At 38.3% G+C, this 72,089-nt stretch overlaps 2 protein-coding genes across 2 annotated transcripts in view; both read right to left on the bottom strand.

Annotated features, from left to right (window-relative positions):
* The window catches only part of LOC110461955 (apoptosis regulator BAX-like), a 9,016-nt gene extending 7,913 nt beyond the window's left edge, over positions 1-1,103 (bottom strand). The window contains exon 1 of the mRNA XM_021515702.1: positions 976-1,103. Within this exon, the coding sequence (XP_021371377.1) occupies positions 976-1,000 (25 nt within the window). The 5' untranslated portion in view covers positions 1,001-1,103. The remainder of the gene's footprint in view (positions 1-975) is intronic.
* Positions 1,104-18,407: 17,304 nt separating this feature from the next.
* Positions 18,408-55,401, bottom strand: LOC110461933 (glycine receptor subunit alpha-2-like). The gene is made up of 8 exons (XM_021515673.1): positions 54,958-55,401; positions 54,097-54,161; positions 29,990-30,057; positions 22,826-23,052; positions 22,130-22,212; positions 21,152-21,292; positions 20,369-20,688; positions 18,408-18,723 (listed from the first exon to the last, which is right to left on the bottom strand). The coding sequence occupies exons 1-8, from the start codon at positions 55,050-55,052 to the stop codon at positions 18,577-18,579; spliced, it is 1,146 nt and encodes a 381-aa protein (XP_021371348.1). The 5' UTR covers positions 55,053-55,401; the 3' UTR covers positions 18,408-18,576.
* Positions 55,402-72,089: the final 16,688 nt, after the last annotated feature.

Below are 72,089 nucleotides of genomic sequence, written 5' to 3'. Positions count from 1 at the left end.
GGAACCTGTTGCGATTGACTCTTAAACTTAGTTTGCCATTTTCTTCAATCGCCCTGCATACCGGGTGGTACCCAGGTAAGGGATAAACAGGTGGTACCCAGGTAAGCGATGAACAGGTGGTACCCAGGTAAGGGATAAACAGAACAAACCAAACCTAAACTGAAGTAACAGCGTTGGCTCTACACCTTGAACCACTTCCATACAGTAAGGTTTGAACCACTCAGAGCCAGTACATAGCCGAAGTAACAAACTACATGTTAGCAAACAGAATTTTTGATAATATATTGTGTACTTTGTTTACAAATAGATAAATGATACACCACACAACATAATCTAATTTGCAGCGACTGTAAAAATAATGAACGTATATGAATTATCGATTTTTAGAATGTACTTCATTGCATTTTTCTGAACCAATGAGTCAGTATATTGTAAATTGCAAGACCAACAGATCATGAGATGGTAATATGGTTTATCAGCTGGTAATCAAACGACATTTTGATTTGTTTTTCAAATTCCAAAAGAAGCATACAACCACAGGGGTTTGTTACAAATGTCTCAAATACACATGTTATACTGATATGGGTCAAAGCACACCGGATGCTTAGGTGTGCTGTGACCCATATCAATATATAGAATATGTGTTTTTAGATATATATATAACGAACGTCTGATACAATCTAACAGTAGGATCTTAGATATCCTAGGCAGTGAATACGAATGCGCTATTTTCTATTGATATTTAAAAAAAGAGAAATAAGTTATGACTGATTATATATCCACCGCTGTAGCCTGTGTATAAATGTGTCCTTGATGAGGGGATTTTCGTCCTACTTGAGAGGATACATAGGAGTTTCAGCACATCTTCTCAAGTGAGAGGACGCAAAGTAGAATGTACACCGGTCTGATTTTGGTGTATCTGAAGGGAAATGTATCGACTAGTTTGCTTTGTTTTGCATATCGGCTGATACTTACTGGTGGAAAGAGGATGTGCTGCCATTTTGATGAGCAGTGAACAGTACTGGACGCCCAAGGGATGAAAATAAAGATAACGGGTTATGGTCGACCTTCAACTAGCAACCATGTTTTTCTCCACTTCCGGATATCACTCAGGGGCGGTTACTCGCAGTTTAGTATAGGGAGCGCGTTACAGTTCCTCACTATATTCACTATTTAAGTACATTTCACAACACAGATTGATTCACGAAATTCAAAGAAATCAACACTTCCATCTTTTCAAAATACAAGACCGTTTTTGTTATATGTCAACAAAGTTACAATTTATTCGACATTATAATGCTAGCATTAACGTTAACGCCGGTACTGGTGTCGAAATTTCATGAATGTATATAACTAAGTGAATACGCTTTTAAATATTATTATTATTATTATTATTATTATTATTATCATTATTATTATTAATTTGGATATAACCGCTTAAGCAGTCAAGTACTTGTCTGATGAAGGTAACAATGTACATATATGGTATTAGTCACTAAAACGACACGCGTAAACGTTTCACTGGTTGTGCTACATGAACCTTTATACAATACATATTTACCATCATGAAGAAAATGTTTGGAAACATATCTCTCTGATTAAAAGTCTGATAGCTGGACAAATTGAAAAAAATATAACAACTTAAATTTCTGTGATTCAAATTTCTATCAAAAGTCTAATAGATGGAACATGGTCTAAAGTCAAATAGCTGAAACAACGATAAAGAATTACATCTCTATGATCAAAAGTTTAATAGCTGTAACAATTAAACAACTAAAATTTCTCTGATCAAAAGTTCAAAAGGTTTGATCAAGAACATTGTGTAGTATTCAAACGTTAGCGACTCGACCTACATTCAGGTAACCATGAGAGCTTTTTCATTTTCACTTCGATATTTATATTGGAATTTATTTAGTCCAATATTTTTTTTGTTCACGATCAGTTCGTGATTGATCGATATCGGTACTCCAAAACGCCATCAAAAGCGACTGTGGTGTCATTTGTTCGTTGATCCAAAGCCAAATATTCTTTGCCGTTACTCGGGTATGAAGTGTTATTTATTTGTTAATTTAATTTGAGATACATGTAGTTGGTGTTTTCGCCACCCTGGCTTATTTTCGTATGTTGATAGCTTAGCTAACATTGCTTGTAACGCGGCCTCGTTTTGAATATCAGTTCCATGTGCTTGCTGGTGGTGCCCAGCGGATTGCCTGCTTACAAAAAATTATAATCGGACAAAACTCAGCGGAGTTTGTCCAGAGTAATGGCATCGAGACCTTGACGTGGGAATGCTGGTTCACGAATGACAGACATCATCCAAGCTATTACGGAAGAGGCTGGAACAGATTCCATTCAGGAACAGGCCGATGACCCTTAGGCCATCGTGGTTGATGGCGAGGTTTACGAAACAAATAAACCCGCATATGCCCCGTCTGATGATGAGATACACCAACTGACCATAAAATTGGAACAGATCAAGACGGCGAGACGGAAAGCAGAAATCCGTGCTCAAATCGAGGAGGAAAGAGAAAAACTACGGGAAGTTACTAACGGCAAGATGGCCGCCATGTCTTCCATCGTGACCGGAGCGGACCGACCCCGTCGACCTCGTTAGCAACGGATGGAATCCATGGGACAACAGATGAGAACAATACGTCGAGGCCCATTGGTATTGATGTTCTCAAGATCAGTGATATAAAAGCCCTCAAAATAGCTGACTATGTCTGGTGGGATCCCGTTCCGGCGCTGAGACTGTAACTTTGGGTGGTAATGTGGAATTCAGGATCGGGAAACAAAAAGCATTAGACAAGGGCTACATTCGCGTATCCCGGTTGAAACGGTTCATGTGGCGCATACATAGACCGTTCTATAAGCAGAGCTAAAAATGCACAGTTTTGGAGAATAATAAACGATGTATCAAGAATAATTTGCCCTTCTTTCATCCGTCCGCTAAATTACATAACGTATCTTAAAAACTACATGTGACTTGACATTGTTAAAGAAAGAAATAACGCAAATTGGCAATAGTCAGCATTTTAGTTTCGGTCAGGTCTGGACCCCTCAATCTACACGTGCCGAATTGTTCTGAATTCAGCCTCGGTTCAGATCTGCGACTGTCGTTTTCTTTACAGGTTCAACCTATTCAACCGTTTCAACCGGATACGCTAATGTACCCAAGTTGACTATCGAGCAATGGAGCTATGCAAACATAAGAATAATGAACACGTTGCTTAGGGACGGAACCCTCTCGGATTCCGTCAACTATTTGAATTACTCAGCTATGATTTTTCAACTAGCGTCTAAGTATGTGTGGCTTAGGGTATTACTTTATGACCGGGAGTACCGAGAGCGACAGAGGGTTTCCAGTGAGGAATACATCATCAGGATTTAATGGACTTAAATATTCTCCTCAAAGCTGACAATCCAACGAATAAAGCTATCCTGGAGGTTTAGTCATACACATCGGGATCATTTTACCCAAGGAGTACGTTCAACAAACCAACACAAGATCGGCGTCGTGGCCCATTCCTACTACTGGTCAGAAAACATGTCGCAATTTTAATGCGGACAAATGCTTCAAATCGAACTGTAAAACGGCACACGTTTGTGCTGTGTGTATGGCTGCTGACCACACATCCACTGGTCATCCTAAATTCCGACAGCAGTGTGTTTCAAAAAACAGGGTCCCCGATCGCGAGTAAATGTACAGATTACAACCCCTTCCAACCTTTTACCTATAGACTACCCTGATAGGGAATGGATACTGGATGGAGTAAATAATGGCTTTCGTCTCGCAACAGTGTATCGGCCTTATAAGCAGGTGGAATGTGAACATTAACAATACTACATCCAAATTTAGGGTTTAAGTAGAAAAACGGATAAAGACTGAAATTGAACTTGGAAATTATGTGGTTACCAAAGAAAAACCAACTATTGTTTACCAAATGGTGATATTCGGCTTATTCATGATGCCAGCATGCCTGGGAACGGAAATCTTAACTCTTACACATCGGACAACAGTTGCTTATATATAGATTTGCGTTGTGTCTTTGAACTCATTAAGCCTAATTCATACTTGGCCGAAGTAGACTTAAAGAGCGCCTACCGATCACAGTGCCGAATATGCTCTCATTGGACTTAAATGGACATCACGTGAAGAGCCTTTTTTTAATGAATGTATTTGTTGGATGAACTTCCACTTATGTAAGTATGTTACCTTGCTATCCCCATATTCATAGTCCGTTCCAAATGTCCAGTTTGACCACTTGAATTGTCCGGGAATGCCCTGTTAAAAATAGTGCCAATAGCGTCATGGTTTACGGCAGTAAACACAGGTGGTCTGACTGAGATGAAAAGTTTCCGAAGGGGCTTCCAGTGAGGGGCCTTCACGCAACTTCAACTTCTTACCTCACTAGGAAACCAAGTAACGTGATTTCGAAGTCCGTGTTGAAACTTGTTGAATCCCCTTAGCAGTAATTAGTCATCATCAGAAGTTAATTGCACACGTGCCATTATTCAAAATGTAAATGTAGGGATATTTGTTGGCCTCTCGGCATTATTTTTAGACACCAGGGAATATCTATTACCGGAATGTGACCGATACAAATTGAACACCTTCCTTAAACCATTGGACAAACCTTTATGTAAAAAGGAATATTTACGAGACGAATATCCTATTTCAAATGTTTTCATAAAGTGTATATATGCATTGATAAGTATAAAAAAAGAGAAATGTTTGTGATTTTTTTTATTACGACTCGCTGTCTTTGGCCACTTTATTTTTATTCTATGCATTCATATATACATACGTTTACATTAAGTAAGTCATATAAGTCATCACACACAATAAACATTTCTGGCAAAACCACTACATGTACATGTAGAATATGTGTCACATATGGAAAGTGTTGAGATACTTGATGATTATATGTTTTCAATACTTTACAGAGGTTAAAGCATAGTTGTTAATGGACCCTTTTTAATGTTAAGATACATTTTCTTTAATCAGTTGCCTTTGTCCGAAACAGAAGCCGTAGTTATCGGTAGCACGCCCCATTTTTATAACGTAAACAAATTACATTTTCCCCGTTTTCATTGCGTATTCCGATTCTATCTGAAGTCGAAAATTAATTATTAATAGACAAAAATTGTTGTATGATCATCATTCTAAGTCAACATCATGTAAAACATGATGTGTTGGAACATTACGATAACAAAATAATTTTTTGTTATACGATCCTATTTACATGTACTATAAGTAGGTTCTCGTTTCTCAGTTATTCATCTTGAACCGTCATTTTGATATATTTAAATCTTCCATGTGAAGCATGGAAATATTGTAAATTATGTAGGACACCACAGCACGTACAGTTACCCCTTGGAGGGCCCCATAGCAAAATCAAACTTTCTATATCAAAATACGTTACCACAGTCATTAAAATGCATATTTCAACCCTACTTGGCTCTTAACATACGTAAAATACCCCCCCCCCCCTGGAGAAACCATGGAAAACCCCACCAATCAGACGGTAGTATTCACGCACATGATCAGCCACGAAGCCATGCCTCCTACTTCATAAGTCCTTCAGCCTTACGTGTTTACGGGCGTGTTATTGCTCTCACTACGGTCTTTGGGTTCCAACTGCTACAGGCGTTGTTTGCTCCGATATAATTATAGTATCCTTTATATACTATTATTTTGATTTTTGTTTAAATTTAAGCGTTTTACTTTATTTTAAGCCGCTTTGGACCAGTCTCCGGCCACGTGTTCGCTTTGTTTACATTGAGAGGGAGCCCCCTCCTTCTCAAAAGGCTCTCTGGAGCAGCCCTGTGAAATTTACCGTCCATTGCAGCCGACTCCTGCCTGTGGTTCTCCCCGCCCGCGAGGGCGTGCAGGTAAGTCGGGTAGGAAGGGTAGGGATGGGGCGAGGGCTAAGGCTAGGCCTAAGCCCTCGGAGAACAACAGCGTGAACTCTGCCTCTGTTGGCGAGTCTTCGCTGGGGTTCGGTTCTGCGGGTTCGGCCCGTCCCGGGGCCGTTGTTAACCAGTTAGTTTCGTTGTACCCGGCCCTCTCTCTTACCCCTTCCCTTATGTCGGTCGACGTGGGTGAGGGTATGGGCTCTGGTGACTAAGGGACAGGGGGCGGCCTTCTCTCCCCATTTGTGGTTGGAGGGCAGGTTACCCAACATTCCTTTGATAATGTTGAACAGGCCAGCCATGTTTTGTCCTCGGACGCTTCTCTGGGTAGCCTTCTGCCGGTCCCTCCCACTCCTGATGGTGTTGTTGTCAGAGACCGGCCCCGGCAGTTTTGTTTGCACCCGGGGCTCACTGCATCCCTGATGTAGCCCCAGGCGTGGTGATAGCGTCTAGCACGCCGTCAACCACTGTGCAGTATTTGCTGCCCGTACCGGTGGTTAGTGATGTCTCGGCCTCGCTAGCCTCGGCTGGATTTTACGGTGGTGTTTTACTGGGATAGATTGGCCCCTTCCGGACTTGGCGGTCGGCTGTCCCATTTCGTGCCTCAGTGGAAGCAAATCACATCAGACAGTTGGGCCCTAGGGGTTGGGTCCAAGGGTCTCTGCATCCCGCTTCTTCGGGATCAACCTCTGGCACCAGAGCCTATCTTTTTCCCTTCTCCTTCCGATCCGGGAAAGGTGGAGGCTCTCAGGTCGGAGGTTCAGGCCATGATTGCGAAGGGTGCGATCGAGGAATTTCCAGATGGAAACGCAACGACGCATCATTGCGCCGGTGCGTCCAGAGATGTGGGCTACGTCCATCGATCTGAAGGATGCTTACTTTCACATCCCTATCAGGAGGTCGGCCAGGAAGTTCCTCAGGTTCACTTTCGTGCAGAAGGTTTACCAGTTTCGCACTATGCCCTTCGGCCTCACTACGGCCCCTTGGTTTTCACCAAGTTGTTGCAGATAAAAGTGGGGCACCTCCACAGTCCCGGGAAGATGCACACATCTACTTCGACGACTCCCTGTGTAACGTCGTGGAGTGTGTTTCCAGTGTTAGTGTATACTTTTTNATTTTCCTCTGGGTGTATAAGTCTTGTTGGTGGAACCCTTCATCGCTCCACGGAGACACCACTGCGGTAAGTCGAATTCGCATTATTATGCCTGGTAACGTGTTTTGATATAGAATTGTGGTTTCTCTTGTGAAACCAATTTCTATTATAAATACTTACCACAGTCATTAGGTGAGTCCTCCCTCCCCAATCCTCCCCTTTGTATCCTTGGCTCTTAGTTTTTAGCTCACCTGGTCCGAAGGACCAATGTGAGCTTTTGCCATACCGTGGCGTCCGTCGTCCGTCCGTCGTCCGTCGTCTGTACGTCAACAATTGCGTTAAACGACTTCTTCTTCTTAACCACTGATTGGAATTTAAATAAATTTGACTGGAAGCATCCCTAGGTAGTGGGGATTCAAAATTGTACAAATAGTTGGGCTGACCATCCAGGGGGCTGAGGGGCGGGGCCAAAAGGGGGTAATTAGGCTATATTGCTTTATAGAGACTTCTTCTCTGGAAATAAGTGATGGATATCAACCATATTTGACTGGCAGCATTCCTAGAGGGTGGGGATTCAAAATTGTACAAATTATGGGGCTGACCCCCCAGGGGACTGAGGGACGGGGCCAAAAGTGGGCAATTTGGCTTTATTGATTTTAGCGACTTCTTCTCTGAAACTAAGAGATGGATATCAACCATATTTGACTGGCAGCATCCCGAGGTGGTGGGGATTCAAAATTGTACAAATCGTGGGGCTGACCCCTCAGGGGGCAATTTGGCTATACTGCTTTAAACGACTTCTTCTCTGGAACTGAATGATGGATACCAACCATATTGGACTGGAAGTATCCCTAGGTGGTGGGGATTCAAAATTGTACAAATAGTGGGGCTGACCCCCCGGGCTAAGGAGTGGGGCCAAAAAAAGTTTATTACTTGATTGATATCCCCACTGTATAACCATATATACAATTGCTGAGTATAAAGAGAAGAATGCACATTTGCTTCCAGGATGGCCCTAGGGTCTAGCCCAACCATTAGAGACTTAATCCCTGGGTCATAATTTTGAAATGGTTTAGATCCCCAACCCAAAACTATATATACAAATGTTGGGCATAAAGAGACGAATGCAGTCATGATATTAGAATTGACCCCAGGGTCTGCCCCACCCTTGCAGACTTAACCCCTGGGTCATAACTTAGAAAAGATTGAGATCCACACCCCAAAACTATAAATACAAATGATGGGCAAAAAGAGACGAATGAAGTCATGCTATTAGAATTGATCCTGGGGTCTGGTCACAACCCTAGGGACCTAGGTTCTGAGTCACAGCTTAGAAACAGTTGATATCCCCACCCCATAACCATGCATAAAATTGCTGGGCATGACAAATATAATACAGAGATTCTCATTTGGAGAATATTTTGCCATAATTGCTTAGATATCCAGGTGAGCGATACATGCCCTCTGGGCCTCTTGTTTGGGCTTTTGGTATTATGAAGTGGGAAGCATGGCTTCGTGGCTAATCACGTGCAGGAATACTGCCGTCTGATTGGTAGGGTTTCCAGGGGTTCTCCAAGGGGGAGGGGATTCTTTATTTTTACGTATGTAAAGAGCCAAGTAGGGTTGAAATATGCATTATAATGACTGTGGTAAGTATGTATTTATAATAGAAATTGGTTTCACAAGAGAAACCTCAAAACCAGTCTATTTTCTCTTCCATTCGCATAAATAACTGTTCATAGAAACGCAAAGTAAACTCTCTCCGATACTTGCCCATTAACACAACAAAATAAGTTCATCTGAGTTCTAACCTAAACAAAAATACTAGCGAGGTTAACACTTTTAGATATTTATTCATAACATAAACAGCATTTCTTTCGATTCCATTTCAGCTTTATAGCGGCTAACCAGAAAAATACATGCACCGTTCTAACTGTAGGGCAGTTATTTTCTCCTTTGAATACATGTAAAAATGCTTCCGTAACGTAATCCGTGCGCTATCTTTTGACCATTTGGCAACTTTTCGCTTCGTAGCTGACACGGTCACGATTTTCATTTTGTTAACAATGAAATAGTGTGCTATGCGCATGCGCTTGTACAGGGAAATCCTTGAACAAAACGTTGGTCAGACAGGTAGAAATCCCAATGATTATCTTAAAATTATTCATTTTTATGAATATATATCAGCCAAATCCGACTGTATTTTTCATAAGGAGACTCACTTGATATGTTAATGCAGTATTTGGAAAAGAAAATGAAAAAAAATGCTTCGCCGTGATGTCCCTTGAAGTGGACCTTCAGTGGGGATAACATCCTAACATATATGTATATGACACTAAGCCGCCCTTTAGCCACTCTCAAAAAAACTTTGTCAGTCTGTGCTATAATGCGTAAAAAAATCAACGTCACAGTTATGGCCTATCTGGACGACTTCTTGATAACTGAAAATAACTTCGAGAAGTGTAGTCGCGCGCTTCGTCTCCTCCAATATCAGTTGGACAAAAGTTGAGGATCCGACTCGGCGATTAGTGTTTTTATGAATTGAGATCGATACACGTGAGCTCTCTCTGAGTATGCCTCAAACAAAAATGAAGGAATTTCGTCCATTATTGCTAACACTTGTTGATAGCAAAAGATGTAGTGTTAAACAACTGTGTGGAAAACTAAACTGGGCTAGCACTGTGGTCCGAAAACTAAATGGGCTAGCACTGTGGTCCGAAAACTAAACTGGGCTAGCACTGTGGTCCGAAAACTAAACTGGGCTAGCACTGTGGTCCGAAAACTAAACTGGGCTAACACTGTGGCCCGAAAACTAAACTGGGCTAGCACTGTGGTCCGAGGTGGGCGTACCTTCCTCAGACGTACGTTGTCAGTCATCCTTCCCTGTGCTAAGGGAGCTCATACAGTGATTATTTCTTTTGATGTTGTTGAAGACCTCGCATGGTGGATACCATTTATGTCTGTTGTTTTATAATGGAAAAGTGAATCGCTTGCGTAAAAAACCTATCACAGGTCTACAAGCGAATGCCTGTGACGTTGGTGATTCTGGATACTTCTCGCGTGACTATTGTTACACCAATTGTTTGTTAGACTTTCCTCTCGTGGCAAGGTCACTTATCAACGTGAAGTAAACTGCTGCAATGGTATTATCAGCTGCACGTCGTTGGGGTCACCTATGGTCAGGCAAGCGTATGGTCGTGGTATACAGACAATACCACCACTATGTACGCCATTAACAAGGGGTCCTCCAGACATAGTGTAATTATGTTTTTCATACGGGTCCTGTTTTGGTTTTCTGCTTCTTATAACTTTCATACTATTGCGAAACATTTACCGGGACGATATAATTGTCAAGACTTCATAATATCTAAAGAAGATATGAATTACAAGCTGGAGCTAGCCCTGGGGGCGTCTCAAAAGTATACCAAGATACCGGAGACTCTGTAAAAAATGTGTTGTGTTAAAAAATGAGGTACACTTCTTTTTTCACTGTTCCCTTAATGAATCTGCCAGAAAAGAATATTTCCAAAAATGAATTTCTAATCACAATGATGTTACCTTAGATACCAATTATTTGGACTCTTGCTTATTCATTAAACATTCTCAAGACCTGAGGAGAGAGGGCTTGCTGACAGTATAAGGTATGGACTTTGCAGCTAAAAATGTTTAAATCAAATTTTCTGTTTGAAGCTATGTTTATTTGTTCATGCTAATGTAAATTAGAACTTTAAGCTATCACCTTGCGACTTTTCTATATGCACATGTCTATGTTTGTATTTCACTGTGTTTTACTGTTATGCCTTCAAACTACTTTGTAGTTGTAAAGGTGGTAATAAAATTTTGAATTTGAATATTATGACTTCACGGTAAGCGAACTTTTACGGTATATGTCACCGTCTTTCCTATTCTTCAGGTGGTGTTCCCCCGGACATGTACGTGCATACAGGGAGACTACAAGAGACCATAGTTCGCCTTCAAAAACAGGGGTAGGCTAAATCTACCTCAGGAACTTATAATACCCACTATAAGGCCTATATGAATGTTTGTGATGTCTATAAGGTAGTTCGTGTACCCGCTAGTCCTGTAACTATCAAACTGTATATTGCCTATTTAGTGAATATCAAGAACATGAAATACAGTAGCATTAAATGCTAATTAAACATTGTATCTGTTTTGCATACATCTGTGGATTTATCTGATCCTATTGTATCATTTTGGGCTATTCAACATTAGCTTAAAGGTGTTAAACGGGAACTGGGTATTGCGCAGTCATGTAAGTCTTCTATCTCACCAGACATTCTACTTAAGATTTATCATGTCGTAGATTTTTCTTTTCACAACAACTGTGTGTTCTTGGCAGCCTGCTTAGTTCAAGTTCTTTATTAACTTTAAGTCTTGCGACTTAACAGTGTAAACATATATTAAACAGGATATTTACATATGTACAAAAAGCCACATTGGTCACAGGAGAATGAACAATACACACATACAAACTGTCATATATCTGATCGGCGCTTATTTGCCGCTATCAGATACTTTCCAAGATTACATAATTCTTTAATATTCTGTGTATTAAGTAATTGAACAAGCTTATATACACTAGGGTTATTTCTATAGTAACATTTTAAATACTTCCGTCTTAAATCTGTATATCTTGTGCAAACTAAAACAAAATGAAACTCGTCTTCTATGTCATTAAGATTACACTTTGTACATAATCTATTAGTTCTAACAGTGCCAACATAACGTCCAGATTCAATGTTTAATTTGTGAGCTGACAGCCTAAGTCGAGCAATTTCTTTCATATAACCGATATTAACTGATTTTGTTAGATACGATTGTAGTAAAATTGTACTGTTTAATTCTCTGTAAAGCATACCTTTAGACATACCTGTAATTAAACTATATCCCTCTTGATTAAAAATGTCAAACAATCTTGCCTTAATAATTAAAAAAGTGAAATTGTTTCCATTCTGTGCGTCCCAGACATATCCTAAGCCTAAACGATACATTTCATCTTTTATTTCACAGACCCATGGATCCTTGATTAGCAGCATATTTTCATAACAGGTTTTAAAAATACAGTTTTCGGTATTGAGCAATTTAAACCAATATTTAGATATTTTTAGTTTCCTTGTTACATGCAATGGATAACGGTCTAATTCGAAATATACCATCATATTCGGAGTGGATTTGCGCACACCTAGCAACCTTTTACAAAAATCTACATGTAGTTTTTCGATGTCGGGACCTTTTTGGAATCCCCATACTTCTGATCCGTAGTTGACTATACTACTGACATAAGTATCAAACACTGCTAATTGAGTCTCAATATTAAAATACTGTTTTTTACATACACCCAATAATGCAAACAATACTTTTCTTCCTTGTTCAGATATTTTTTTCTGTGTTTGTTTAAATTTCCCATTATAATTCAATACGATTCCAAGATAGTTGAATTCATTCACTATCTCTAACACACACCCATCGTATTCCCATTTTTCATTATCTTTCAATCTTCCCCCATTTCTAAAAACAACAATCTTGGTCTTTGAAGTATTTACAGTAAGGTCCCACTTGAAAGTGTAATTTAACAAAGGGTCTAATATCTTTTGCAAACCTTGAGGTGTTTCGGCAAAGATAACTGTATCATCAGCGTACATAAGTAAAAATATGTTAATTAGTTGTAAGTCAATCGAAGGACAGCTGTCCTCTAAAAATTGCATTTCGAAATCGTTCACATTCAATGAAAATAACAGAGGTGACAAAATTTTCGGGTTTTTACGATCAAACATTTTTTTGGCTAAGGGACTTTTAACCCTTCTATTCATGTCCAATATATGGATTTGTTACAATGCGATTGGGGTTTACTGGTGTCGCTTCAAATTGTTAAAACGCACCAGTTTCGTGCTTCTCCCATTCAAATTGTTTTACCAAAGCTCAATAACCACCCCTGTGCCCTTGTACCGCCATTAATAATGCCCTCATCCCTTTCCAAGATCCCATTGGTCTGCTTATTGTTTTGTCATCGGTTACATGCCTGACGTATGCTATTTTTCTTAAAGCCTTGGGTGTTTTACGCCTCATTGGCGCCGACTCTATATTTTTGGGGGGTCATTCCTGCCGTCGTGGAGCTGCTGCTTGGGCTCAATACTGTGGTCTGAGCGATTCACAAAAAAATAATTCATGGGGCTGTGGGCTAGCGACTGTTTCAAACGTTATGTTAACAATACCTGTAATGACCGCTGCACTGCACTTCAAGTTTTTTTCGAACATTTTGTACCTTCTGTCGCGCACGACTAGCTTAAGCTTGGAATTGTCGCCATTTTTTGTTGTAATCAATATCATTGATACTCGTTGTACACCAACACTTTTCTAAACAACCTTTACCTTGGGTTTGGGCTGTCATTTGTACTACATTGTATAACATTGTATAATTGTTTATTTTATTTTATGAGTATGTGAATATTGCCTGTAAGTTTGTGAATTATGTATTGTATGTACATTTTTTTAATATGAACTCGTGGGGCGTAAGGCCTACAGTCAATACATTGAATTGAATTGAATTGGACCGGCTTGATTCAGTGTAAAGCTGATGATTTTTTCGGTCGTATTTATGCAGTGAATTTCACACATTCTATAAAGTTATAGGACGGGATTGAGGAATTAGAAGGAATATCATATTATACTATAACCGAGTTTTTTTTTATTAATTACAAATTAATTCTGAATTGTCAATGTATATTCCGACTAAGGTATGTGGGAGGGATGTACGTTGTCATTAATATCACTTGTTGATAGAGAGATCTGACTGTTAATAGTTAGAGGGAAAGATATCAACCTTGCTTGTGGCGGGAAACAATGACGAGTAAATGTAGTCACTAGTAAAATTGTACAAGATATTATTGGTTCCACGCGTTCGGATGGAGTGTCTACTATAATGATCGATAATTGAAACATCTGTGACAATTAGCTAGATGTCTTTTTGTTCTCACTATGGCTGTTGTTTATTAGATTGTCGTACTGTGGTCCGGGGAGTTCGATTGTTGGTCTGGGGTCCGGGAGTTAGTTAGGCGGACTTTGGTCCGGGAGGTTCGATTGTCGGTCTGGGATCCGGGGAGTTAGTTTGGCGGACTGTGGTCCGGGGAGTTTGATTTTCGGTCTGGGGTGCGGGAGTTAGTTTGGCGGACTGTGGTCCGGAGAGTTCGATTGTCGGTCTGGGGTCCGGGAGTTATTTTGGCGGACTGTGGTCCGGGAAGTTCGATTGTCGGTCTGTGTTCCGGGCAGTCCTGTATAGTCAGTCGGAGTGGATGGTTGGGCCGAGCGAGTGTCAGCGGGTGTGTCTCCCGCTGAGCTACATAGCCATAGGATGGAGATCGGCTTTATAACTATGTACAAATCTGTGTAAATAAATACTAAACGATCACAGAGATGGGTTTATGTTGTATAAACTGTTTTTTTACTCGAGCATCATGTTTGATTGCAGCTGCCACTTGTGTTGTTTGAGACTTTCACCTGTCTAGAACGTCTGCTTTCCTAGATAAGCGCCATGTCAGACTGTAGGTTGACACTTATGGGGTTGAAAACATTTACCAGCCCAGAACGTCTGGGCCGCCATTTTAAGACCTCATGTTGTCGTCCCTTTTAGTTCTTTGTCTCTTCGGTTCTTGTTTTCTCCGACTATCAACATCGAATTCCGATGTTGTTCTTTTTTCAGTCCGATTTGCGTGACAGATTCTATAATGTACGGTCTATACAAAGTATATTTGATAAATTTTCTGTGCAATTACTTTATGATTATTTACACTCAATCGATATTCGCATTAAGGTATTACAACCCATTCGTTTGGCAATGAAGTATCTTTACAATTAAACTCCTGTTTACACATTTATTTTTAGTTTGATGTATATATTTTTGTGAATGTCTATTTTTACAGTGTCGTTTATCCCTTAATGTAAACTGATAATAAAACAACTACACGAAACCTCATTCTCAAACTAAGAATTCGAGCTAAAACTTGGTTTCATATTTCGATAAAAAAAGTAATAGAAATTCACATTTTGTGAATGACGTGGAAGAATTTTTTATACAAAGCATATTAGCTTAAAAATTATATTATTCCGTTAAATCATTTGTTGAATTGTTCACACATATATTTGTGTGCTTAATGTGAAATAAATACAAGGACACAATGTACTTATATCAATTGTTTATATCTCATCTACATGTGGTCTCCATCTAATAATGATAAGAATGCATACATCCTCACAGCAATGTGAAATGGAAGAAGGGGCACGGACTTAGTTCTATATGACGGGGCATGGTATAAGTTCATTATATAATCAAATGTCTTATATTATTCACAACTCACTAATTAATTGTAACAAGATGTATATATACATGTTCACCAAAGTGTAACAAGAAATGTACAATTCAAACATTAGTGTCGTGGGTAATACATGTACAGGTTACGAAACTCTGTCTTAGACCAGACTTGTGTCAGGGGTACAGTCTGACAACCTTCTACAATCATACAAACATCAATAAAACATTGTTATTACAGTACATACGATACACTGCAGGACAATAAGTATGTAAACATACAGACAAATTCAAACTCAACTTCATCTTTTTACTTTGGGTCTTGCATCCCGTGACTTTAAATAAATATTACACTCTGTACGTATATCAAAGAGGAAGACTAGATTGTGTACCAGAGTTCAGTGTATGTGTGTTCTAATCAACACTGAAACAGCCACTGCTATTTGATTATTGTTTATAGGATAAGTTGATATCATATTGGAACAAAACTGACAGAATTGGTTTGAACTCTATTTTGTATATTAAAAATTTGTAAACAAAATTCACGTCACATTCCCAGACATGAGATATACTTCACATACATACTCTATCAAAATCGATATTAATTTGCAATGAAAAAATTTAACACAATAATATTCTCTATTTTTGGCAATCGTTGTAGTGATGTTAATGATTGAACTGTTGCTGGGCAAGCAATACATTTTGTATAATTATGGCACCGACGAGCGATAATAGATTTAATAAGGTTTTAATTTTAAATCAGAACACTGCATGTAAGTAATAGAGTCGTTACATAGTGTAAAACGACACTGCCAGTTAGTTATAGAATATTACTGAGAAGTGAAGTCGGTTCTCGTACATGAGGGTAAGTAATCAGGTAATTAGTAATATGCTACTTGGCAATGATAAAAATATTGTACATTACGGGTAGATAATACCATGCTATTTGGTAGTGATATAAATGCTGTACATCACGGGTAGATAATATAATGTTATTTTGTAGTGATATATAAATGCTGTACATTACGGGTAGATAATATAATGTTACTTGATAGTGATATAAATGCTGTACATTACGGGGAGATAATATAATGTTTTTTGGTAGTGATATAAATGCTGTACATTACGGGGAGATAATATAATGTTATTTGGTAGTGATATAAATGCTGTACATTACGGGGAGATAATATAATGTTATTTGGTAGTGATATAAATGCTGTACATTACGGGAAGATAATATAATGTTATTTGGTAGTGATATAAATGCTGTACATTACGGGAAGATAATATAATGTTATTTGGTAGTGATATAAATGCTGTACAATACGGGTAGATAATATAATGTTATTTGGTAGTGCTATAAATGCTGTACATTACGGGTAGATAATATAATGTTACTTGGTAGTGATATAAATGCTGTGCATTACGGGTAGATAATATAACGTTACTTTGTTGTGGTATAAATGCTGTACATTACGGGTAGATAATATAACGTTACTTTGTAGTGGTATAAATGCTGTACATTACGGGTAGATAATATAACGTTACTTTGTAGTGATATAACTGCTGTACATTACGGGTAAATAATAGAATGTTACTTGGTAGTGATTGGTTTGGTTTAATTTTGTTTAACGTCCTTTTAACAGCTAATGTCATTTATGCACGTGCCTTCATGTGTGTAATGTATGCGTGCTTGCGTGTGTGTATGCATGAGACAGGGTATGTTGATGTGCTTGCCTCCTTGTGATAGCGCGGATCTGATGCCGACTTTATAGTGCTATCTCACTGAAATGCCATGCCGAAGGCACCAAGCACAGCATTCCCCCCGGTCACATTATATTGACAACGGTTGTTACCATTTCCCTTAATGCTGAACGTTAAGCAGGGAACAACAAGTACCAATTTTAAGGACTTTGGTATGTCCCGGCCTTGGGACAGAATCCATTGCTTTCCTCACTTTGGCAAACGCTCAACATTCAAGCCAACGGTGAGGTGTTGCCAAGCAAGGCGCTAGGAAATAAAAGGTAGTTAGAAGTAGACAGAAAGATAAAGATCCCAAATATTGCAATGGGCGCAGCAGATTTATTTTGGTCGCTTTTGTGTCCCCCATTGAGGACACAAAAGCAAATCCCCAATTCTGCAGGGGTTTCCCACAATAGTCGCCTCCTGCGATACATGCAGTGGGTAACGGCAGGTGTATTTTTCCCCGATCCCCCACCTGCAGGGGTGACTTGGTAGTGATACAAATGCTGTACATTACGGGTAGATAATGTAATGTTACTTGGCAACGATAAAAATATTGTACATTACAGGTAGATAGCAGAATGTTACTTGGCAATGGTAACACATATTGTACATTACAGGTAAAAACAGAATGTTACTTGGCAATGGTAACACATATTGTACATTACAGGTGATAATATAATGTTACTTGTTAGTGATAAAAATATTGTACATTACAGGTGATAATATAATGTTACTTGTACTTAAAAGTGAAAAACAGTAAATCATAGGTATTAGAGTTCCTACTCAATGTAAACAAGTCAGTACATTGCAGGTAAGTAATAGAATGGTACTTGATAGTGAAACAATCTTGTGCATTACAAGTAAGATACAGAGTCACCTAAAAGTGTAAAAAAATAAGTGGATTACATGTAATAGAATGTTACTTGGCATTTGGGAAAAACAATATCTTGTACATTACAGGTAGGTAATGCTGTCTCTACACCGTGTAAACAACCCAGTACATTACGGGTAGGGAATATTGTCTCTACACCGTGTAAACGACCCAGCACATTACGGGTAGGTAATGCTGTCTCTACACCGTGTAATACTGTCTCTACACCGTGTAAAAAACCCAGCACATTACGGGTAGGTAATGCTGTCTCTACACCGTGTAAACAACCAAGTACATTACGGGTAGGTAATACTGTCTCTTCACCGTTTAAACAACCCAGTACATTACGGGTAGGGAATATTGTCTCTACACCGTGTAAACGACCCAGCACATTACGGGTAGGTAATGCTGTCTCTACACCGTGTAATACTGTCTCTACACCGTGTAAACAACCCAGCACATTACGGGTAGGTAATATTGTCTCTACACCATTTAAACAACCCAGTACATTACGGGTAGGTAATACCGTCTCTACACCGTGTAAACAACCCAGCACATTACGGGTAGGTAATACTGTCTCTACACCATTTAAACAACCCAGTACATTACGGGTAGGTAATACTGTCTCTACACCGTGTAAACAATCCAGTATAAAGCACAGAAGCCGAGGAACACCAGCGGGAAGGCAAGGCGGGAGATACGGTCTATTTGTTCTCCTCGTTTTTGAACTTTCACCTTGGATAAATCGGGATCAAAGCTGTCACTTTTCTGTACCTGTAAGAACAAAATTTAAATATAATAAATTAGTGATAAAAAAATCATAATAATTGTATGTTAATGTCTAAAAAGGATTGTATATATATAATCTTTCAGGAGAGGACTTTCATAGGTATTGTATGTTGCCCGTTTTATTTTGTATGCAAGCACTATATGAAATATTCTTGATACTTAATATTTCTGAACTACTGAGATGCGAGATAAAATCAAGTACCTCTAACTGAGCGATGTCGGATGGTGTCAGGCTATGATTGTAACATTCTAACCTTTGGATTTCGCTCCGGTTTTGGTTTTGGAGACTAATAAAATCAACTACTGTAACTATAACTGAGAGAGATCAGGTTATCCAAATCGAGGGATAAGATTATGTAACATAATCCCAACCGAGACGTAAGCCGTCTAGGGCCTCAAAATAAACATGCCTCTACACTAGTAAAGATACATTTGAATGCTTCCGGGTAAAAATATAGTCTGTACACGCAACAATACACATAACGGCAAAACAGAATGTTTATAATGCAGATTGTAAATTTCAAGCCTTTTACGAGCGGATGAATACATCGCTGTGTAACAATTCCGCGAAATGTCACGTAAAGGTACCAGACTGATCGGACAGATAGAAAAAAAATCTAGCACGGGGTATGACGTGGGATATCTCTGTCAGAGGTGTGAGAACACTTAATCTCGATAAATTACAGGTAATTGTTTGTGTTAATTCAGTAAAGATCATTACTTTACGTTAGTAAACAAAGGTCTGCATCATAACTGTTTACTAGTACATGTAAGTGTCATCTGTAAACCAGATGTTTACTAGTACATGTAAGTGTCAACTGTAAACCAGATGTTTACTAGTAGATGTGTCATCTGTAAACCAGATGTTTACTAGTACATGTACGTTTCATCTGTAAAACAGATGTTAACTAGTACATGTACGTTTCATCTGTAAACCAGATGTTTACTAGTAGATGTGTCATCTGTAAACCAGATGTTTCCTAGTACATGTACGTTTCATCTGTAGAACAGATGTTAACTAGTACATGTACGTTTCCTCTGTAAACCAGATGTTTAGTAGTACATGTAAGTTTCATCGGTAAACCAGATGTTTACTAGTAGATGTGTCATCTGTAAACCAGATGTTTACGAGTAGATGTGTCATCTGTAAACCAGATGTTTACTAGTACATGTAAGTTTCATCTGTAAACCAGATATTTACTAGCACATGTAAGTTTCATCTGTAAACCAGACGTTTACTAGTACATGTACGTTTCATCTGTAAACCAGATGTTTACTAGTACATGTCAGTTTCATCTGTAAATCAGATGTTTACTAGTACATGTACGTTTCATCTGTAAACCAGATGTTTACTAGTACATGTACGTTTCATCTGTAAATCAGATGTTTACTAGTACATGTAAGTTTCATCTGTAAACCAGATGCCTGTTAATAAATCATCTCGTTACTTAATCTACTCACTGTTGCGCGGATAGTTTAACGGAGAACAAAACCACAAGGAAGGAAATGAATCATCATCAATTCTGACTTTGAAGTTGTTTGATGCATTCTTTGTATATGATTAAGATATAAGTGTGAAATATTTAGAATGGGTACTCAACAAATCACGCATGTGACATTTAATACGTACGTCCTTCCGCTCCATAACATTTACTAGGGCGTATTCCAACATGGCGGCAAAGACAAACCCTAGACAAACAGCCATCCACACGTCCAGTGCCTTGATATACGACACCTGGGGCACGGATGACGCCATGTTTGTCCTTTGATTGGTCAGTGTGAGAACTGTAAGAATTCCTAGTGAGATTCGAGCTGGGACCGCGTCTATGCTGAGCCAGAAGGACACCCATGAGAGCAGCACGATAAGGATGGTTGGTATGTACACCTGTATTACGAAGTAGCCGATGTTCCGGTTGAAACTCATCTGCAGCTGAATGCACGTGAAGTTACCTGCAATAGCCATATATAACTGTAAAGTTACTTGTAATAGCCATATAGAACCATACAGTTAAGTGAAGATGCCATGTAGAACCATACCGTCCCCTGTTGTCTCCATTTGGGACAGTTAAGTTAACTGACAGAACTGTTACCATACATTCACTTATGTATGCCGTATACTCATGGGTAACCACACTTATCGTAAAGGCCATATCTTCTTTTATGTAATTTTAATCTCGATATCTAGCAATGCTAACTAGTGTATCGTGTGAATTCTTTGTCACTTCTTTTGTTCCCACTTTGAGGACATGGCATTACTTGAAGCAGAAGACCCGACCCTTCCATAACACGACTTGTTATTTCTGAGTTCTAATGAGAGTTTGTTAACACTTTCGAATTCACTTATATTTCCCCTTCTTTATCACACCTCCAAAACATAAACGAACTTTTTAATCATATAAAGACTTGCACTTACCTTCAGTATCACCTCCGAAACTCAAACATTCTGAAACGTGATGTTCACGGAGTTCGAATTGAGGTAGTTCCATATTTTCATTAGTTTGAATGGGATTGACCTTTCGCCATCGGAATCGAAGGTTGTTTCTGGTAAATGCAACTGTAATTTAGAAAACAAAAAGATTATGTTGATTTGTAAAAAGGACAGATTATTTAAGGAAAACGAATAGCTTATGTTAAATGGTAAACGTAGGATAAAATAACTTATGTCGTGCTGCAAAATGGATGACAATGTAATGTTTCTTGATAAAGAATAGATTTATAGTATTTATAATAGTAACAAAGATATATATACGTTTCCTTTTTGACAATGGATAAAATAACAAACTATCCTGGTGCTATAACGGCAGGGAATGACTCATTGCTTTATACGTATCGCTAGTGTCTCTCTGAATTTATTCTCTCTGAATTTGCACTTTATTTTAACTATTTTATATATATTATCCATATGCGGATGTCGAAGACTCGATATCAATATGAATATAAGTATTTTGGAGAGTGTTCAGAGATTCATTAAAGATACTAGACGCTTTTACTAGATTACACTTACTTGTTTATCTATTTTCACATGACTTTGCTGTGTGGAATGATACCAGCACATAATTGTACTATGTGCTGTCCACCAGCATAATTTTAATTGCCATTTTTTTTGTACAATCTGGTTTTTGTAACACCAGTTTTCAAAAAACTAATAATGACATGCACATATCAATGTATATAATATACATGTTTTATCATTACTTCAATTCAATAGGATGTGTGTAACGGTTTATAACTGTAAGGAGAGGGCGCTCAGAGGCTTTGCCTCTTGCCCAATTCCTTTGTGTCTAAGATCTGAACAATACATATTCTGAAATGAAATGAAAGATACATATTGAATAGTTACACAGTCCCTTACTGTCTCAACATGACATAACGTGTTCTACACTCCACTTACAGCTCTGTATGTAAAGGGCGCAGACTTGTGAGTCGAGTGGATATTTGTGAAGTTTCATCGGACACGCGGCTGTAATAGACGCTCTGTAAAACAAACGACAATGCAGAACACGAAACAGAAGTAAACTCGATGATAAAATGCATTACTTAAGAACTCCCACCAAGAATGCAAAACCCAATCATTTCCCCCTAGATTTAACGATCCATTAATCAAGATGATAATTTAAGTAATCACATAGAACATGTACTTGAATGACGTCATATTTTAGATGCTCACTCGACAAAATACTTATAATTTTAAACGCAAATAGTGTATTTTTGTGCACTTCTTAGTTTGGAATATGAAAAAAGTAGTTCTCGAACTGAAACTTCACTAAGAGAAGTCATGTAAAACATTGTACCCTATATGAGCGCTCCACATATCTTTAATGTTTAAGTCCTGGATTGTCATTTGTCCGTGTTCCTGTTGTAAAATATTTAAAACCATGACATGCTCTAAAACCTTTATACGACTGAAAACAGCAAGACTATCAAAACCGATTCACGACGAGACACCGTTATATCATTAAAACATTTAACACGACCAGAAACTCTAATAAAATTTCAATCTCTTTCCCATGCGTTTATGGAAATAGGTGAAGACCTTCCAAGTAATAGGAATTGTTCTGTATATGACGTCACAGGATTGATGACCCACCGCAGTCGATACACAATGCGACCGTTCTCGTATAGATGGAGCATTTTGTTGGGTACTGTGACGTCGTGGAATGACGCGCTTTTCTCGTTGGTGACGTAGAGGTCGGGGACCCAAATCAGATCAATTAGTTTGGAGTCGAGCTCGAGGAAGGCGGAGTCGATGAGACCGTAGAATTGTAGACGTTCGTCTATCCACTCCTGTTGTATGAACATGTTCAGCTTCAGATCCTGTGGTAATAAAATGTTACATACAAATTACAGTTTTATTCAAGCATACAATTTATTTGATTGGTTATATTTTGTAGGTTTGATAACTAAGGATTAATATCCCGTAACTTTCTTTTCTACCTGAAGATCTAGGTAAAAGCAAATCAATTTCCTAACGTTAATTATTACATAAGTTTTAATATACAATGTAAACGTCTTCTATTAATTTGAAATATGTATGCGTTAAGGGAACTCTAAATAAATTGTTTTAGAAAATATCCAATAGGTTGATTTTTTTTCTGTCTGTAGTTCCAAATGCTGTTGTATTTTAGAGACAGTGTTTACACGTAAGTTTTATCGTCATGACGGGTTTGTGAAGTGGTTTTTCAGCCTGAGAGTTACCGTCATGAAAGGTTTCAGTACTCTTTGTCGCCTGACCGTTCAACTACATTCCTATGTCATTGTCGTGCTTATGAAAATTGATCCCAAATATGTCCGATTTGTTTTGCAATTGCTATACGTGGATAATAGGCTCCGGGCGTGTATGCAATGGCCCCCTTTTAATCTCCTTGTTATGTAATTATCAAAGAAGACTCATCTTTGAATTACATTTTGCTCGAGTTATCTCTCCTAGTACCAATGACAAACGTTGTCAGCAGTCCCAACAGTCAGCAGACGCCTTTCTGTTTGGCTTATAGCATCGCGGCCCAACAGTCAGCAGACGCCTTTCTGTTTGGCTTATAGAATCGCGTCCAAACAGTCAGCAGACGCCTTTCTGTTTGGCTTATATCATCGCGTCCCAACAGTCAGCAGACGCCTTTCTGTTTGGCTTATAGCATCGCGTCCCAACAGTCCGCAGACGCCTTTCTGTTTGGCTTGTATCTTCGCGTCCCAACAGTCCGCAGACGCCTTTCTGTTTGGCTTATAGCATCGCGTCCCACCAGTCAGCAGACGCCTTTCTGTTTGGCTTATAGCATCACGTCCCAACAGTCCGCAGACGCCTTTCTGTTTCGCTTATATCATCGCGTCCCAACAGTCCGCAGACGCCTTTCTGTTTGGCTTGTATCATCGCGTCCCAACAGTCAGCCTTTCTGTTTGACTTGTATTAGATTCCGTTGACATTTGTATTGTGGTCTTTTTGGCCATTGCAGATAGTAACGTTAATTATAGGTTTATTATAAAATCCTACTAGTCAGTTTCGTCTTGTAGAAAATACAAACATATTTAAAGTTAAGAAAATAATGCAAGAAATGTAAATGATGTCAAAAAGTTAAGATGCAAGATGCCCGACTCGTTAGCAAAGCTTGTAAAAGACTTCAGAGATGAATGCAGTTCAAAATTTGAAATTTTTGTTTTGTTCATCTACTTTTTCCGTTGCGTTGGTTGATTATTATTAAATAATGTATTTATCTACTGCAAATGATGATTTAACATTCATTTTCAAAGACCAATCAATGTATTAAAAGGGTTGAAGTATACTTTCCATCAGCCAAACTCCGAATTTGTCCGGGTTTGCCGGTTAAAGTGTCTCGACAATTCATTTCTTTGTCTTTCTAGTGATAAGTCTGCAACAAAATACCAGCTACATATCTTTTCAAAAAACAAACTTTAAACTGATGAAGTATCAATAGAGCGATATAAACCACACAACTCTCCATTCTGCTACCAGGGCTGCTGGCGTTGGTACGACTGACGAGTCAGTAGACGGCCAGGTAGATGTTAGATGGGAATCTCGGGGTTTTATGTCGGGTTAGCAACCTTGGAACTATGCTGAGGTTTGAAAGGTCTGGCATCTGCTTTACTTAATTTGGGACCTTAACATTGAGGTTTAACTATACATTAACACGTAGTAAAATTTTTAGTAATTTTATAAAGGGTTGTATTGTGTGCTGCTCATCTGTTGGTTCTGCATTAAAATATCATTTTTGATTTTTTTTCCAGATATCAAAACGTGCATATGAATTACTTGGTACTTCTAAGTGAAAAGAGCATTTTTTAAAGGCAAGGAAGTCACTGGAAATCGTCTAGCTATGAATGAGCCGTTGCCATGTCATTGTGTAATGACAATTTAAATATGATCTGTGTTTAAAGCAATTTGAACCTTTACTTGGTCGTCTTTTGGCGCTGAAGGATGTTTCAAATCATATGAAAATACATTGTGGGGGAAATGATATTTGACAACATGAGAGTTGTGACTTACAGCACACTATTTTAAGGACGATAACTATATTATGAATTTGTAATTAGATTACCACAAAAAATCACATTGAACACATTGGCTGTATCATGAGTTGTTCAATGGATGCCCAGTAACAACAAGTGTTAATATTGATTTTTTGACTATTGATATGATTATACTCGAATAATAACAGAATATCTGCCATCATTCAACATTGATTTGTAAATGTTGTCAACGTGAAATACATTCATAGACACCTAGACAGATCGCTGTACAGCTATTAGTTATTACTGAGCCATAGGCGATTGGGTACTGTGTAAAATAGAATGGCAGGGGTCCGTTTGATATCTCCTGTGATAAATTCATTGTCTTGCTTGGAGTTGCTTGCACATTAACTGAAGCAAATGCTTGAATAAGTGTATTCATTCTGGTTTTTATGATCAAAAATATCTTTGTTACCATTATAAAACAAGGTAGCTAAACCACAGCGCAGCCATGCATTTATTTGTTATGTCAGTTCAATACTTTTCAGAAACATAACTTGGCATAACTATCGAGGAAATAAAAATGCCTGTATATGGTGTAAAAAGCATAAGGGCTCTCTATCCTAAACAACTAAAGTCTCGGAGCATCGATTGTTGTTCCCTATTAGTACAGCCAGGTGTGGAGGTGTGTCAGGTTCCCATAAACACATTCTAGGGAAGAGTAATAAGGGGCGCCGAGTCTTGTTTCCTGATAATACAGTTAAATGGCGCACTGAATTTGATTATAAATTTGTGAAATATACATTTTAGTGTAGGGTAATCGTAGAATGCCGTTTATCGTTCACTGTTAGTAAAACCTTGTATAGAGGACTCGTGGAATGTCGTGTCTCGTTCACTGTTAGTAAAACCTTGTATAGAGGACTCGTGGAATGTCGTGTCTCGTTCACTGTTAGTAAAACCTTGTATAGAGGACTCGTGGAATGTCGTGTCTCGTTCACTGTTAGTAAAACCTTGTATAGAGGACTCGTGGAATGTCGTGTCTCGTTCACTGTTAGTAAAACCTTGTATAGAGGACTCGTGGAATGTCGTGTCTCGTTCACTGTTAGTAAAACCTTGTATAGAGGACTCGTGGAATGTCGTGTCTCGTTCACTGTTAGTAAAACCTTGTATAGAGGACTCGTGGAATGTCGTGTCTCGTTCACTGTTAGTAAAACCTTGTATAGAGGACTCGTGGAATGTCGTGTCTCGTTCACTGTTAGTAAAACCTTGTATAGAGGACTCGTGGAATGTCGTGTCTCGTTCACTGTTAGTAAAACCTTGTATAGAGGACTCGTGGAATGTCGTGTCTCGTTCACTGTTAGTAAAACCTTGTATAGAGGACTCGTGGAATGTCGTGTCTCGTTCACTGTTAGTAAAACCTTGTATAGAGGACTCGTGGAATGTCGTGTCTCGTTCACTGTTAGTAAAACCTTGTATAGAGGACTCGTGGAATGTCGTGTCTCGTTCACTGTTAGTAAAACCTTGTATAGAGGACTCGTGGAATGTCGTGTCTCGTTCACTGTTAGTAAAACCTTGTATAGAGGACTCGTGGAATGTCGTGTCTCGTTCACTGTTAGTAAAACCTTGTATAGAGGACTCGTGGAATGTCGTGTCTCGTTCACTGTTAGTAAAACCTTGTATAGAGGACTCGTGGAATGTCGTGTCTCGTTCACTGTTAGTAAAACCTTGTATAGAGGACTCGTGGAATGTCGTGTCTCGTTCACTGTTAGTAAAACCTTGTATAGAGGACTCGTGGAATGTCGTGTCTCGTTCACTGTTAGTAAAACCTTGTATAGAGGACTCGTGGAATGTCGTGTCTCGTTCACTGTTAGTAAAACCTTGTATAGAGGACTCGTGGAATGTCGTGTCTCGTTCACTGTTAGTAAAACCTTGTATAGAGGACTCGTGGAATGTCGTGTCTCGTTCACTGTTAGTAAAACCTTGTATAGAGGACTCGTGGAATGTCGTGTCTCGTTCACTGTTAGTAAAACCTTGTATAGAGGACTCGTGGAATGTCGTGTCTCGTTCACTGTTAGTAAAACCTTGTATAGAGGACTCGTGGAATGTCGTGTCTCGTTCACTGTTAGTAAAACCTTGTATAGAGGACTCGTGGAATGTCGTGTCTCGTTCACTGTTAGTAAAACCTTGTATAGAGGACTCGTGGAATGTCGTGTCTCGTTCACTGTTAGTAAAACCTTGTATAGAGGACTCGTGGAATGTCGTGTCTCGTTCACTGTTAGTAAAACCTTGTATAGAGGACTCGTGGAATGTCGTGTCTCGTTCACTGTTAGTAAAACCTTGTATAGAGGACTCGTGGAATGTCGTGTCTCGTTCACTGTTAGTAAAACCTTGTATAGAGGACTCGTGGAATGTCGTGTCTCGTTCACTGTTAGTAAAACCTTGTATAGAGGACTCGTGGAATGTCGTGTCTCGTTCACTGTTAGTAAAACCTTGTATAGAGGACTCGTGGAATGTCGTGTCTCGTTCACTGTTAGTAAAACCTTGTATAGAGGACTCGTGGAATGTCGTGTCTCGTTCACTGTTAGTAAAACCTTGTATAGAGGACTCGTGGAATGTCGTGTCTCGTTCACTGTTAGTAAAACCTTGTATAGAGGACTCGTGGAATGTCGTGTCTCGTTCACTGTTAGTAAAACCTTGTATAGAGGACTCGTGGAATGTCGTGTCTCGTTCACTGTTAGTAAAACCTTGTATAGAGGACTCGTGGAATGTCGTGTCTCGTTCACTGTTAGTAAAACCTTGTATAGAGGACTCGTGGAATGTCGTGTCTCGTTCACTGTTAGTAAAACCTTGTATAGAGGACTCGTGGAATGTCGTGTCTCGTTCACTGTTAGTAAAACCTTGTATAGAGGACTCGTGGAATGTCGTGTCTCGTTCACTGTTAGTAAAACCTTGTATAGAGGACTCGTGGAATGTCGTGTCTCGTTCACTGTTAGTAAAACCTTGTATAGAGGACTCGTGGAATGTCGTGTCTCGTTCACTGTTAGTAAAACCTTGTATAGAGGACTCGTGGAATGTCGTGTCTCGTTCACTGTTAGTAAAACCTTGTATAGAGGACTCGTGGAATGTCGTGTCTCGTTCACTGTTAGTAAAACCTTGTATAGAGGACTCGTGGAATGTCGTGTCTCGTTCACTGTTAGTAAAACCTTGTATAGAGGACTCGTGGAATGTCGTGTCTCGTTCACTGTTAGTAAAACCTTGTATAGAGGACTCGTGGAATGTCGTGTCTCGTTCACTGTTAGTAAAACCTTGTATAGAGGACTCGTGGAATGTCGTGTCTCGTTCACTGTTAGTAAAACCTTGTATAGAGGACTCGTGGAATGTCGTGTCTCGTTCACTGTTAGTAAAACCTTGTATAGAGGACTCGTGGAATGTCGTGTCTCGTTCACTGTTAGTAAAACCTTGTATAGAGGACTCGTGGAATGTCGTGTCTCGTTCACTGTTAGTAAAACCTTGTATAGAGGACTCGTGGAATGTCGTGTCTCGTTCACTGTTAGTAAAACCTTGTATAGAGGACTCGTGGAATGTCGTGTCTCGTTCACTGTTAGTAAAACCTTGTATAGAGGACTCGTGGAATGTCGTGTCTCGTTCACTGTTAGTAAAACCTTGTATAGAGGACTCGTGGAATGTCGTGTCTCGTTCACTGTTAGTAAAACCTTGTATAGAGGACTCGTGGAATGTCGTGTCTCGTTCACTGTTAGTAAAACCTTGTATAGAGGACTCGTGGAATGTCGTGTCTCGTTCACTGTTAGTAAAACCTTGTATAGAGGACTCGTGGAATGTCGTGTCTCGTTCCTGTTAGTAAAACCTTGTATAGAAGACTGATGGAATGTCGTGTCTCGTTCTCTGTTAGAACAACATTATATAAAGGTCTCGCGATCGGAGAATGTCTTGTCTCGTTCCCTGTTAGTATGATTGAGTAATGTATAGAAGGAATGGTCGTTGTCTTCACCACAATGACAGCCTTCATAACCTTTAAATGGAGACAGCAAGGGGAAGTCTTTATTCCTTTACTGTCCGGAAATGACATTGTCTCTATTCCCGAGCGATATATTTATGCTGATTATCAGCCAAACTCTAGAAAACCTGAACGAATAATAATCGATCGTAGTTTGCACCTCCGTAACAGTAAAGGCAAACTTGCAAAAATGGTTGACCTTGATGCAAAATCTATTTGCATGCTGTTTATGTTTTGTGTGTGATAAAAAACAACATATTTGTATGCTTTTTATAAATCAGAAACAAATTATTTGTCTATAGTGTTATGTTAAATTCAATTTGGTTAGTGAGTCCTTCAAAAAGAAAGAAGCTGCAATGATACAACAAGGGAGACAGCAATAATTATACAGCAGGGAGAAAATATACCTAATAAAGGAAAGGAAACACAATCCATAGAAAACAGAAAAGAAATAACCATTATATAACAAGGGAGATAGAAATCCTACTAAAACAGGGGAATATGTCAGTAAAATAAACCTTATACTTCAAAAAAAACAAAAGTCCTGCTAAATTGTTTAACGTATATAGTAATCCTCATACAACAGGGGAGGTAATTATTAGTATACATTGGGATTTAGACTTTTAAAATAACTCACCAGTTAACCAATAACATAATCGAAAATAGAGGAAAATGAAAGATTTAAACAAAAGTATTCGTAACACTGACAGCTTAAATGAATTACAATCTTATAATGGAGCAATTAGTTATGTTGAAAGCGGAAGTGACGTAGGAAGTTACCATAGTCTGCTCACTGATGGAGTCCACACTGTTGATGAAGAGACTAACATTGACATCCGTGTAGGAATCTAAAATAGAAATAACATTTTAAAATCAACCATCATTATTTAAAACAAATTGTTTCACTATTGTTTTCAAACGTGTAGATTATAGCTTGTTTGATCGCTACTTCTAAAGATATATGTTACACTCACTACTTCCTTGGATTGTAGATTATTACCATTGCAGAGACCCGCTTCTCCAAAAAACGTTAGCCCCATACCAGTTGTCTTATTGAATTGTTAAGAAGCTTATTGCCATCCAGTGACATATGTAAAACAACAATACTTACTGTCTTGTTTGGTTTCTGAGACACTTGTCAAACTCCTATAATTACAATCTTGTTTGGTTCCAAAGATACAAGTCTAACCCAATACTCATTGTCTTGTTTGGTTCCTGAGACACTAGTCAAACTCCCATACATACAGTCTTGTTTGATTCCTGAGACACAAGTCAATCCCCTATACTTACTGTCTTGTTTGGTTCCTGAGACACAAGTCAAACTCTCATACATACAGTCTTGTTTGGTTCCTGAGACACAAGTCAAACCCCTATAGGGACCACGGAACCAAATCAAAAATAGATTGTGGGTTTTTCCCTTTTGGGCAGAAGATTTAATAGGAAGGTGAATGCCTCGGGGCCTGCTGGTTGGATATTAAGGTGGCAGAAGTTTCAAAAGTGTGGGTTGAGCAATATATATATAAGTCTGCTTTTATCTTGGAGAGATTATTAAGTGTGAAATTTTTTGTAAATTATGGTCATTTTTTGGTGCCGAATTCAGTACAAAATGGCGGCCCCATATAAAATAAAAGTTCAAATAGGCAGAATTTTTAAATATCTTATTTACAGTTGTGTGAGATGATATTCTTCAAAATGAGGCCAGTTAAACCAGTGTGAAACCCCCCATTTAACCAGGACAGTGGTAAACGTTAACACTACCGTCTATGGGAAATCATTTGGTTCTGCGGTCCCTATACACAATGAGACACAACTCAAACTCCTATTAATAGTGTCTTATTTGGTTACAAAGACACAACTCAAACCCCTATACTTACTGTCTTGTTTGGTTCCTAAGACACAAGTCAAACACCTATACATACAGTCTTGTTTGGTTCCTGAGACACAAGTCAAACACCTATACATACAGTCTTGTTTGGTTCCTGAGACACAAGTCAAACCCCTGTACTTACAGTATTGTTTGGTTCCTGAGACACAAGTCAAACACCTATACATACTGTCTTGTTTGGTTCCAGAGACACAAGTCAAACCCCTATACTTACTGTCTTGTTTGGTTCCAGAGACAGAAGTCAAACACCTATACTTACAGTCTTGTTTGGTTCCAGACACACAAGTCAAACCCCTGTACTTACAGTCTTGTTTGGTTCCAGAGACACAAGTCAAACCCCTATACTTACTGTCTTGTTTGGTTCCAGAGACACAAGTCAAACCCCGATACTTACTGTCTTGTTTGGTTCCTGAGACACAAGTCAAACCCCTATACTTACAGTCTTGTTTGGTTCCAGAGACACAAGTCAAACCCCTATACTTACAGTCTTGTTTGGTTCCAGACACACAAGTCAAACCCCTATACTTACAGTCTTGTTTGGTTCCAGAGACACAAGTCAAACCCCTATACTTACAGTCTTGTTTGGTTCCAGACACACAAGTCAAACCCCTATACTTACAGTCTTGTTTGGTTCCAGAGACACAAGTCAAACCCCTATACTTACAGTCTTGTTTGGTTCCAGACACACAAGTCAAACCCCTATACTTACAGTCTTGTTTGGTTCCAGAGACACAAGTCAAACCCCTATACTTACAGTCTTGTTTGGTTCCAGAGACACAAGTCAAACCCCTATACTTACTGTCTTGTTTGGTTCCAGAGACACAAGTCAAACCCCTATACTTACAGTCTTGTTTGGTTCCAGACACACAAGTCAAACCCCTATACTTACAGTCTTGTTTGGTTCCAGAGACACAAGTCAAACCCCTATACTTACAGTCTTGTTTGGTTCCAGACACACAAGTCAAACCCCTATACTTACAGTCTTGTTTGGTTCCAGAGACACAAGTCAAACCCCTATACTTACTGTCTTGTTTGGTTCCAGAGACACAAGTCAAACCCCTATACTTACAGTCTTGTTTGGTTCCAGACACACAAGTCAAACCCCTATACTTACAGTCTTGTTTGGTTCCAGAGACACAAGTCAAACCCCTATACTTACTGTCTTGTTTGGTTCCAGAGACACAAGTCAAACCCCTATACTTACAGTCTTGTTTGGTTCCAGACACACAAGTCAAACCCCTGTACTTACTGTCTTGTTTGGTTCCAGAGACACAAGTCAAACCCCTATACTTACAGTCTTGTTTGGTTCCAGACACACAAGTCAAACCCCTATACTTACAGTCTTGTTTGGTTCCAGAGACACAAGTCAAACCCCTATACTTACTGTCTTGTTTGGTTCCAGAGACACAAGTCAAACCCCTATACTTACAGTCTTGTTTGGTTCCAGACACACAAGTCAAACCCCTATACTTACAGTCTTGTTTGGTTCCAGAGACACAAGTCAAACCCCTATACTTACAGTCTTGTTTGGTTCCAGACACACAAGTCAAACCCCTATACTTACAGTCTTGTTTGGTTCCAGAGACACAAGTCAAACCCCTATACTTACAGTCTTGTTTGGTTCCAGAGACACAAGTCAAACCCCTATACTTACAGTCTTGTTTGGTTCCAGAGACACAAGTCAAACCCCTATACTTACAGTCTTGTTTGGTTCCAGAGACACAAGTCAAACCCCTATACTTACAGTCTTGTTTGGTTCCAGAGACACAAGTCAAACCCCTATACTTACAGTCTTGTTTGGTTCCAGAGACACAAGTCAAACCCCTATACTTACAGTCTTGTTTGGTTCCAGAGACACAAGTCAAACCCCTATACTTACAGTCTTGTTTGGTTCCAGAGACACAAGTCAAACCCCTATACTTACAGTCTTGTTTGGTTCCAGAGACACAAGTCAAACCCCTATACTTACAGTCTTGTTTGGTTCCAGAGACACAAGTCAAACCCCTATACTTACAGTCTTGTTTGGTTCCAGAGACACAAGTCAAACCCCTATACTTACTGTCTTGTTTGGTTCCAGAGACACAAGTCAAACCCCTATACTTACAGTCTTGTTTGGTTCCAGAGACACAAGTCAAACCCCTATACTTACTGTCTTGTTTGGTTCCAGAGACACAAGTCAAACCCCTATACATACTGTCTTGTTTGGTTCCAGAGACACAAGTCAAACCCCTATACTTACAGTCTTGTTTGGTTCCAGAGACACAAGTCAAACCCCTATACTTACTGTCTTGTTTGGTTCCAGAGACACATGTCAAACCCCTATACATACAGTCTTGTTTGGTTCCTAAGACACAAGTCAAACACCTATACATACTGTCTTGTTTGGTTCCAGAGACACAAGTCAATCCCCTATACATACAGTCTTGTTTGGTTCCAGAGACACAAGTCAAACCCCTATACTTACTGTCTTGTTTGGTTCCTGAGTCATTTTCTTACTGTTTATTGTCATTCCAGAGACACGTGTTAGATCCCCGTACCTAAAGTCTTATTTTTACTGTTTATTGCCATTCCAGTGATACGTGTTAGATCCCCGTACCTAAACTCTTATTTTTACTGTTTATTGTCATTTTAGAGCCACGTGTTAAATCTCCGTACCTTAAGTCTTATTTTTACTGTTGATTGTCATTCCACAGACACGTGTTAGATCTCCGTACCTAAAGTCTTATTTTTACTGTTAATTGTCATTCCAGAGACACGTGTTAGATATTCTCCTGAGTCATTTTCTTACTGTTTATTGTCATTCCAGAGACACGTGTTAGATCTCCGTACCTAAAGTCTTATTTTTACTGTTTATTGCCATTCCAGTGATACGTGTTAGATCCCCGTACCTAAAGTCTTATTTTTACTGTTTATTGTCATTTTAGAGACACGTGTTAAATCTCCGTACCTTAAGTCTTATTTTTACTGTTGATTGTCATTCCAGAGACACGTGTTAGATCCCCGTACCTAAAGTCTTATTTTTACTGTTTATTGCCATTCCAGAGATACGTGTTAGATCTCCGTACCTAAAGTCTTATTTTTACTGTTAATTGTCATTCCAGAGACACGTGTTAGATCTCCGTACGTAAAGTCTTATTTTTACTGTTTATTGCCATTGCAGAGATACGTGTTAGATCTCCGTACCTAAAGTCTTATTTTTACTGTTGATTACCATTTCAGAGACACGTGTTAAATCTCCGTACCTAAAGTCTTATTTTTACTGTTAATTGTCATTCCAGAGACACGTGTTAGATCTCCGTACCTAAAGTCTTATTTTTACTGTTGATTACCATTTCAGAGACACGTGTTAAATCTCCGTACCTCAAGTCTTATTTTTACTGTTTATTGTCATTTTAGAGACACGTGTTAAATCTCCGTACCTTAAGTCTTATTTTTACTGTTGATTGTCATTCGAGAGACACGTGTTCGATATTCGTACCTAAAGTCTTATTTTTACTGTTGGTTGCCATTTCAGAGACACGTGTTAAATCTCCGTACCTAAAGTCTTATTTTTACTGTTAATTGTCATTCCAGAGACACGTGTTAGATCTCCGTACGTAAAGTCTTATTTTTACTGTTTATTGCCATTGCAGAGATACGTGTTAGATCTCCGTACCTAAAGTCTTATTTTTACTGTTAATTGTCATTCCAGAGACACGTGTTAGATCTCCGTACGTAAAGTCTTATTTTTACTGTTTATTGCCATTCCAGTGATACGTGTTAGATCCCCGTACCTAAAGTCTTATTTTTACTGTTTATTGTCATTCTAGAGACACGTGTTAGATCCCCGTATCCAAAGTCTTATTTTTACTGTTGATTGTCATTCCAGAGACACGTCTTCGATATTCGTACCTAAAGTCTTATTTTTACTGTTGGTTGCCATTTCAGAGACACGTGTTAAATCTCCGTACCTAAAGTCTTATTTTTACTGTTGATTGTCATTCCAGAGACACGTGTTCGATATTCGTACCTAAAGTCTTATTTTTACTGTTGATTGCCATTTCAGAGACACGTGTTAAATCTCCGTACCTAAAGTCTTATTTTTACTGTTGATTGCCATTCCAGAGACAAGTGTTTCATCTTTATACCTCAAGTCTTGCCTTTACTTACATAATCAATTAACTGATAATATTCATAATAAACAACTAATCTGCTGAGATCAATATTTAATGCGAAATATCAACAGTTTTTGTCAGTAGTATGTGTGTTTCATGTTCGAGTTATCGATTTTCTGTTTGAAGTTACAACTTCGTTATGTGGTAGTCCATTAACTTGGTGTGTACGCTATACCAGATAAACGTAACTGATACGTGTTTTCGTGACTTTAATCTTGTAAACACATTGACGTGTCAGCTATTCCTATCTCGTCCATCACATCCCGTGTGATCATAACATTTATGATCAGTACGTTAACACACTCCTCGGTATTTTATGGCCACATACTAAGTTGTTTTAGTGTGACACAGAAAAACACCATCAACTACAAATCGTGTAGCTTATGTTAGAAGACATGGCGAGCCACGTGTCATAGATTCCCTTTTTTCACGTACTGTCTGATACAAAACGAAAACGTTTTTCCAAGTTTTTTCCCGTTGCTAGAGACTTGTATAATAGATAACATCTACTCTTTAATGAATTTACATGTAAAATCTTTCACAGAAGTAGTTACATGTAAAGTCAAGCTTAGAAAACATGTAAAAGATTGCGTTCCTATAGACAAACCGGTAAAGTTTAATGTAAATGAACATTTCCAATGACGTACCGGTAGGTTTTCTCACGGACATACCGGTAGGTTTTAGTGTAAATGGGCGTTCTCACGGACATACCGGTAGGTTTTAGTGTAAAGGGCGTTCTCATGAACATACCGGTAGGTTTTAGTGTAAATGGGCGTTCTCACGGACATACCGGGAGGTTTTAGTGTAAAGGGCGTTCTCATGAACATACCGGGAGGGTTTAGTGTAAATGGGCGTTCTCACGGACATACCGGTAGGTTTTAGTGTAAAGGGCGTTCTCATGAACATACCGGGAGGGTTTAGTGTAAATGGGCGTTCTCACGGACATACCGGGAGGTTTTAGTGTAAAGGGCGTTCTCATGAACATACCGGGAGGGTTTAGTGTAAATGGGCGTTCTCACGGACATACCGGTAGGATTTAGTGTAAATGGGCGTTCTAATGAACATTCCGGTAGGTGTTTGTGTAAATGGGCGTTATAATGAATATACCGGTAGGTTTTAGTGTAAATGGGCGCTCTCACGGACATACCGGTAGGTTTTAGTGTAAAAGGGCGTTCTCATGAACATACCGGTAGGTTTTAGTGGAAATGGGCGTTATCATGAACATACCGGTAGATTTTAGTGTAAATGGGCGTTATCATGAACATCCCGGTAGGTGTTTGTGTAAATGGGCGTTATCATGACCATACCGGTAGGTTTTAGTGTAAATGGGCGCTCTCACGGACATACCGGTAGGTTTTAGTGTAAAAGGGCGTTCTCATGAACATACCGGTAGGTTTTGGTGTAAATGGGCGTTATCAAGAACATACCGGTAGGTGTTTGTGTAAATGGGCATTCTCACGGACATACCGGTAGGTTTTAGTGTAAATGGGCGCTCTCACGGACATACCGGTAGGTTTTAGTGTAAAGGGCGTTCTCATGAACATACCGGTAGGTTTTAGTTTAAATGGGCGTTCTCACGGACATACCGGTATGTTTTAGTGTAAAAGGGCGTTCTCATGGACATACCGGTAGGTTTTAGTGTACAAGGGCGTTCTCATGGACATACCGGTAGGTTTAGTGTAAAAGGGCGTTCTCATGGACATACCGGTAGGTTTTAGTGTACAAGGGCGTTCTCATGGACATACCGGTAGGTTTTAGTGTACAAGGGCGTTCTCATGGACATACCGGTAGGTTTAGTGTAAAAGGGCGTTCTCATGGACATACCGGTAGGTTTTAGTGTACAAGGGCGTTCTCATGGACATACCGGTAGGTTTAGTGTAAAAGGGCGTTCTCATGGACATACCGGTAGGTTTTAGTGTAAAAGGGCGTTCTCATGGACATACCGGTAGGTTTAGTGTAAAAGGGCGTTCTCATGGACATACCGGTAGGTTTAGTGTAAAAGGGCGTTCTCATGGACATACCGGTAGGTTTTAGTGTACAAGGGCGTTCTCATGGACATACCGGTAGGTTTAGTGTAAAAGGGCGTTCTCATGGACATACCGGTAGGTTTAGTGTAAAAGGGCGTTCTCATGGACATACCGGTAGGTTTTAGTGTAAAAGGGCGTTCTCATGAACATACCGGTCGGTTTTAGTGTAAATGGGCGTTATCATGAGCATACCGGTAGGTTTTAGTGTAAATGGGCGCTCTCACGGACATACCGGTAGGTTTTAGTGTAAAGGGCGTTCTCATGAACATACCGGGAGGGTTTAGTGTAAATGGGCGTTCTCACGGACATACCGGGAGGTTTTAGTGTAAAGGGCGTTCTCATGAACATACCGGGAGGGTTTAGTGTAAATGGGCGTTCTCACGGACATACCGGTAGGATTTAGTGTAAATGGGCGTTCTAATGAACAAACCGGTAGGTGTTTGTGTAAATGGGCGTTATCATGACCATACCAGTAGGTTTTAGTGTAAATGGGCGTTATAATGAACATACCGGTAGGTTTTAGTGTAAGTGGGCGTTCTAATGAACATACCGGTAGGTGTTTGTGTAAATGGGCGTTATAATGAATATACCGGTAGGTTTTAGTGTAAATGGGCGCTCTCACGGACATACCGGTAGGTTTTAGTGTAAAGGGCGTTCTCATGGACATACCGGTAGGTTTTAGTGTACAAGGGCGTTCTCATGGACATACCGGTAGGTTTAGTGTAAAAGGGCGTTCTCATGGACATACCGGTAGGTTTAGTGTAAAAGGGCGTTCTCATGGACATACCGGTAGGTTTTAGTGTAAATGGGCGCTCTCACGGACATACCGGTAGGTTTTAGTGTAAATGGGCGCTCTCACGGACATACCGGTAGGTTTTAGTGTAAAGGGCGTTCTCATGGACATACCGGTAGGTTTTAGTGTACAAGGGCGTTCTCATGGACATACCGGTAGGTTTAGTGTAAAAGGGCGTTCTCATGGACATACCGGTAGGTTTTAGTGTAAAAGGGCGTTCTCACGGACATACCGGTAGGTTTTAGTGTAAAATGGCGTTCTCATGGACATACCGGTAGGTTTTAGTGTAAAAGGGCGTTCTCATGGCCATACCGGTAGGTTTTAGTGTAAAAGGGCGTTCTCACGGACATACCGGTAGGTTTTAGTGTAAAGGGCGTTCTCATGAACATACCGGTAGGGTTTAGTGTAAATGGGCGTTCTCACGGACATACCGGGAGGTTTTAGTGTAAAGGGCGTTCTCATGAACATACCGGGAGGGTTTAGTGTAAATGGGCGTTCTCACGGACATACCGGGAGGTTTTAGTGTAAAGGGCGTTCTCATGAACATACCGGTAGGTTTTAGTTTAAATGGGCGTTATCATGAACATACCGGTAGGTTTTAGCGTAAATGGGCGTTCTAATGAACATACCGGTAGGATTTAGTGTAAATGGGCGTTCTAATGAACATTCCGGTAGGTGTTTGTGTAAATGGGCGTTATCATGAAGATACCGGTAGGTTTTAGCGTAAATGGGCGGTCTAATGAACATACCAGTAGGTTTTAGTGTAAATGGGCGTTCTACTGAACATACCGGTAGGTGTTTGTGTAAATGGGCTTTATCATGAACATACCGGTAGGTTTTAGTGCAAATGGGCGTTATCATGAACATACTGGTAGGTTTTAGTGTAAATGGGCGTTATCATGAGCATACCGGTAGGTTTTAGTGTAAATGGGCGTGCTAATGAACATACCGGTAGGTTTTGGTGTAAATGGGCGTTATCAAGAACATACCGGTAGGTGTTTGTGTAAATGGGCTTTATCATGAACATACCGGTAGGTTTTAGTGCAAATGGGCGTTATCATGAACATACCGGTAGTTTTTAGTGTAAATGGGCGTTATCATGAACACACCGGTAGGTTTTAGTGTAAATGGGCGTTTTCACGGACATACCGGTAGGTTTTAGTGTAAAATGGCGTTCTCATGGACATACCGGTAGGTTTTAGTGTAAAAGGGCGTTCTCATGGCCATACCGGTAGGTTTTAGTGTAAAAGGGCGTTCTCATGAACATACCGGTAGGTTTTAGTTTAAATGGGCGTTATCATGAACATACCGGTAGGATTTAGTGAAAATGGGCGTTCTAATGAACATACCGGTAGGGTTTAGTGTAAATGGGCGTTATCATGAACATACCGGTAGGTTTTAGCGTAAATGGGCGTTCTAATGAACATACCAGTAGGTTTTAGTGTAAATGGGCGTTCTAATGAACATACCGGTAGGTGTTTGTGTAAATGGGCGTTATCATGAACATACCGGTAGGTTTTAGTGTAAATGGGCGTTCTAATGAACATACCGGTAGGTGTTTGTGTAAATGGGCGTTATCATGGACATACTGGTGGGTGTTAGTGTACATATAATTTAGAAATATTTAAAACTATTTGCAATTTTTTATTATTCATAATTTGAATTAAAAAGAAACTTCCGACTCCTTTTTTTAAGATGATATCTGGATAAATATCTGTAATATGACAATAATGATCACCTCTCTAACAAACTCTATAATTAAGGTAAGGACTGTATTTTCAAGATCTTTCCTTTACTCAGTAGTAATATTTTTGCTACTGAAAGGAACATTTCTCTACTGATTTGCTGTTCTATCGTCAGTCACACGAAATAGACCTTCTGGATATAAGCGTCCTATTGACAAATAAACTACTTATCTCGGATTTCTACCGTAGAGACGTCATTATACGAGCAGCTCTTACGGTCGCCATCATGACATATTTCATGTTTATCTGCTGTTGGTGCTACCGTTTGACACCATTTGACAGTAATATTGGTTGGCCTATTTCATAGATTTTTTATGCTATTTTGTTTTGTCTTTTACTTCAAAATAGTAAATAATGAATCATTTTATAAGGGACACTCAATTGATAAACAATGCCAGCGTTTAAAAAGGATAAAAGTGTTAAAGATAAAACAAACGCGGCGTCGTCGTGCTTCAAATGTCTCTTCTGAGGTAAAAAGAAGGCAGACAGTCAATAATTTTCAAAACCTAAAACAGGAAACTAGGCTATAAAGTTACAATTAATGGTGAAGGTAAACCAGACTCGTGCTGATATGTTTCCTGGTTATCAAAATATTATTATATTTTATCCTCGCTACCTTTATAAAGGGGTTCTATGTAAATATTTCCGTTATTATCTTTTAACCTCGCTACCTTTATAAAGGGTTTCTATGTTAATCTTGCCGTTATTATATTTTTATCCTCGATACCTTTATAAAAGGGTTCTATGTAAATCTTTCCGTTATTACATTTTTTTCCTCGCTACCTTTATAAAGGGATTCTATGTAAATATTTCCGTTATTATATTTTATCCTCGCTACCTTTACAAAGGGGTTCTATGTTAATCTTTTCGTTATTATATTTTATCCTCGATACCTTTATAAAGGGGTTCTATGTTAATCTTTCCGTTATTTTTTTTATGCTCGATACCTTTATAAAGGGGTTCTATGTAACTTTTTCGTTGTTATATTGTATCAAAGGAGTTCTATGTAACTTTTTCGTTGTTATATTGTATCCTCGCTACCTTTATAAAGGGGTTTTATGTAAATCTTTCCGTTGTTATATTGTATCCTCGCTACCTTTATAAAGGGGTTCTATGTAACTTTTTCGTTGTTATATTGTATTCTCGTTTTATCGACTTTGAATTCGAATTACGGTTTTGTTGACATTTCAGTATTCTGTTACTTTTTTTTGTTTTCTTTTTTCTCTCTCTTTTATGCCAGACAATCAAAAAACAAAACAACAAAAGACAACAAAACCCCCCAACCCTACGCTAGTCTAGACTGTAACAGTGGTCGACAGTAAAATGTAACAAGATGTATACTATGCAGTCGTTTATTGTCTATAACTGTAGTACTGTTGCTGTTGTTTACCATTAAGAGTGTAGTTTATCGTTTTAGTCTCTCAGTTCGAAATCAGATGTTTTTATACCACCGCAACACAAATTGTATGAACGATTCATGATAAATGCAAATGGCCGTGAAGCGACGGCGAACGCTATTTTTTTCTGGTATAATATTGGGTTTATTCTTCAAGTAGGTACTCGATTTTCGTATAATGCTCGTCCTCTGGTCGCTGGGCCACTCTTTATCGTCCTTCTACACAGCAATTACGACAGACGTAACCCTGTAACTGACGTTATTGTAGCCACTACAGCCAGATCATGGAGCCAAAACGAATCTCATGCTCGGATACAATTATTTCCGATTGATTTTCTCGAAAATATATCGACTTGTCAAGACCAATTTTTATATTTAAGTAGTGTTAGTTGCTATTCATTGCATAAATGATGTCTGTCACACGGCAAAAAGCATATCTATAAGGAAGCAGCGAGCTGTTTCTGCATTGAAATAGTATAAGGAGCTGGTTATCATAGCATGAGTGATGTCACTCACATAGCAATTGACACAGCCGCAAGGAAGCAAAGACGTGTTTCATTCAGAACTGATATTTAAATTGGGAATTGTGACAAAACCTTGACTTAGAACGAGATACAATGCAGAAATATTATGATTTATTGTAGATGAGTTCGGTGCTACACTGTCATCAATCATCTCTCAGACTACTTCCACCAGTCTTAAACTCCGCAAAATGTATGGCTTTTGTAACGGTGCAATTGTTCAAGGCTCCACTAATACACGTACTAAATAGATAGAAAATTGATTCAGAAAGCATCTTTCTCTTTGGGTTTTGATTAAAGAGAACTCTATAGAACCAACACAGCAGGCTTACAGTTGACACTTTCCCTGATATGGCCATTAGTGGTTTTCTGATATTTTTTATTATCATTATTAAACAAACATTGATAAATTGCATTTTAAACAGAGAGCAAAAGGTCCAATTATCTTTTTATCTTTCAAATAAAAAATGAATGAAACAGCTTGCTCTACGCGAACCAATTTCTAATGATAATCTGTCTATTGGTATAAAGCGATATATTTAAATTTCTACTAAAGCAAGGCTTACTGAAATTATCAAATAATATTTGTTTCACTTGCCCATGAAATTGACCATATTGATATTGCTTGTTGTTATGAATTCTTGTATTTTTTCATATAATTTAGTCATTTTTACTTCACCCCAACAGCATCACGTTTTGGGGTATTTATTGAAATACAGGAGAATGCTGTTTTTTTGTGCAATGCATAATAATGTATTCGGGGGTATTTTCATCCATGGTTAATTAGAATAACGGACTATATTTAAGCATCGATATTACACGTAGACTTGCACAAGTTATAGGTATAGGTAAACCTGTTTTGTTTAAATATAACAATTGAATTTTGCTTTGAACGATCTCATGGGGTGATGAAATGAGTTGTTCCTGAGATAAATGAGACAAATTCAACACGAACTGTTCAGCAGTCTATCAAGTCTTAGGACTTTATAATTTCATCGCCCATGAAATCAATAGAAGAAAGTTAGTTATTTTTGATTTATGTTAATATATCTCAATGCCCAAATTGTATTGGTCATTGATCGGCAACATCAAACGTTACCCAACGAAAAATACTTGTCTTCCGATTTTTAGAAAACTTTCTTCAATACAAATTAAACTGAAACGTGAGCTACATCAATCCAAAGCATTGCTGATTAAAATATTCATAAAAACAGCAATAATTGAAATGACCACAAAAAGTGAGACAATCATCTTTTCTTTCCGACGGAAACTACACTTCGTTTCACCATGAAGTCTATGGTACTCAAGTAAACCTCTCATTATCAATTCGTCTGATCTATTGGATCCATTTCTTGAAAATCAAATTGTGGATTTACACACCCGCACATATGCTAATTTTATAAATTATATATCGATGTACTGTAAAGCGCTTTAGAGTGGCTTATGTAAGCGAGATAAGGCGCTATATCAAATGCTGTAATGATTATCATTATTATTAATGGACACACGGTCGTTGAGTCTTGGTGCAGGCGAAAGGTATTTTCATGTCTGGAATACGGGTTGATGGGGATGGGAGTGGAAGGGTGGGAGATTCAGATGGGGAAGGGGGAGTGTTACCAGGTTAAATTGATAGGTTAGAGGGATGTACTAACAAAGACATACGCTGGGTGAAGCCCTATATTTTTATCATTCGACTCCCAAACGCAATAATACGTCCTCAAACAACTCCCTAACTTACAGACTTCTTCCCAACTCGCCGTTGCACACATTGTGCTCAACAATAGCCAAAACTATAAAACAATGTTGTACATTTCCCTCAAATATGATTAGAAGACGGCATTTTCTACTTTGCTTGGTGAAGTGCAAGACATAATTGTCTTATTGTGCACTGTGCGGATATTGGGCGCTGTTCTAAAAGTCCAAAGGGAAACACTTTATAGCAACCTTTGTAAATATATTTATTCTTAGACTTTCGGAAAATATTATAAACGATAACAGGGGAAATGTTTACACTTGCAAATAGTGAAAAAAACACCCAGGTTAAAAGGACAACCTGTCAGCATTAAAATTTCTTTAGGGTTAAGCATAACATAAAACAGACAGACTAGGTTTGCATGAAGCACGTGATATGCCACAATTCAATACTTTGATATAGGTTTACATGTACCATTCTTGAGCTTTAATGATTGAAATTTACTTAAATTATGACAAGATTGGTCACCTCACCAACCTACAGTGGGGCAAGAATGGTCCTTTACCGCCAAATAATATGATATCAATTTCATACAGTACAACAGTTCTGAAGTGCACTTCACTGCAAAGGTCTTTGAAATCAACCTACAGTATGGCACAAAAATCACCAAACTTTATGATATCAACCTAAAATATAACAAGAATAACCTCACCTCCAAACTGTATGATACCCCCCCCCCCCCTCCCAGTACTCAGTATTGTCTCAACTTGCCTATCATATGTTTGTTTGGTTTAAAGCATAAAACATTTTTAATACTACTGTAGTAAATTGTGACTTTTACAATATTGTATTTACTAATATATATATGAATGAAGATTCGTTAGAAAAAATAGTAAATGAGTATACGTGCGATTGTTATTTAGCATACATATTATTTTTCATTTTTGAAATATTTGGTGCTTAGCACCGAGTCATTTCATCATCGTACTTTTTAAGGATGAAGGAAATGCATTGTTGGATAAATTCAGGGTTTCGCCCTTCCGGAAACAGAGGGGTGGTGCCCAATAGTTGAAATAGGCTTAAACAATTAATATAGCACGGATGGAGAAATTTAAACCTAACTTAACATATCAGAAATATCATTCGGAATATGATTTGAAGTAATGGGGTGATATATAGCGTTAATAACATCACTGGGTGAAAGAAAATTCATTGTTGTTCACATTAAGATTTGACCCTACCGATGTGAGTGGTGGACCGGGATAGAAATGGACAGTTCTCATTCAATACGAGCGAACGAATTCAGACCACATCTGACATTGCCTGAGTCTAGAACAATTTACGTTGCGTTATTGAACAGTGTTATCCCAAAGGTATTTACAAAATAAAATATGGGTTAATTTTTGAAAGACTTTTGTTTTAAAAGTGCCAATAATGAGATGTTGACCTCATTGGAAAAGGACATTCCTGAGTAAAGGTTTATCAAAGTCATATGAATACAAAGCATGACCCTACGAGTGCTCATTTATTAGGACAAAAGCGGATAAGGTGTAAACTTGATGTTTTTTTTTATTTCTTTTACTTAAAAGCTATTTTATATGACTCGAAGATTGTGTATATATTCATTGAAATATAACCAAAGACCAAAGAGGTAGCCACAACAACCTTATCCTCCACCGTCTTCATCCTAATTTGAACAGGAAAAAATGGCGTTAAATGCAATGAATAAAAAATACTGTTCGCGTTGTGATCTTTTACTGTGTACAGCATATAACTTTTGTCAGGTTGATAGAGTTTTATATCCAATAGCCAAGGGAGTAATAACTCGGAGTTTAACACACAATATTGAGACTCTCTACACCATACATCAATCATTATTCTATTTTTCTGACAGAAGTCAGGGTTACGAACGCCAAATACTTAGTGAAGACTTTACTCATCATACTGCTTCTGAAAAGAAACGCCAGTATGTTGAGTCCGAGAGAAAATACGGAAGCGTATTGCTGAAAATTCATGCATGATGAAAATGTTCTGCTACTGGAGTGCATCACATACTACAGAAAATAATTAGGTTATTGCTCATAAATTCATACAACTAAGACATGGCTTTCAAGCCAACTCCACAAATGTCAAATAAATACACATCTGATTACTTATTCTTATATCGAGTCACGTATCAGATAGCAGATATAGACCTGATTACCCGTTTGACGTCACCAATCCACTCTGAAAGATTTGAAGATGGTTTTATTATGAACATAGACTATAATTGGTATGCTAGAAAAATATTTTCGTATTATTTTACGAAATCACACAGCACGGACGGATCATGTGGCGGGATATCTCTATTAGGGTGCAGAGCACTGGCGTGGCTATGCACGTGCACAATAAACTCGTGTTATCTCGTGTTATCTGTAACGCAAGATAAATATATCTACAAATGTATATAAATCTATATACATTGTTCGATAACATACCTAAAATTGTGTATAAAAGCATATGGTATTTATTGAAAAAAAGGTTTAAGATTACCACTGTCGCATCCTGGAATGAATGTAAATTTGTTCACTATACATATGGGACCTTTACCCATGAATGTATCGGTTATCGTCGGAGGAATTTGACGTGATCTCGTGTAATCATATGTAATGGGGGTTAGACTGGGTCTAAACACAACTCGGACCTCAATCTTAGGGTTCTACTGGGTCATGAAATCTTTGACCTCAGACTTGTTTAGCCGCTGGTACTAGGTAATATGTCTAGGCGTGTCATGACAAAGGTAACGATTTAGAAAAGATACATAGACAGCAGATTGGCAGAGAGAGAATACTTTTTGTCAAATTAATATGGCATTTTAAGTAAGATCTCTTAAATCTGTTCGCCATTGATACTTTCTTCTTTTAAAGGTGAGTATACGTTTTTGATATATAGACATCACACCCGTATACAGAAGTCCACATATTGACACGTTTCCAATAGATCGTCTATTCCCAAAACAGACACGTAAAAAAGTAGACAGAACATTCAAGTGCGTTAATGAACAATGCATGTCGAAATGAAAATAAATTCTGATCAATCTTGTGCAAAAAACGTATATGAAATGCGGGTCCCTCAAATTTCAAACGGGGAGGTTTTTCTACATAAAGGTAATGAGGTGCATTACAAACGAGCCTATCACAAGCTCCCCACGACAAAGTTTATTAGCGCGACGAAATGTTTAAGTATTTTGTAACTAGTACACTGCAGTTCGTCTATGCATTTTACGAGAAACTTATCAGATAATCTACTTGTAACTTACGTTTTAAAGGCGGACCTGCTTTGAATGAACCCTAGGTGACGTGTAATTTACAATCGATCCTGTCAAATTCTGGAAAGTTTTTCGGCCAGGAACGATGTAAAAACAGTGAACAAATGAATTAAATTACTCTGGTGTGGATGTAACATCGATAAAAGGACGCGATAGGATTTAACGACTTCGGATGTTTTGGGCATCTCGTCAAATGTTTCAAAATATTCCCGGGAAATCTATGATAAAGATACGTTATTGAGTGTAGAATCGCGCTGTTCTGTTTTAATATTTAAAGATGAGTTTTATGAAATGTATAGTTAGTATTTGTCTGTGTCTTGTTAATGATTTATCAAATATGGTTGTATTTAGTGCAAGTTTTATAAGATTCATTCACAATTTATACTTTATTTATAATATGGTGCAAGCATATTTTTTCAAGGATCTGGAAATGACTTAAAAGCGTTAAAAGACATGAAAGGAGGACACCGCATGTTATTCTTGGATTCTCACGTTTGGTACATTAACAAATACTTCTACAGTCTGACTATCAAAGGGAGCATAGACGGACACTGAAGTGAAGAAGGCGCAGTTTTACAAAGTACTACTTGATTCGCCTAGGTAAAGATGAAGGCTAAAAGTGCAGTGTAACGCGTACAGAATTATTACATAAGCGTTTAAAGTTAAATGTAGGGTAATACTTTAAAGTCTGAGTCTAATATATATATAGATGAAAGTAATGTTAAGGATGTGTAAATGAATTAATCTTGTAATCATATGTAAAGTATGAATATCACTCGAATCCACCAATCGTATGTTTTAAATCATGTTTGAATCTCGATAATAATGTAAACCGATGTATCTGTTCTTATTTTGACCAATGGGAAGCATCATTCAAACAATAAAAAACCCAGAACTAGAACCAACAGAAACAGGACAAGTTCAAACAGAAACAGAGGACACAAAACCGGGGTTAAATTAAATTGATGAAGAACCAACAAAAACATTCCGAGGATCACAGGAAGAAGGTCAAGGGTCAACAGAAAGTCAGCGAATGTCTATTTTAGCAGTATAAAGGATCACTTACCACTATAAAGACATTACCCAATTACACTGCGTAATACAACATCTTTTGAAGGATGAGTAGATTCATAGATCATTGACTCCAATTACGCCAGACTAACAGATCTGAGTGTACGGAATCCACTCAGTTTTAACTGTAGACAATCAGAAGTTTAAGCTGTTCTCTGTGATGGACGTCTCCAGCACTCCAAGGCATCACACACCAATACGTGCAATAGCGTGACGAATAAACGGGTTTTGTTTAAATAATTGATTTATTCTACGTTCTTCTTTTCGAAAGGCACCATAAAGTTTTTAAATGGATTAACCGAATGCAAAACTCGATTTACATTAGCAAGCTTTGACGTTGATTATATCTAAACAGTAAAATTGAACAGAATCTACCACATCGTCAATACACATGGACACAACCTGAATACCTAAATACATATGTACATCATGGTTGTCCATTCGCATCTCACATCGACATATGTTATGACTAGCACACCGCATTGATTATTAAAACTCTTCTTGATACAAATCTGACATTCACACTTTCTCAAAAATCAGGATTGAGACACGCAACAAAATGTCTTGATAGCTTAGCGCACCAAGTTTCAAGAAAATCGATATGAAAGTTGAAATGACGTTAAAGAAACAAAGGGTAACTATTCTTTTAAAAAAAATCAAGCAAAATTTCATATTGGAAAACACAACATAGCTTAATGATGACAAAAATAATGAATGATTCAAAAAGAATGTAAGGAGATACTGTAAAAGCGAAAATTAATTTCCAATAAACTCGTAAAGTGTGTCTCCGAATACAAACATCACAAAACGGAGTATGGTTGTCTAACAAAAGCTGGAGTGCAGAACTTGGAAATATTTATTTTTGAGGATCACCATAACGTTTACACTTGACTCGGTTCACTTTCTTGCTGACACAACAATTACATATCACTGATTTGTATTACACATGAAATGGGGAGCCTTCCTAATCAAGTCAGGTATTATTCATTGTAGTTACCAAATTATCTTATACAATGTAAGTAGTTTTATTTTTTTATGTCAATTGTCATTAAAACCAAAGTGTAACAATTAACATAACATTTTCCATTAAATAAACAAACATAAAAGGACATCAGATGTAGCATGTTGTCATTCTTTATACAAAAAATCTAGAGTTAAAACATTGTTTATCTTCGTACAAATGTCCAAAACTTAAGTCCTTTAACTTTACCATTTTATTCGTACAATCTTCAGACAACCTCTATAAGACATATATAAACATGTAATATGCCATCGTGAAATAATCCACAGATAAATCTAAAGTGAAGAAATCGATAATACAAGGGCTAATTAGGAATAAGTTATAGATTTACATGGAGACCACTGGAAAAAGGTACCTGAAGATAAAAAAACAGATATTCATGATGGATAATTGTCTCCTGTTTCATCGAGGACACCGGCCATGAACATTGAGGTCACATCTAGGTCAAATCAAAGTTATTTACGTTCACAAAATGAAAAAAAAAATGGTAGTGATACCTAAACCACTGGGCACAACAATAGACAATTGAAAAAAACATCGATATATTCATTGGATGAAGAAATAGAACGGTTATCAATGTTATCATGATAGCGGCTCTAATACTTGTCATTAGCCGTCGTCATATCTAAAAACCTTGTATCTTATGTTTGTCCGTCAGCATTCGACATTTACAAAGAAGAGCATCGGTTATATTTGGATGAAATTCATAAATATCGAATTGTAAACAACGTCGTGTAGGGAAAACGTGCTTGTACTAAGAGCATCGAAATCGTCCGGCTTATCAAACAGCTTACAATATATCAATGAACCATTCTTATTTATATTGTTGTGAGTTAGAATCGAAAGCGGATGACGTCGAAGAGTCTGTAGTATAACAAAAATTGTGAAGTCATAACTGTGTAAAACAAAATTTGCAAATGCTAGTATAACCCGGGGTACACTCATGCCAAGAATGCAGATTACAATTGTCGGTAAACCACTATTGTTACCGAATTACCCTAATGGGTCCATTTGTCGCCATGAATAAATGATCATAATGGCGAACATAAACATGCCAAAGATTTCATCAACTTACTCCTTTCGAAACACTTTCTATTTGTTCGTCAGCTGTTGACATCTATCATTGATGAGATTCGGGGCAAGCCCATGAGCATCGAATCAACTGTGGCACTAAAATGCTGCAGATTTAGGAAGTTATTTTACTATCAAGAAAGGGAAAGTTCACTGTTGAAAAAAAATCAAAATCATCATTCGTATTGTTCAGTTTAGTAGTACACCGTTCCTATTTGTCTTGTATGTAACGGCTGAAGAAGAGTCTGAAGTAGCTCAGTAGAGAATATATGATCGACGTGGTCATTAAATGTCTTGTTATTAAATGCACCGTACATTATCGGTTTAAGGTCTTGGAAACGCTTTTGTTACCAGTCGTGAAGAACATCAATGAATCGGCCAGAAGAAGACCAAACTTGTTTTTGTTTTTTAATTGGAAAAATGTATACGTAAAATTCCTTAGTTATCAAGCGAGATTATAGTTCTTTACATAATTCACATCTCTTTATTGGCTGTACGTTTTTCATACAGGTTGCTAAATCCTCCTTGTTTTCGGGGTTCAACAGATTTATACAGATTACCAAACCAAATTGGGTTCTCTGGGACTATTCCGGTCTATACGTGCATGTATGCATACACCGGGATCTCTCGGGCTGTATTAGGTTACACAGATTCACACACCTGGCTCGTTATACAGGGGCTTTTTCGGTCAATACCGTTTTATACTTAGATTTTCCATAATATTCATGGTATTACTAATACTTTCAATGTCGTGAATAAATCAAAAGCATCCGCTAAAAAAATAGAATAAAAAATAAACAACAATCTTGAATATGAATACGAATGTTAGTAAAAAAGTATTTGGAAAGAGAGAATATCAAATAAGAATGTAAAACTATTTAATAGAATTGGCATATTCTTGAACTCAAATGTAAATGCTTGGGCATCATTGTTAAGGTATTAAATCACAATTTATATTTTGTGGATAGTAACGTATAATTTCATGAAAACAGTCAAACAATAATCTACGTTTCCCACTTCATAACCAAAATCCTGTTGAACATGAAATCAGTATGGTGTACAAATACATACATAATGTGTATAGTTATTGCTTACGTAATGTAACTACATTTGTAGTCATCGCCCCTTTACTGGAAGCAGCTGTATACTATTCATACGCATTGAAAATTAACAGAGAGAAAAGGAAATAGATGCCTAACGTGATTGGGGTTTAAACGTTTAGGGCTATATCGAAACAGCGCTTTGACTACGAGGACAGAACAATGAACCTGTTCGTATAGATAGCGATGAGACATTTGCGTGACTTTAGTAATTTTAGATACGTTGACTTCCACGGATTTCAAACACGTGCAGCGTGTAGGTGGAAAAATATTGGAATTTCACGCGGGTAGGAAGGGAATTAACGATGCTCCTAAAACAAGCCCTGCTGCTACATTGCTAACATTGATGCCCAGGACACTTACTACACAATTCCGACTGCAAAATATCTAAATAATGATTAGACAAAATGTGCCACTATTGCACGGGAGCAGCTGAACGAGCATTTCCAGCAACGTGTTTAAGCCCCTGTGAGACATCTCATGCTGCAAGCAATCGGTTGTCGTCCCTTGGAAGTATTTGGCATTGACAAAATCTCAAAATGGCATTGAAATGATTGAGGGACTCCGTAAGGCTGAGGAAATTTAACGAAGAGGCCATACAGGGACAGGGAAAGGATTGGCCAATGATCGCTATTATTGGCAACGTTGCTGTAAAAAGGACCTTATTCGAAGACATAAAAAACCTAAATGCAGTTGATAAAATGTTATGGGCAGAGGTAAAAGGCGCTTGGGAATACATTTACCAGAAAGGTGACAGAAGAAAGAATAAGCAACTCCAAAGAAAACAAAAGATTAATAGAACCTTGCATACTGTAGATAAATTTACCAAATGTGACAAATTGAATTGCTTCTAAAATCTTTGATCTGTAGTGAGAGCCAACGACAATGCGTTGCACGTAATTTGCATTTCTGAAGTTGAACGTTGCCATCTAAATTTACCATTGATGAGGTAAGGAGATTCATTTTTTTGTTTAAAAGATGTCGAAAATGATGAAGGGCGTCGAATGCTGAGGAATTCGGGTAAGAGACCCTCAGCAAAAGAGGTAACTATATAAACTGAATGTCTGAAAAACTATTTTTTCAAAGAAATACAAATTAATGTCAGTGACAGATTCCTGATAGGTTTGATCAACAGATCAGACAGTGGACAGAAGATAACAAGGGGGTTACACCATGTTACTCTATAAACAAAGAGAAATGTATTCCCATATACTATTAATGGGTGACCTGGTAAGGGGAGATCATCTCAGAAGAACGAATTTTTAGAGTGTGTATTTGAAAACTCCACACGACAATACGAAACTAAACCTACACGGTAGCGATAAATGGAAATTCCTCGTTAAGACAATACGATATATGATCTTGAATACATCAGCCCACTGTACAAGAGTGATAACTGCGTAATACAATTGAACTTCATACTTTACTTCAAACAAACGGCGAACCAAAGAAGAATTACAATACAACTCACATTTTAGAGATAAACAATGATATAACATAAATTTGGTGTACCGTATGGAACTAAGGCGGAAAGAAGACGTGACATAACCGCGAGGTGTTGGAATAGGAGTAATACCATACGGCAGTGCATAAAGTGTACAGCGGTGGAATCAAGGCCTGTTCAAACAGTTACGCTTAAGTATGACTTTACGCTTTGCTTTGATGAGCACGTTTGTCCTCCAGGCTTAACACAACGCTACGGCAAGGACATGTGACTTCCGACATTACACTTTTACATGGTAAGGATAGACGCCCTACTAGTACGCCGCTGTAGCTGGAGCAGTGGCCCTTAGACAGCAAACAACCTCATACACTGACACTGGCTTGTCAGATAACCAGGAAGCTTTAATTAACAATGTCAGTCAAATGTGATTTTTTTAGATGTCTCAATCCAATTAATAATTATTTGAATAGTTCTTCATCTCTAATTGGACAAAATTATAATCATGTTTTAGCAATGAGCGAAGCTTAATTAGTGCTGTATACCACATGTTAATAGCGACGTGAAATCAGTGATATTTTGAATATTTCAAATATTTTAGTAACGAGATCAAAATAGTAAAATGTTACATTAAAAAATACTGCATTAACAGGATGAAAACAGACATGTATATAAATATTTCTATGATAATACATGTATTAACCATGTTGATCGTATATACTCCGTTGAACCTGAAATCAAAGACACCACGTATTCTTTTTCATCAGCCGCTTTATCCTATCTCTAGTTACAACATGGACGGTCTACCCCTTAACTAGATGTTAATCGTTACGCTGGCGAGTTTTGATCCTGATCTTTCCTTAATTGGTAGTTACACATCCCTACGTCTACAACGTAGGGTTTTCACAGCATCACTTTATCGTGAGTGTCAATGTAAGTTTTCCCTTTGTTCTGTATACTGTATAGAAATACTTTTTTAAGAGGCTTAATCGTTTCGGCATAGGAAATAAACATTACCGTAGTTAGAGCTTTTTTTGTATATGAATATGATATCTTCGAGGATAAACCCGTTTTGTTTAGGGAAAATTGCATTTCTGAGGTTGAATACGATTTACATCATTTGATTCGAAATCAAATGATAACATTTCTTTATTAACTTAAAGCAAGGGTAATTCGACATATATCATCTTAACGAGGTAAGATCAGTTCTATATAGTTGTTTTTATGAACGAGGCCAAATAAGTTCAGTACGCTTTTAAGTTTATTTAACAGGTTAAATCAGTAAAAATACTTCAATAATGGGGCGAGATAAGTTCTGTATAGGAATATTTTATTAACAAATTTAATCAATAGAAATTTATTTCATTTACTAGGTGAGATCAGTTCTAATGATAATGTATTTTTTTATAAACTAAATAAAATAAGCTCCATTATTTTTGTTAACAAGGTTGAATTCGTAGAAATCCTTCATGATCGAGGTAAGATCTGTTCTGTTCAGGAATATTTCATGTTGAGGTTATGTAAATTCTGTAAAATAATATTTCTTAAACAATGTGATATGCAGAAATAAGATCAGTTCTTAATAGAAACATGTGATAAACGAGAATAGTTCAGTTCTGCATACATAAGTCTACTTAAAAGATGAAAAAGGCCCGTACTCACCGTTTTCAAAATTCGGCTGTATTCTACTATCATAGTCGATTAGAAGTGCTTGAATGAATTCTTCTCTGCAAAAACAAAAGAGTGTAATATCAAATCTACGAATTGCCATGTAAGTAGGAGCAATGTACAATATACCTAATACCCATAGAATATACGTGTCAGAATATCAAGAGAACAACAGTCATAGAGCAGGACAATCTATCTTCCTCCCTCCCATTCTATCTTTCCTCCAATTTCTTTTTTTGTTAGAAAAATGCAATAATACCGACAATAACAAATTTACGTCATCTTGCTTCACGATGTATCTATTTATCAAAATGGTAAAGAAAAGAGAAAAGACGTTATTGTTTTAAGGTTTTCTCTAAACACTTGCCTGTATTTAATGGGTCAGCTTCATTTATATTTTATTGTCATGTTTTAATAATTACTGACCTATCTGTCTTATTTCATTTGAAAACCTTGATAAATACACTATATGACAGCCATGTACATAAATAAATCTACATTTTGCATTTATTATCATTTGTAAACCAAGACATAACAAATGACCATATCCTCTATCCAACACATATCACCCCTCCTTCGATAGTATTCCATTATTACCGATGACCAAAGAGTGAATCAAAATCCCGATTTGATTTGAAAATGACAGAAGAATCTTTACATGGCATGTAAAGCAAACAGGTATCCCCGACCACTTTAAACTTGACATCGCCACACGTACTGATGCCTATTATGCCCTAGGCCTATACCTAATAAATGGTAAGCAACGGTAAGACTAATCAAAGACACTTTATAACAGTGTTGTTGTTACAGTACAGACCTGTTAACAATACATTTAGTAAGGTGATAGTTACCTACCTTGTTGCCCTCGACCCTCCGTGCATGAGCATCAGCAACAGGACGATCAACCCCTTAGAGCAGGAGACAGACTCACAATGCAACCCGTACTCCATTCTATCTCCAGACTTTGACAGTCTCCCTCGAGGCTCAAAATATGCTGACGGGTGGATTTCCACTCGGGTACTCTCTAGGCCGTGACAGTCTCCCCCGAGTCCCAATAGACGTTGTCGGGTAGATATACACTCGGGTACTCTCTAGGCCGTGACAGTCTCCCCCGAGTCCCAATAGCAGCTGTCGGGTAGATATACACTCTGGCACACTCTAGGCCGTGACAGTCTCCCTCGAGGCTCAAAAGACGCTGATCTAGGGTGACTCTAGACTGTGACAGTCCTCCTTCAGTCCCAATAGCCGCTGTCGGGTAGAGAGACAGTCTGATGTGATGTGAAGCTGTTAGACCCGCTCGTGGCGATGATACTGACTTGTCCACTATAACAAGTCCAGTTGAAGCTGTCAGGCTGACAGGTCCCGCACATTCCAATAAAGCTGTTAGTCAGCACCTGTTTCGAAATCGATTTTCGTGATTTAAAAATAGTATTATGTAATGTGTGAGGGCAATACCGCCATGTGTCGTGAGGGCAGTATTCACTGTGTGCATGTGAGAGCAATATCGTCTGTGTTTACATGTGGGTGATCAATTTCGTTTGTCTACGTGAGGAATTAATCATTATTAATACGAAATAAGGGGGCACTTATTAAAAGAAGTCGAGAGAGAAAACAAGAATTTGAGTCATGGTGATACATTGAAAATAAACTTCCAGACAAAAAAGAGAGTGTTGATTAGGTTATTTTTAGGGCAAAATAGTCAATAATTGTATTAGGTGTTCCTTTTCTGATACTACGTATATTTGGCAGACCAGTATATGCGACTATAAGGAATAATTGCCGACCAAGTTATTGTTATTTGGTAACATATTAATGAGTTATTTCCCCATGTCTCTGGTATCAAAGACCCAAAATAAAGTATAATAAACAACCTTAAAAAATGATTCTGATGACTACTTGAACTGGTGTAAAACAGGTATATACATAAGGAAAATTATCAGATATCTTAGTAACCTTATTAACGCAAAAAGGGTTAATATATTATTGGTAGGGTATCATTTTAAACACAAATCGGTCAAATATAATAGTTGCGTAATTAAAATGGTAAAGTATTGACATTTTGTTTTGTTTTGGCCAATGATACCCCCTGTCATATTTCTATTCATTATGTTAGATGCATATAAAAATGAATACTAATGCTTCATATAACTTCAAATTGTTTTTAAGAGTTTTCCTTCTGCATAAGATTTATCATATTTAAGGATTTTTCCGATATTTTAAAACTAACTTTGTATTCAGGCTTTTTTTATCCATTATTTGAATACGGTACGCATCTACACAATTCCTGAGATCACCTTGTACAAATAGCATCCGTGTCTTCAAAACTGACCTAACTGACCAGCTTTCATACAATTCATTGTTGTTACAATTATTGTGCCTGACGGCGGGGGTCCCTCAAGTCCACATGTTCTCAAATATAACTCGATCTACACGAAACAAACAGCCTAGCATCATTCTCAGTGCGGTTGTCCCGCAGGTCGGCAACCGCTATCACGTCAGACAGACTGGCGTTTCCACAGGTCTAAATCGGCCTGCGGGAGATTATATATATAGGGTAATACACTCTTAAGGGTAACTTAACATGACGGTGGGACCGGTAAAGCGCCTAGTGAATACATGATCACATAAGTGTTATTTACAGGCAATACCAAGTATTATTTTAAACAGTAAATAACTTATTTATATGACGGAGATTTGAAGTTTTGAAGACTACATCAGGACGGGGCTAACTCCCACCAGTATTACTGGTACATAGGTATGCAGGGTGTTGGTGACTATAAATGCTAAAGATGGTATACCAAAAGTGACTAAACTTATTGAAGATAAGTTTTGCATTAAAATTATACTAATTATAGCATCCCTCTATTTGCGACAGTAATAACTAATTAGGCATAAAAAACGTTTCACCATCGATCACCATATTCGCGGGAAATACTGGCTCCAATTGATGGCCGACCACGTTATCCATTAGCACTCCTAATAACACTAGTGTCTTCCCGGAGCGACATATCCCGCATCTAAATGACGCCTCGGGTTTCATTTATTTTCTGACATTTTACTAGATTAAAAGGAACGCATTTACTTTACCGGTCCCAAAGAAATGATGTTAATAGGCGCATAGAGAAACCGTAGGCGTCGCTCTGTTAGAACATGTTGGATTCCCAAAAAATTTAGTTTGTCAGCAGCGTTCTTTCTCCTTATGTTCAGACTAACAGAATGGAATGTCAACAAACGGCAAACTGACATAAATCAGCTGAAGTTGATGTTACGTCGTTAATAATTTTATATAACTTTTATTAGTTAAACGGGAAAAAATCTCTATTTCTTTTACGAATAAAAACCTTGTATGGTAGGAAAATATGCTTATTCCTTTTGTTGAAATATGTCTCTAGCTTATGTGTACGTTTTCTGGAAACTTTTCTGTATAAGCTGGGATTACATCAAATGTAACCAACAATGTAAGAATCACTTATATATTATTTTACTTATTTTTATTATCATATGAGGTTGGATTTATTAAAGAGCATATGAGGACTGGTGCGAAAATCACGACAAGTTCTTCTATTTCACTTTCATATTATTGACGGTGAGTTGTCTTTACATACTGTAGCGATACCTGTATTGTCCATATCGATCTATATACTCTCCTGGACTTGAAATCACGGACACTACACACTTTGCTGTATCGTCCGCTTTCCGGGATCTTTACTAACGACATGACCAACAGTTACACCTACTAAGTTGTATTCGATTTTCGGGTCGTTAACAAACCTACTTTCGCAAACTACGGTGTTTATATGTCGCAGTGATGAGATATCCAAGCGCTTGCTCCTAAAAGCATGATGTTAGTGACTGATGACGTGACGGTTACAATGTATCACGTGACTATGTTCCAGATCTCGTGAAAAAATATTTAACAACAACATTTGAAAACAAATAATGTTAGCCAATCACCAGCAATGTAAGCAGGCATCTAACTGACATAGTAAACAGATGTGTACCTCACAGCTGACAACTGCATGTGTATAAACGTCCGGGCTTCACAACTGACAACTGCACGTGTATAAACGCCCGGATGTCACAGCTGACAACAGTACGTGTATAAACGCCAAGAAGTCACATCTGACAACCGTACGTGTATAAAGACCAGGACGTCACAGCTTATAACTGTGCATGTAAACGTCCAGACGTCACAGATGCGACCGTACGTGTATAAACACCAGGACGGCACAGCTTATAACTGTGCATGTAAACCTCCGGACGTCACAGCTGACAACTGTACGTATTAACAACCGGATGCCAAAGCTGACAAAAGTACGTGAATTAACGTCCGGACGTAAAAAATGACAACTGTAGGTGAATAAACGCCCGGTCGTCACAGCTGACCCATGTACGTGTATAAACATCCGGACGTCACAACTGACAACATTACGAGTATACACACACGGACGTCGCAGCTGACAACTGTACGTGTATAAACGCCCATACCTCACAGCTGACAACTGTACGTATATAAACGCCTGGACGTCACAGCTGAATAGATAATTTTTTAAGCTTCTTGTTGCAACGAAACACGAAGCATACCGACTCCAGATTATGTGACAAAATGTTTATATAATTTTTGACATTGACTGTGAAGTGCGATACATGTATTGAACTGTTATGCCTTTGCGACAATTGTTGAGTGTGCTGGGGCAATGCAGTCATATCCCATTGTTCGCAACTAAAACATTTCATTTGAAAAGAAATAATAGTATTTAATCAAAATAAAATTGATCCCATATTTAAACAAGGTCATCAATTCGTGGATGAATTATACCCAATCAAAAAATATAAATTCCCATAACGGTTGCTATACCTCATCATCAAGGTTACAGACATAACGTCGCAATGAAAATAACGGTAAAGCCATAAACAATGCTGCAGATTGTGAGCCTCCTGTAAAGTTTAGGCTACCGGACCAGCTGATAAGGATTCTAATTCCAATGGCCAATTTAAAAAAAAAAAGCCTCGGGGGAATTAACAGGTTAGCCCTGATAAATCACATTTTCCTAATAATGTGGCGACGTCACACCAAGTAATATGCCTAAGCGATCCTGGTGGACTTACCTTTGTGTTCGGAGCACGTGAACGTCCACTTTGTCTCCAAGTCTATCAATACCTGTGCTTTTAAGGCAGGACCAGACTGTGGGCTTTCTACAGTTTCAGTTCTAGGAGACCCTGTAATCGATTTTCACTAATTTAGAGCTCCACTGGTACCGGCAAACATATTCAGCACTTGGTAAAACCCATAAACAGGGGATTTCACACAATATACTCTGTACGCATAACTGTACGGGTCTCTAAAATAATGACGTGCTTCCTAAACACCGCTATGTTTATAGAGAACATCGCTATACTACTTGTGTACCGGCTTGTACTTGTTTTAATTCTCCTTTGGAGATGACTCTGCTGCTGGGATCGTTTGAGCAATACCAATAACGGGAACACTGTGTCATCCTCGGAACCAGTATGCCGTCTGTTATTGCCGTCCAAATGGAGACGCGAGGCTTAATATTCAGGAGAAGGAACGTAAATAGAACATTGTTTACGTCTGCGAATTAGTAGGATTGTCACCTGGCCCTATTTTGTATACAATGTTGTATGATATACGAGATCTTTGTATCAGTTTTGTCACTTATAAATCAACGAAATCCATATTATCAAAATTTCTACAATCTTGCTAGTCTTAATACGTTTCAATACGACCTACTTTTAGCGTGTAGTTAATTTTGTTTTGTTTTACACTGGAGAAATATCCGCATACCAATATAAAACTTTGAACTATGATCATATAAGTATACAACCATACAGTACAAAACAACACATACATATACAACATACAACGGGGTAGTATGAAATTCCATACGAGTACACACCATGCGATACAAACATATCACTGCAGTATTTCACTGTGCGGTATTACACCAGTAGACAAACATATAGGGTATAGAATATCACACAAGTAACCAGTATACAGCTTACAATAAAAAGTTACACAAGTGTCTACAAAACCAAACCAAATTAGGGAAAGATAAGCGTTTTATTTGCTTCATTGAAGATATCGGCCATGTAAATCTAGGTCAGATCTAAGTAATTTCACGCCATCAAAGCCTGTACTGGAAAGTATAACAACGATGCACACTCATGATATGAAATCAAAATCAATGATCATCATATCACATAAAGAAACAGCATACTTCCAAATGAGATAATGATGTCGACCATAAATGTTCCAAAATTCTTCATCAACCTGCATCTCTGGAAACCGTGTTTTATTTCAGTAATAACTACCATAATAGACCTCGAAAACACATATATTCCGTCAAAACATCTGATGTAGTGTTCACAAAATATCACAGAGTACACCTGAAGCTTTATTGAGTATTTAATACATTTTCCCAACATTTTGAAAAGGATAAGATGACGAAAACATGTGCATGTCTATTTTTGTTTTGCCTATTTTTTTTCATCTGATTTTATCACTAAAAAAAGGAAGGAAAGGAATAAAGCATATATTTTATAATAACTGATGATCAATTGGTAATCAGTATTTTGTTACATTTTCACTCAAAACAAAATTTAACACAATTGAATAAGCAGATAAATGTAGCTGATATTCAAATGATAATCTGTATTGATAAGTGATAATATAAACAGTTTTCATAAAAAAACCTGATATTTCAATATTGACTTCCCTGCATCTTCATATATTTACACTAATTATCATTCCATCTGATATTGATACATGTATATATATATACATTTTCAAATATAAAATGTATTTGAAACAGATTTAGAATTGTATGTGCTGCACACTTTAAATGGAAAATCTTCTACATTGCAAGGTAAAGAGTAACATGCCTCTAAAAACTAAAAAGCAAGGAAGACAAATGAATAGAGACTAATTCAGAAATTGAGAAAAAATATTAAAGAATAAAATAATAAATGGTAAAGTTATGATACGATTCTCCTGTTTTGAATCTGTTTAATAATTAAATTACATATTTTTATCTATGTTTTAATAAATACATGTGTGCAGCCTGAAATTCAGATGTCATATTTTTGTTGTGTCATAGTGTGGCCACATATCCACTTTGAACATTGTAAAGCGAACATGAAGTGTGATATTGAACTTGTCATGCGTTAATGAATTATGTTAAAAATCAGAAGATAATGAACAAAGACTCTTGGAGATATTATTAACAGGTTTACAGCGATGAAAGTCCAAGTGTATACGATCGGAGTATTGTAGGATATCAAACACAAGCAAAAGTACATTAGTTTGTGCACGCGGCTCTAGAATATGAAACTAGTTTCTGTCCGATATGGATCCGGGACTTGTCCCATTTAGGGACGAATTTTTAAACCTTTCCGTCACAAGTATGACGACAATGAGATATTTATTGCCCAGAGATGTACACGAGATGAACCTGCCATTCGTTTTCAAACGTATGATAATCGACCACATCATAAAGTTGCAGACCCCAGAGTCAAAATCGAAACTGAAACTGGACTTGGCTAATTGTAATAGATACTCAGTAGTCAAATTACTTCAGACAATGAGGTTATGACGTGTGAAGTTGCTGTGATCGGGGATATTTATCACAGTAACGTTTTTTAACTGTACGTCATACTGTACACAACAGTCATTATACAATGTGCCTACTTCAAGTGTTTCGTTGCATACAAGTTTTCTGAGCTTACAAATAAAAACAAACGACATGTGTAAGAGCTTAAATATGTCTTCTATATATGTATATTGCTTGTAAATGTTAACGCTAATTCATTGGTTTAAAAAACCCAAAGAAGATGATCCGTACACCAGCTGTTAGTACACGGCGAAAAACGTTTGACAGGCACCGTACGTGTAACCTCTAACTGCCCATAGCTGATTTTCCCGATGTTGACGATCACATTTTCAAAGTTCGAATTTAGAAAATGTATAATGTGTTTACATACATTTGAATGTTGAGCAGGGTCCAATAAATGTTCCTTTCCATAAATCCATGAGTAAATGAAAAGAATTTGGTGTCAAAGACATAATTATTTTTCCTCTTTCAAAGTGAAGCAGACAACATTTGCCATGATTTTCCGGTGAACACAAAAACGAAATACATGTGATGTTTAACAAGCAGAATACAAACAAACTCCATATCGTTTCGTTCCGTTTGAAATTCCCCTTGCTATATTGTACTAACCTAGGAAGCCATGTTTAAGAAGCAGGTCAGAGAATGCTACAACGACATGGACATGTATTTTGAGTGTTCTATTCCATAATATACTATATATTTGTGTCTGTGGCATATGGGATCTATATTACATGAACCGTGAGTAGACATCGTTGTCATGAACTGTGAACCACTTAATTGAGTTATTCACTGTAAGATATACACGTGTTATCAGTCCACGTGGTCGGATGAAAACAGCACACTTGTGTTGCTCTGTCCCGGGCCAATCAGAATCGTTGTTAGTCTGCACGTTTGGCAGTTCCAATGACGACATTCTAGTCACTAGTAGCGCAGTACAATACTACAATACTCTGATCGTATACACTTGGACTTTAACCGCTGTAATGGTCCAGATTATATTATGTACATGCGTTTGGTTTGGTTTAGTATTGTTTAACGTCCTATCAACAGCTATGGTCATTTAAGGACGGGCTTATTTATGTAATTGCATGTATAATTTTCTGTGGATGTAATTTAACTTGTTCAGGTACAATTGTATTCTCATTGCTCATATTAAGTTTTTATAATTGCATAATAATTTCATGACTTAATCAGTAAATGTGTTTTTGTCTAAATGATATTATGCATGCAATAAATATCATGCAGTAAACTTTTATGATTGCAAAAAAATAAAAATGGAAAAAAGCTAAGTGTGATTGTTGGTATGATTTAGTTTCTTGAGTAAATCTTTTATGACAGAAGAACAATTTGAATTTGAAAGTTGTGAAAGTTTCTTGAGTACAGTCTTTTTTTTCATTTTCACCTGTAATTACTTGAGTGGTTAATTTCCTCTTATTGACAGATCCAATCATGGGAAGGAAGATGTCAGAAAGCTCAAGAGGAATGAAGCCTAAGTAACAAGTGGATGTCTCTGAAAAACTGACCACATATCTAACATGGAGGGTCCAGGGAAGTACTACATGTAGATCTTGGCTAAATGTCGCCCCCTGGAATAGTTGTGTCCCTTGTAATGCTGTCATGATCAGTGCATGTTCTAGTCTTAAATACAAAACTATTACAGCTCACAATTTATTTCTTGAGTTTTAATACATAAGTCATGAAAGTTTAAGAAAAATGCAATAACATTGGTATGAACCTCTCATCATGGATAATAAAAGTTTTCATTTTCTCTTCCAGTCGCCTTCACTTATGTTGCATACCCCACGTACAGGAATGTGCTGCGCTGGATGTTTTCCATACTACCAGGTATTTTATATTTTGTAAATCATTTGTTAACCTTACACACGTGACCGTCAATGCTCTATCCTGGGCCTCTTTTTAAGTATAAATCATGAAATGAAATGTTGAAATCAGATAGATATGTGCATTTCATTTAAAATAAACCTGTTTTAATATCTGTATGCTCTGCTTTGAAAACCTTTCTCATATATTACAAACTATTCCATCCTCTGACAAATACCGGACTGGGGTTGATGTGGAATGTGTTGAAGTAAAATATAACAACCTGTAGTGAATATGTCTGGCCGTTATTCATGCATACCCTATCTTAGCAGCCATTCCTTTAACATTGTAAAGCAGGTGTGGTTTATTTTCAATATCTGAATTGATCAAAAATCAACACTTGAGAAGGGAGATAACTAAACTGCATAATGTAATGTAAGTACCCTATGTAACATTAATCAATGCAATTATTTTACATACTTTTGAAAAGTTCCAAAAGATTCTATTTTACGAGGATTTATGAACACTTTTTCAAACTGAGGTACACTTACGTATTTGTAAACTGTATATTGCCTTTTAGCAAGTAAATACAGTTTGTGTTTTAGTTTTTGGGAACTACGATGGCCCATACTGGTCAACAGTGCGGCACTAGGAGCTAGGAGGTCGCATGCGATGATTGTATGTTGAGTCCTCCCACGGATGTTACTGGTTCTCGGGATGGTCTTTGCCAGGGCCCTGGTTTGGCACGACCAGGTCCGGAGGTTGCACGTGACTCCTCTGGTCAGCGAGGTTCTCTCTGCTGATGTCCGGGCAGATCCATACTCGTTTTTACGTCATACATTGCCCAGCGTAGGTAATTCTATGAGCGTCCCGGGTTTATCGTTGACCGGGAACTCGGCGTATACGTCGGGTTACGGGCCGGTCGATCAGTCGGGCGGTGTCCGTCCGGCGCCTTCCCCCGGGCTAGGGATTGACCCTGCCTGCAAGTGGTTTGGGGATCCAGAATACCGGCAGTTACGGGCCTAGCCCGTACATGCCCGGAGGTAGTGGTGGTCCTCTTTCGCCTTTCGGGCAAGGGTTCCAATCCCAGTCTCAGTCAGGCCATTTTGGCCAACCCTGGGTCACCCTCAATCCATGAGACCCGGTCCTGCACTCCAGGATTTGGATTTGGACCCTACGCGTTTTTCCCGTGGAATCCAAGGGTGATGGTCTCACCCTCGCAGATACGGTGGGGTGATGGTCCCCCTCCCCAGCAATCCTCTCGTTTAGGGGCCTTTTAGGCCAGCACTAGTAGGCGACACCGGTCCGCCAGTGCTACCGCTTCTAGGGCGGCTCCGGCTGCTACTCAGTCCAGGGGGCTGGTCGGGTCAATATCGCGACCTAGTATGCCCTTATCATTGGCGAGAAGGACTGCCCACCTACTTCAGCGACATCGGTCCCGGAGGCAACCACTTTGCTCAGCTCTTTGGTACCTCCTAAACCTGCTTCACGCAGTGATAGTACCCTGCCTGATGGCACAATAGTGTCTTCTGCTTTGGCGACCGCTCAGGGCCGTGTGGTAGAGGCATTCTTCTTCTACTGGCGTTCCTCGGTTTCCCTTGCTGCAACTCGGGGCGGCTGATTTATCGGAGGTTAATCCCTCTGATTATGCCATCCACGACGGGCAGCTTGCCTCTCATCCGGCTAAACTGGAATTGAGGGACTGGTCTTCCTGGCTCGGGAAGCTGGTCGACCAGGTGGTATTCCATGCTAAGGAACACCACAAGGTGGATAGGATGTTGCGCCTCTCCCTTCATGTAATGTCATACGTTGATTGTTTTACGGTGTTCTTTTATAGGCTTTCCTATCTGCCTTATGATCGGTTGTCTGACGAGGAAAGACAGGACATGCAGGACAGACTTACGTCGGCATTACAGACGGTGGCTGCACTTCAGAACTCTTAAGCAGGGTTCTCCCTACTGTGCAGACAGATTTGAAGGAGGGCTCTGTGGCCTCGAGCGGTCTCTTAAATGAGCCGAGCACTAGTGGTCCTAGTTCGTCGCAGGGTTCATGGTCTGCCGCGATGAAGCCTAGGCTTAATCCCAAGCAGCGTTCTGCTGGGAATAAGTATAAGCCTGCTTTCAAGGCTAAGGTCAGGAAGGGTAAGGGTGGCAAGAAACCTCCTTTGAAGTAGGGTTCTTGACTCGCTTCTTCCCTCTGCTTTACTTCCAGCTGTCGCTGGTCGTTCCCGGTTTAGACGTTTAGGTAGGGTTAGACGTTCCCTTACCGGAGCTTCCAGTAGGAGGTCGTCTGGTGTCTTTTCTCCCTCAGTAGAGAGAGATAATCAAAGACTTGAGATTTGTCACTGGTGTCGGAGGGGTTGGGAATCCCGTTTATTCAGAATCCTCCCTTGTCGTCCGAGCCAATTGTCGTTGCTTTGGCATTGAGGGAGGAAGTACGGACCATGCTTCTCAAGGGCGCGGTCGAGGAGGTACCGATATTGGAATGTACCCCTGGCTTCTACTCCACAATGTTTCTGGTTCGGAAGAAGTCATGGGCGTGGCGTCCGATCATCGATCTCAGTGCTTTCAACAAGCATGTAGATTCTCCTCACTTCAAGATGGAGACCCAACGGGGCATCATTGCCTCCATCGGGGCAGGGGTGTTGACAGCTTCAGTCGATCTGAAGGACGACTACTGCCATATCTCCATCAAGTAGTCGGCATAGTTTCACTTGAGACGCCAAGGTCTTTCAGTTCCGGGCCATGCCTTTCGGACTCACCACTGCTCCACCTGTTTTCATTAAGCTGCTGCAGGTTGTTTAGAGTTTCCTGCATTTTCGAAGTATAGATTTCATTTCAAATATATTTTATTGATTAAACAAAAGGATTGAGCCACAGGCTTTGCCTATATAAGCTCTCTCAATGGCTTCCAGCATACCTTTGATATTTGAAGACATTGAATTCAGTATTTACATACATACATTTTATTTCAACTCATCTCACATGGATACATTTATTGCTAGGTAATATACATTTAATTAGGCTAGCTTAATATTTTCATGTTTCTACAGAAAAAAAAAATTATCCTTGGAGAATTTTTTTACAAACTTTGCGATATTAATATTTAATATAGTTGTAAAATTTGTGTCGAGAAGAATTAAATATACCGTTATGAATATACACAGTATTCAAATCGAATTAAATATATGGATATACGTCTTGACCTTGAGCAACTTAAATTTGCTACGGCAACATAGTTTAGTTGACTAGCACCATTTCTTAATTGACACATAAAGAAATGTACGAGGACTTATTTGAAGTAGACATGTCTTGAGATGAGATGGAAAATCAAATAGAAAATGAACTAAAAGAAAACAGAAAAAAAATATAGAAAAAAAATCAAAAACAAATATAATAATATGAAAACACAAAAAGACATAAATAATTATATAAGAACACAAAATAATCTCAATCACTCACTCATACACTCTAACACCACATTTGTATCTACAGGCATGGGTTTGTTGGTTTATTTAATGTAGTTTATATTTGTTTTAAATGAATGTGCAGTTGGGCATTAAATATGATAACAAAGTACGCTAGTTCACAGGATACAAATATGTGGCATTTTGGTATTTCATAATAAATTATTAGTTTTTCAATAATTAAATAAATTATAACTATTGATTTACATTACTCCATCATACCTTAAGTGTCATGACCACATAAAGTCCCTGGACATTTGTTGCCCTGTGATCAATCAACCTTGGTATATTATATGTAAATATATATATTCATTATCCACTATCAACAGAAATAATGAATTTATCTTACAGAATACAAAGAATACACCAACCACATACAGCTTGTATATTTATCTATTTAAACCGTCCTGTAGCATTAATGTATTTATGCACACACTCCATCAATTGATTGTTCTGTAAATCACTATTACTAGTGTTTCCATTTAGAATAGTACTTAAAGGTATTGTATTATGGACATTTTCATCATTTAATATAAGATCCTGCATAAAAGTTTGTCGTTCTTCTGTATAGAGAAGACATTCAAAAAAGAAATGATAAGAGTTTTCAATTGCATGACAACAAGGACAGTTTGGACTATTTTTCAAGTGATCTTTAAACAGATCATAGTTTAGTTGACTAGCACCATTTCTTAATTGACACATTAATATATGACTTTTTCGTGAACCAGAGTATTTAAATACAGGTGTACATACATTTTGTTCTGTGTCCCCTACACTTACCTTTTGTATTTTCCTTTTAAAAGTAATAATATTTGTAATATTAGTAAGGTTATTATTGGCACTGTTCCATATGTTCATCATACTGGGAAAAAATCTATTAGCATATAGTGTGGTTCTAGGAAGGGGCTCATTGAAAATAATTGAGTGCCTAAGATTGTATGAATTTTCTTCTGGGTTTAATATATATGGTTGAATAATTTCATGTAGATAATTTGGGGTTATTTTGTTTGTTATTTTAAAGAAGAAGATGTGTTTATGTTTATCCCTCCTATTCTGTAAACTTTCCCACCCTATTTCTTTATATAATATACAGTGGCTAGTGCCTTTTCTTAGACCAGTAATTATCCTGATAACATCAAGCTGGATAGATTCCAAGAGATCTTTTTCTTGTTTTGTACAGTTATCCCATATAACACAAGCATACTCTAGAATAGGTCTGATAAGTGTAGTATACAATATTTCAAGTGCCTTTCTACAGATTTTATATTTTAACATTCTTAGAACATTTACTCTTTTAGATGCCTTTTCAAAAATAAAGTTTATATGATGTGTCCAGTTACCCTGTTCATTTAAGTAAACCCCTAGATGTTTGTGATTTGTAATATTACTTACCCGAGTATTATTAAATACTAGGTGTGGATGTAGGTTATCTGCAGTAATTTTCTTAGATACTATTAAAGATTCAGTTTTATCTGGGTTGAAAAGTATACCCCAATCATTTGCCCATTTTGATATTTTGCGTAGATCTTCATTCAGACTGTTTGCTGCTTGCTGATGATTATTGTCTATTATTATGTATAATGAAGTATCATCAGCAAATAATTTTATATTACATCCTATCTCATTTTCCAGATCATTAATATACAAAAGAAATAAGTATGGTCCTAGGACCGAGCCCTGAGGTACCCCTGCTTTCAATATTTGCCAAGTAGAATGGAAACCATCATATATTACTCTTTGTTTTCTATCTCTGATATAATTTTTGAACCACCCCAACATATTATTCTTAATTCCATATTTCTCCAATTTGTGTATTAATCCTCTATGCCACACCCTGTCAAATGCCTTACTTATGTCACAAAAAACTAGCCTTATTTCATTTCCTTCATCCAGCTGACTTACTATAGTATTATACAGTGACATAAGTTGATTAACTGTAGAGTCTTTAGGTAAGAAACCCGATTGATTTTTTGATATTATATCATTTAAAGACAGATAATTGTATAAGTATTTAAAAATGATTTTTTCTAACATTTTTATAAATATTGGAGTAATAGAGATTGGTCTATAGTTAGCTGGATCACACTATAGAGAGAAGTCGGAGGTCGCTCCCTCTCAGGACTTTGTGTTTCTGGGTTACCGTTTTAATACGGTGCTGAGCATTGTTCTTCCTTTATGGACATGTCTCGGGTTCAGGTGCATTGGTTCCTCAGTTTTCTGGGGTACATCTCCCTGGCAGATGTGGTTCCATTGGGACGTCTTCACATCAGGCCCTTGCAGCCGGTGAAGGACTTTGCTCCCAGGTGGACTCGTCGGGACAATGTCCTTCAAGGAGTTCCTCTTCGCAGGCCGAGTCCCACCATGACCCTGTAAACGGATGCGTCCATGACGGGTTGGGGCGCTTTCCTGGACGGCCATGTCCGGTCCGCGTTGGGGGTCGGGGAACAGCTCTCAGAGCTCATCAATGTGCTGGAGATGAGAGCAATCTTGCTGGCTCTGCAATCTCTTCGGAAGGTGCTGCAGTCACAATTTATATGTCTNGTTTGAACATCTTGGCCGATACCCTCTCCAGACGTAGGCAGCTGGACAGAGTGGCAGCTGAAACACTCGGTGTTCCGGGCGGTTTGTCAGGCTAGATGTGTTTGCCACAGCTCTGAACAATCAGTTGCCAACTTATGTCTCGCCGGTCCCCGATCCAAAGGCTTGGGCAGTAAATGCTATCTCTGGATTGGAACAGGATGAATGCTTACGCATTTCCCTTGTTCAATCTGGTGGGCAGGGTGCTTCTGGTAGCTCCCTTGTGGCCGAGACAGACCTGGTTTCCAGAGCTGTTAGCTATTCTGGTGAATCAGCATTTGCGATTGCCTCCCAGTCGAGATCTGCTTCGGCAACCACGGTCAAAGAAGGTGCATTCTCGTCATCAGATCATCCACCTTCACGAATGGAGGATATCACTAGAGGCCTCGCTCAGGCAGGCTTTTCTGAGGACGTGTCCGAGAATATCGCACGATCAATCAGGTCTTTCTCATCTGCCATCTACCAATCCAGATGGCAAATCTTCTACGATTGGTGTGGTGAGAGGCAGATTGGTCCACTCAATGTGTCTGTTCAGGTGATTGCCGATTTTTGTCTGTCTTTTTTCAGAGATCACAATCTTGCGCCTGGAACTTTTGCTGGCTATCGCTCTGCTTGAGCCAGGGTTTTGCTTTTCAAGGCAGACCGGAAGTAAGCACAGCTCCTTCCCTGTCAGCCTTTATCAGGGGTTTTGGTCTGGACAGACCCAGGGTCAGGCAGTTAGCTCCCCAGTTGAATCTAGTTCTTGTGTTAGATTCCTTGACGAAGGCTTCTTATGAACCCCTGCAATGTGTATGTAAAATTCATTACTTCGAAGACCGTTTTTCTCATTGCTTTGGCTTTCGGACGTAGACGAAGTGAAGTGCATGTACTTTATTGTCTTCACTCTTGCCTTCGTTGGTCTCGGGATTTTTGTGATATTAAGATGCGTTCCATTCCGCGATGTCTGTCCACGGGCGGTTCTCATTTCGTTTTCGAACTACTCCCTTGTCGGGTTTGTTTCGGCTTCTGACTACTGCCCTGTGTTGGATTGATGTTCCGCTGGGATGTTTGAGCCTCACTACGGTAGGACTTATGGTAATTATTACTGAAATGAAATTGAGGTATTTCCTGTCATACATATGTACGTGGGCACGTCAGAGGGGCCTCCCAAGGGAGGTTTTGTGTTCCTTTCTTTTATATTTTATACAAATGAATGGGAATTGTGGAAAGATTATGGTAAGTATTACGTCATGAAAATTGGTTTTAAAAGAAAAACTCATTTTTGCGAGTTTGTCCGGCAGAAGTCGACATCAATCACGGGAGAATACGGTGTACACCAAATGTTTCTCTTGTGTTTCTATAACGTGTTCAGTAACTAAGTCACACTATAGTAATCTGGATGTCCATGCCTACGTTTACGTCTCCTTTAAGGAGTGAACAAAGACATTACATTAGGATGACTGCATCCTGGACTAGACATCACAGAGTCCACACGGCCATTCTATCAGTGTCACGATACAAATAAGATAATCCTGTCTTCGTCTACGCTACGGGATACTAAGTGACGGGTTATTGGTACGGTGATACCTGTTCTCTAAAATACGGTCAAAGAGAGGATAGGACGGTTTCTGCTCTTCCTATACTATGTGAAATATATTATGTGATAATTATTATTAAGCCATTGCTAAGTTTTGCATGTGTGTACTTGTATAATGGAGAGGATATTGATAAGTTGTGATAACTTGCGTCCTTTTCTTTTGTATAGTATATTTGCTATAAATTTATTTAAATTTTTTTTTTTTTAAAAAGTCAGGGAAGTTGGAATGTTCAAACAAACATAGATTTTTACTCCACGATAAACTGCCGAGCTATCGCCAATCTTTCAGTGCTGTAATTGTCCTGTCGTTCACCAACATATGTCAAGCTTTCTAAGTACATTGTACATGTACAGTTGTGGTACCGCACAACGCACCAAAAATAGCGTGCGCACACCGTGCATACATCGTTCACACACCGTCCGCACATCGTCCACACATGGTGCGCACAACTGTGCGATTTAGCAATCGTTCGCCCCGTTGTGCGCTTCTCTCCGCACAACTGTGCGATTTGGTATCATTTGTAGATCAAAATTACGGAATGACAAAAATACGGAAGGCTTGTGTGCGATAATGTACACTGTGTATATATCTGTAATTTCTCATCACAATAATCAAGATTATACAATTTCACCAGAGGTATAATACATTATTGTATACGTCTCTGTACAGCGACCGTTAGGCTGTCAAGAATGGGTTTGGCTCCAAGGTAACAGAACAGGTAAATAACAATTTGATGAGTGTCCGGAGTTTTACCTGACCAGTGCCTGACACACAGAGTTGTTAAGTTTGACCGTAATGGATAGTATTTGTTATTTGCATTCGTTTGCTTATAGCTCCCATTCACCTGGATTTTCACACCCCGGCCTTACCCGACGAGTTACGTAAGTGCCCCAGGCGGGGGAAAACTACGGTCCA

The sequence above is a fragment of the Mizuhopecten yessoensis genome, unplaced genomic scaffold (assembly GCF_002113885.1).
Source record: "Mizuhopecten yessoensis strain PY_sf001 unplaced genomic scaffold, ASM211388v2 scaffold10711, whole genome shotgun sequence".
NCBI lineage: Eukaryota > Metazoa > Mollusca > Bivalvia > Pectinida > Pectinidae > Mizuhopecten > Mizuhopecten yessoensis.
This window is presented reverse-complemented; position numbering and strand designations above follow the sequence as displayed.

Bases quoted from the DNA above. Each gene is read 5' to 3' on its own strand.
- LOC110461933 (XM_021515673.1), bottom strand. From the start codon at position 55,052: ATGGAGTACGGGTTGCATTGTGAGTCTGTCTCCTGCTCTAAGGGGTTG. The intron at 54,162-54,957 runs GTAGGTAACTAT...TTGTTTTTGCAG, and splicing joins GGAGGGTCGAGGGCAACAAG to AGAAGAATTCATTCAAGCAC. The intron at 20,689-21,151 runs GTAAGTGCAAGT...TGGCTATTGCAG, and splicing joins TTTCGGAGGTGATACTGAAG to GTAACTTCACGTGCATTCAG.